This window comes from Nicotiana sylvestris, chromosome 9 (assembly GCF_000393655.2).
Source record: "Nicotiana sylvestris chromosome 9, ASM39365v2, whole genome shotgun sequence".
In the NCBI taxonomy this organism is placed as follows: Eukaryota; Viridiplantae; Streptophyta; class Magnoliopsida; order Solanales; family Solanaceae; genus Nicotiana; species Nicotiana sylvestris.
This window is the reverse complement of record NC_091065.1, coordinates 81,296,771-81,368,859: the sequence shown is the minus strand read 5'-3', so window position 1 is coordinate 81,368,859 and position 72,089 is coordinate 81,296,771. Positions and strand designations below refer to the sequence as shown.

The window sequence follows — 72,089 nt, the reverse complement described above, 5'->3', positions numbered from 1 at the left end:
AGTAGCTACCGAAGGTATATAAAGTTACTGCAGTCCAGTATCGTTAAGAATGTCACGACCCTAAAATCGACCCGGTCATGATGGCCCCTATCGTGAAACTAGGCCAGCCGACACAAATTCCAAACCCAACCAGTTTTCGCGCCCCCTTTTTCCGTCCCCTTTTTGAAGGGGGAAGAGGTCCGGGTTTCGACATTCACGGGGTGTAATGACTCATTTCCTTTTGGAAATTGGGTATTTGAAGAGTCCCCACCTAAGATTATAGTGCGTTAGGGCACCTGGAGTGATTAAGTCATGGGTTGGTTTGCATTAACACAGATTAGGGTAAGGGCTCGAGGTAACCTCGAGGGGAAGGTATTAGGCACCTCTCTTGGACCACAACTGTGGGTCCCAACAGAACTTTATATTCACAAATTAGTCCATATAAAGAGTTAAATCAAATAAGTTGCGAGTAAAGCACGTTAGATAACTCGAGTGACAAGATAAAGGTTTGAACAAGTTGTAAAAACAAAAGTTTAAATAAATAGAGAGGTTTTGGTAAAGAGGGGTCCTAGGTTATTTATCCTATAGGATCACTCCACGCAATGTCCGGTAAATATTCCTTAATGAGGGTCTATACATGACATTAACGCGTAGTCATCATATCTCATGTCTACCCTTCCTGTCCCCTTATTGGTCATGCAAAGCGAGGGCTTGGTCAATGATTCCTATTGTGTGCTGCTACCCATCCCTTCTTAATGATCGCGGAGGGAGTTAGGACCTCTACCTATAGGCAGTTCTAGACGTACCCCTAAGGTTTACAAAGGAGAAAACTCTAAGGCGACAGTCAAAACATTTAGGACTTTCACACGTAATGAGAGCAATTAAGAGGCCCAAAGTTTCCTCCTCAAAAACATACAAAGCAGCACGACTCAAACACAGTTAAGGTCTTATTAATCGATGTCCTAAAGCAGGATATCTAAGTGAAGATGTAGAAATATACAAAACGTTTTATATACAGTAAGTTATACCCTAGTGATTGCCTAGGGACTCTTTTTAAAAGCCTGTTATAATCAAAAACGTTAAGCGACATAGACAGCTTCAGGGAAATGCAGTTTTTTGAAAACGCCCTAAGGCTTGCCTATATGCAGAACACTGGTATCTATGTTAATGAAGAAATAAACAGGTTTTTGAAATAGACCCCTTTAATACCTATAGGCATGATATCTAATGATATTGAGACAATTTTGAAAGAACTTGTTTCAGGAAATATTTAACACTTAATAAGACCAGTTTTTAAAAAAAATGGACTAGGCGTAATAGAGTTGATTCATTAGGCTAAATTAAATTATCAGATAGAATTGCGAGTAGAAATCCCTATAGGCATGATATCTAGGCGTATTACTGATTTTAATCAATTTGCAGCAACATACAGAAAGACTTATTAGATCTGAATCGGAGTTAAGTCCTATAGGCATGACATCTACTGATTTAAGACATGATTGTTTGGCACCTATAAACATGGTTTTTAACATGAAAAAATGCAAAACCTTATGAACATGATTTCTACTTAATGTAAGCAAACTTAGAAGTGAAATTCTATTTAGGCACAGCAATCAGGTTCAAGAGAGCAGACCTATAAGCATATTTTCTATTTATGCAAGCAGTTAGACTTTTAAAAATAATGTCTGAAGAGCAGGATCTCTACCCGTATTACTGCAGAAAGTATTCATCTACCCACCGTTTTACTAAATACCCCAAATATCTGTTTACAAATTATTACAGGCAATGAATGAATTACATAAGTAAAATAGAAAATGAAGAAGCAATTCTATAGGGAGACATCAATTAGGCCCAAGTTTCCCAAAGCCTCCAATGGTCTCATAAGCCTCAATTCCATAGACAAATCAGAGTCTAGGTGCATCAAAGTTCCCTAAGGGTATCAAGGACCCCGGGAAATGCTTACACCTAGACTTATCAACCAAGAATTGAACCAGTTCAATGTGGAAAGGCCAGACTCAGTATTCCAGAGTTTCGAGGGCTCTCAAGAGTATCCCAAGGCAGTACACATGCTAGAGAGGACAGAACTTATTAACTAAAAGTAAAGTGAAGGTGCAAGACACAAGTTGAAAAAGGTTTATTAAGGACTGTATTAGAAATTCTGTTTTGAAAGCATTTAGTAAAGCAACAGAGATTGTTTGAAAAAGAAGTTGGAGTAGTAAACAAAGCTCAAACACCTTAAGATATGATCACTCATAGCTAGTTTACAGAATCCAAATGAATTAAGTAGTCACACAGGGGTCAAAGGGTTTGGGACACATAGACATTTGGCAGCAAACACATAACCCAGCAAGGGTCTTAGGACTGGTTTGGACCTGCTCAGAAATAGTTGACACTGGCATAGTCACAAACCAATCATGAAGAACACAAACACATAGAGGGGTGATAGGGATTTGGGGATTCATAGGATGGTAAGTACACAATGAGTAAAAGACAATTGTCAAGGAATGCTTTGAAACACACATAAGGGAATACACTAATCTAAAGGAAGGGGAAAGACAATAACATGATAATAATGTAACTTAACTACAAGTTTCACAATAGAACTACAAGTAGAAGCAAACTAGAAATAAGAGGGAATTGAAACAATAAGAGAAATATGTTGTTGTTGGAGTTTTAAAATAAAACTAGGGCATACTAGTGAAGAGAAAAGTAAGCAGAATGAGAGAGCAAGAGAGCACAAATGATTAGCCTTGGCTTGCAGCAGGCTAACAGTAGGAAATAGCACAAGGGAGAGAGATAGAGAGCAGAGATTTTAGTAAGAGAGGTAATTTTTGAACCCATGTGTTCGTGTGTGTTAATGAAAGACTTAGGGTATTTATAGTTGAAAATAGGTAGTAAAATATGGTAAGAATCATAGTATCATAAATTGAGGAACTTAGAATCAGTCAATTAGAAAATCAAGGAAGTACTCCCTTAAGTTAAGAGAGTTAATTCAAACGGTAAGAAACAGCAGCATATAAGGCAAGAAAAGAACATCAGTACAGGACTAATTAAGGAAAGAATCAAGATTTAGAAAGTATAGGGTAGTCAATTAGGACTAGGTTCAGAAAAACCCCAATTAAGGAATGATTCAGCAAGAACCAAGTACCACAACAAATAAGGTAATGAAATCAGTTAATTTAAATAGACGAATATAATTTTAGGGTTTTTAAATAAAATCTTTCAATCGAACCATCAAATAAGGGAATCAGAATCAAATCTTTGGGCATGTAATCCACGAGAACTACCTGGATCCACGAGAACACATTTAACTTGAAATTTATTTAAAAGGATAGAAATTACCAATGCATCGTTGTGAGGTTGAGATGAGGCCTCGATGTCTTCCTCGCTGAATGTGAGGCTATCCTCGGGCATATAATCCCGAGTCTGTTTCTCCCTTGTGATGGATACTTTGGTACGCTTGAATATAGGCCCTTGTGGTACGTCAACTCCACTGATGATCATGTGAATGACATGTTGAGGTTCTTCAGGTTCATTATTCCTGCTTGCATCTCTCTCCCTAAAGTGATTCTTAGCCAGATCATTTAGGAATTCTCTAAGGTGGCCCTCATTGAATAACCTAGCCACTTCTCCCCATAACTACATGCAATCTTCAGTCATGTGCCCATGAGTACCATGATATTTGCACTTCAAGTCGGGTTTCCTCTGAGAAGTATCGGTCTGTATAGGCTTGGGCCATATAGTATCTCTAATTTTGCCAATGGCCAAGACGATCCCCAAGGCATCGACGTTGAAGTTGTACTCCGATAATCTGGGTGCCTCTGCCGGTCCCAAGTGCCTATCAAACCCGGTTTTGCTCATGAGTCCTCTGGAACTTTGACCTCGATCTGCTCTTCGATCATTCCGAGGTATGTTATGCTTTGACATATTCCTGCGATCCTCGATGTATGGCTGATATCTTTCCTTATTCGATCTTGGACCCCTGCCTGCATTTTTTGACTCCCTTGCTAGTAACCTGCTAGGATAAACTGAGCCTGAGTGGGCTCCCAGCTGGTCATCATCGACCCTAATCTTTGATTGGTACCTGTTATGCACATCCGCCCAAGTCACAGCGGGATGCTCAACCAAGTTCTGCTTCAGCTACTTCGAAGCTATTGAGCTTCGTTCATTCAGTCTCTGAGTAAAAGCTTGTACGACCCAGTCATCAGAGACTGGCGGTAACTCCATTCGTTCTGATTGGAAATGGGATAAAAACTCCCTCAGCATCTCTTTCTCCCTTTGCTTTATCTTAAATACGTTGGATTTACTTGTTGAAACTTTTATGGAACCAGTATGTGCCTTCACAAATGAGTCTACCAGCATTGCAAATGAATCGATAGAGTTCGAGGGTAGGTTATGGTACCAAATCATGGCACCTTTAGACAGAGTTTCCCAAAAACTTTTTAGCAAAACTTATTCAATCTCATCGTCTTCCAAATCATTCTCTTTTATACCACAAGTGTATGTGGTAATGTGCTCGTTGGGATTAGTGGTTCCATTGTATTTTGGGATATCTGGCATCCGAAACTTCATCGGGATGGGCTTTGGAGTCGCACTCTGGGAGAACAGTTTTTGCACGAACTTCTTCGAGTCCAGTCCTTTTAAAATCGGAGGTGGTCGCTGTATTTGGTCGACCCTTGAGTCGTATGTTTTCACCTTTTTGTCATTTTCTTCAATCTTCTTTTCTCCAGTCTCTATCCTTTTGGCGAGCTCCTCGAGCATTTTCATAATAGTGGAATCATTCCCTGAGCCATTTCATCGGGACTCGTTGATTCTATACGCCGAGTGTTCACTGGTACGGCTGTGTTAGGAGTTCTGTTCTGACTTTAAAGCTGAGCGATGGCTACTTGCTAAGCTTGTAGCTTCTCGAATATCACTTGGAGGTTGACTCATCCTTCTTCCATCCCTCATGTTTCTTGGCCTCCTGCTCGGGCTTCCCTGTGTGTTCCTTGCAGGGTTTGTGCCTGCCTCCTTGTTTAGAGCGTTGTGCAAACTGATATCAACTGGCTCTACATTCGGCACTCCCTCAGGATTTATGAGTGGTACATCGACCCCTATACCGTTGTTTTCTCCTAGACCTTCACTTTCATGAGCAGGTGCGTCTTGTGTGCTAGACATGTTTAAGCCTGAAATCAAAGAATCTTTGATAAGAAAAAGTGTAAAAAATAATGTGTGTTATCAAAAAAGTTCTTTGATAAGAAAAAGTGTAAAAAATAATGTGTGTTATCAAAAAAGTAGCACTAAAATAATCACTATTATCTTTAGCACCACGGTGGGCGCCAAACTGTTTACCTCGAAAAATGGGGGTAACAATTAAATGTAATTTGTGGTTTTAAAGATATGTGATTTATTCTAATACAAGTGAATATACAAGTAATAATAAGTTTAAATAAGAAGAATTGATAAACCAAATCAGCGTTACTATAACAATGAGGACCTCGAGCTTGGCTTTCTTGGGGACCTCGAGGTCAACTAAGAACAATGAAGTATAAATAATAAAGTAAAAGCAATAAAGTTGAAGAACACTTGTTGAGCACATTAAACAAGAAAAACAAAGTAGAATATTCTATTGCAGTGAATAATGCGAGATGATCCTTACAAAATGATTGGGGTCCCCTTTATATAGGAGGAGAAAACCCCAAAATAGTATATTCTTAATTGTAGTAAGAAATTCTATTGGTACAGGTGTACAGTAGCCTAGTACGAACCTGTACCATTTCGTACAAATCTTATCCTTTAATTTATTCCCTGACCCACGTGTCCTTGAGAAATTCCCGCTCTTTTTTAAGTGCCCTCGAGATTGTACTGCCCTCGATATAGGTCGAGCCTGGTCATCGATCTGCTTCCTCGAGGTGTGTGTCCTCCAGCCGGGTCAAACCTCTACCTCGAGTCGCCTGGACTCGGACTCATAGCCCAATTTTAGGCTTCAAAATCGGAATTCTTGATTTTGACCGTATACACTTCCGTAAAGTAGCAAAGCTACTCAACTTCGATCTACTTAAGGGACGATATGTGCTAAGATGTATATTTAAGGGATAAAATTAAATATAAAGACAATTTTGGTTAAAAACTCCTTGAATTAACATTAATGTCCAACCTTTACACATAACAAACATCAAAGTTTTTGGTAAACTGTTAACTTCACCAAGCAGCGATTTTCCAAAAACATATGGTAATTGGAAAAGATGGGCATGAAGCAATAAACAAGAGGCATCCAATGCCACAATAATGATGTTTGTTCCATGAACGCCCACAACAAATTCTAATCCTATTGGATTAAGTAATTCCATGTCCCAACATTTCTTTTCTATGCAAATAAGTAAGTCGATGGAGCCGCATAAACATTTCCGATATAAAGATCTGCACCATAAATGCTCGTTAGCGTCCACTTCAACCTGATAATCAAACAAAGGATACCCATGAATAGGATATGTTGATTAGATTTATTCAAGATCCCAAAACATTTACAAGTTGCGGTAACAATTGTGTTCCTTTGGGTGACGATCTTTTTGCAATAAATAGCTTCCCTCGCCCTCCATGTTTACGGTTGGCTCTCATACCTCTTCCGACTCTAACAAGTTTAAAAATCCAGACCAACAGAGCAAGGTTGGTGGTCCATGAAAAGAAGAAGCCCAATTGACGTCAACTTCTCCATTATGTGTCCTTGTTGAGATTTGAGTTTTGATGATTAACAAGTGTGTGCAATGAATATGTGCTAAAAACCTGGTTCTCACAGTAGCTACTGAAGGTATATAAAGTTACTGCAGTCCAGTATCGTTAAGAATGTCACGACCCTAAAATCGACCCGGTCATGATGGCCCCTATCGTGAAACTAGGCCAGCCGACACAAATTCCAAACCCAACCAGTTTTCGCACCCCCTTTTTCCGTCCCCTTTTTGAAGGGCGAAGAGGTCCGAATTTCGACATTCACGGGGTGTAATGACTCATTTCCTTTTGGGAATTGAGTATTTGAAGAGTCGCTACCTAAGATTATGGTACGTTAGGGCACCTAGAGTGATTAAGTCATGGGTTGGTTTGCATTAAAAGAGATTAGGGTAAGGACTCGAGGTAACCTCGAGGGGAAGGTATTAGGCACTCCTCTTGGACCACAACTGTAGGTCCCGACAAAACTTTATATTCACAAATTAGTCCATATAAAGAGTTAAATCAAATAAGTTGCGAGTAAAGCACGTTAGATAACTCGAGTTACAAGATAAAGGTTTGAACAAGTTATAAAAACAAAAGTTTAAATAAAGAGAGAGGTTTTGGTAAAGAGGGGTCCTAGGTTATTTATCCTATAGGATCACCCCACGCAATGTTTGGTAAATATTCCTTACTGAGAGTCTATACATGACATTAACGCGTAGTCATCATATCTCATGTCTACCCTTCCTGTCCCCTTATTGGTCATGCAAAGCGAGTGTTTGGTCAATGATTCCTATTGCGTGCTGCTACCCGACCCTTCTTAATGATCCTGGAGGGAGTTAGGACCTCTACATATAGGCAGTTCTAGACGTACCCCTAAGGTTTACAAAGGCGAAAACTCTAAGGCGATAGTCAAAACATTTAGGACTTTCACACGTAATGAGAGCAATTAAGAGGCCCAAAGTTTCCTCCTCAAACAACATACAAAGCAGCACGACTCAAACACAGTTAAGGTCTTATTAATCGATGTCCTAAAGCAGGATATCTAAGTGAAGATGTAGAAATATACAAAACCTTTTATACACAGTAAGTTATACCCTAGTGATTGCGTAGGGACTCTTTTTAAAAGCCTGTTATAATCAAAAACGTTAACCGACATAGACAGCTTCAGGGAAAAGCAGTTTTTTGAAAACGCCCTAAGGCTTGCCTATATGCAGAACACTGGTATCTATGTAAATGCAGAAACAAACAGGTTTTTGAAATAGACTCCTTTAATACCTATAGGCATGATATCTAATGAGATTGAGGCAATTTTGAAAGAACTTGTTTCAGGAAATATTTAACACTTAATAAGACCAGTTTTTAAAAAATGGACTAGGCGTAATGGAGTTGATTCATTAGGCTAAATTAAATTATCAGACAGAATTGCGAGTAGAGATCCCTATAGGCATGATATCTAGGCGTATTACTGATTTGAATCAATTTGCAGCAACATACAGAAAGACTTATTAGAACTGAATCGGAGTTAAGTCCTATAGGCATGACATCTACTAATTTAAAACATTATTGTTTGGCACCTATAAACATGGTTTTTAACATGACAAAATGCAAAACCTTATGAACATGATTTGTAGTTAATTTAAGCCAACTTAGAAGTGAAATCCTTTTGGCATGATTTCTATTTAGGCACAACAATCAGGTTCAAGAGAGCAGACCTATGAGCATGTTTTCTATTTATGCAAGCAGTTAGACTTTTAAAAATAATGTCCGAAGAGCAGGATCTCTACCCGTATTACCGCAGAAAGTATTCATTTACCCACCCTTTTACTAAATACCCCAAATATCTGTTTACAAATTATTACAGGCAATGAATGAATTGCATAAGTAAAATAGAAAATCAAGAAGTTATTCTATAGGGAGCCTTCAATTAGGCCCAAGTTTCCCAAAGCCTCCAATGGTCTCATAAGCCTCAATTCCATAGACAAATCAGAGTCTAGGTGCATCAAAGTTCCCTAAGGGTATCAAGGACCCTGGGAAATGCTTACACCTAGACTTATCAACCAAGAATTGAACCAGTTCAGTGTGGAAAGGCCAGACTCAGTATGCCAGAGTTCAGAGGGCTCTCAAGAGGATCCCAAGGCAGTACACATGCTAGAGAGGGCAGAACTTATTAACTAAAAGTAAAGTGAAGGTGCACGACACAAGTTGAAAAAGGTGAACTTATTAAGGACTGTATTAGACAGTCTGTTTTGAAAGCATTTAGTAAAGCAACAGAGATTGTTTGAAAAAGAAGTTGGAGTAGTAAACAAAGCTCAAACACCTTAAGATATGATCACACATAGCTAGTTTACAGAATCCAAATGAATTAAGTAGTCACACAGGGGTCAAAGGGTTTGGGACGCATAGACATTTGGCTGCAAACACATAACCCAGCAAGGGTCTTAAGACTGGTTTGGACATGCTCAGAAATAGTTGAAACTGGCATAGTCACAAACCAATCATGAAGAACACAAACACATAGAGGGGTGATAGGGATTTGGGGATTCATAGGATGGTAAGTACACAATGAGTAAAATACAATTGTCAAGAAACACACATAAGGGAATACACTAATCTAAAGGAAGGGGAAAGACAATAACATGCTAATAATGTAACTTAACTACAAGTTTCACAACAGAACTACGAGTAGAAGCAAACTAGAAATAAGAGGGAATTGAAACAATAAGAGAAGTATGTTGTTGTTGGAGCTTTAAATTAAAACTAGGACATACCAGTGAAGAGCAAAGTAAGCAGAATGAGAGAACAAGAGAGCACAAATGATTAGCCTTGGCTTGCAGCAGGCTAACAGTAGAAAATAGCACAAGGGAGGGAGAGAGAGACAGAGAGCACAGATTTTAGTAAGAGAGGTAGTTTTTGAACTCATGTGTTCGTGTGTGTTAATGAAAGACTTAGGGTATTTATAGTTGAAAATAGGTAGTAAAATAAGGTAAGAATCATAGTATTATAAATTGAGGAACTTAGAATCAGTCAATTAGATAATCAAGGAAGTACTCCCTTAAGTTAATGGAGTTATTTCAAATGGTAAGAAATAGCAGCATATATGGCAAGAAAAGAACATCAGTACAGGACTAATTAAGGAAAGAATCAAGATTTAGTAAGTATAGGGTAGTCAATTAGGACTAGGTTCAGAAAAAACCCAATTAAGGAATGATTCTGCAAGAACCAAGTACCACAGCAAATAAGGTAATGAAATCAGTTAATTTAAATAGACGAATATAATTTTAGGGTTTTTAAATAAAATCTTTCAATCGAACCATCAAATAAGGGAATCAGAATCAAATCAAGAGAGGGTCATGATTCTATATTGCAACATATAAATAGTGAAGAACGAACAGACGTAGCAAACAGTTAAGGTCAGCCATATCGGCATCGAGAAGAAAGAGATGAACAAATTAAGATGAATAACAATCACACAGAGGTGATACAAATAGGCTAAAGACTCAGTAGAAAATCTATTCGAAGCATGGTAACCGATAGATACTTTAACAAGATCAAGTCATGCTAACACACAGAACAAAACAAAGAGGATCTAAGAAATTAGGGCTTTTAAAAGAGTCGAGTTGAAAAAGCATTAAGAACATGAAATCAGTCAAGGTAAGCAAGGAAAGAGGTTTAATCATAAAGAAAAATCGGTTAAAGCAAGTGTAGAAGAAACTCCGAGAAACCCTAATTTTTTAAAGAAAGTAAAATTGTATAAAGTTGAGGATCTTTCAGAAGAAGTTCGAGAATAGTGCAAAACATAGGAAGAAACAGACTTAAAGCGTTAAATATAGCATGAATCTAAGAGATTCAAACGAGAGTTAGGGTTTCAAAGGAAACCCAAATAGAAACGAAAAAACCTGTTGTAAACTTCACAGACGTAACATATATGGTGTGATTTTGCCCAAAATCATACCGGAGAAGCCATGAACAACAGAAGCAAAAACCCTAGATCAAATTTGGCATGGACCAGGACCCTTGAAGGCCTCAGAGATGATAAGCAAGGCGATGGAAAACCCATTGGAGGCTTGGGGTTAAAAGGTGGTCGCCGGAGATGACCGGAGAAGGAGGCTACAGTTGAAGAATGATTAGGGTTAGGTTGAGAGAGAAGAGAGACGAGAGCATCTAAAGGCAACAGGGGTTTGGAAATGAGTAGGGTTAGGGGGTCGTTTAGGAATTAAAAAGGAAAAGTCGTGTGTGGACCGTTGATCTCCTAGATCAACGGTCAGGATTCAACTGGGTAGGTGTTTATGGGGTTTGGATCAGGTTAATTGGGCAGGACATTAGGCTGGGGAGGGGTCCGATTTGAGCTATAATTGAAAGCCAAATCTGGCTATTATTTAAAATAGCCATTTTCCTTATTTTAATTTATAATAAATAATAGGTAATTTATGGAAAATAATTTAATGTGACAAAATGATTTAAAAAATATAATTAATATTTTAAAAATATAGGGACCAATTTTACGCATATAAAAACCTTAAGTGAGCTAACATTGCAATTATATGCAATTTAGCTTAAAAATACTAATATAATTATAAAAATGCATAAAAATTATATTAGCCATATTTTGGCATAAGTATAGAAATTAAATAAATAAATCATCATAACAATAATTTGAGAAATATTTATTGGGGATTTTATGAATAAAAGGGGAGAAAATAAATCATTTTAAATCCTAACAATTATGGGAGAAATTATAAAAACCTTGTGTTTGCTCATATATGCATATATATGCTATTTTGAAGGTAAAACTTATGGGAGAAATTATAAAGACCTTGTGCATGCTCATATATGCATATATATGTTGTTTTAAAGGTATTTATGCATATTTAAAATATATAGGGAAAAATTGGGTATCAATAGCTTCCCCTCTTTACCCAGTAAGGATGAAAGAGTTTTCGGGTAAAGAAATGATGGCCAATTGTGACCGGATGGTATGCTTTGAAAGAGAGGGCGAGCTCCGATTTTCGAGTTGCCTACATATCCCTGGTTTTATAGGAATCAGGCCATGTGTAGTTCTGGATTCAACTACTTTGGACAGATTGGACATATCATGGAAGAGGCTATGATGAGAGGTTAAGGCTACGGTCAGATGGAATTGGAGAGAGATCGCTCCTGCTAGGATAGCGGTTGTTTGCTGATTACTTGTAGATAAAAGATGCTACAAACATATTTGCGAAAATTTAAATATGATGCAGATTCCCTTTGGACCATGAAAGTTGTCTTCGAACGGTTAAAGATGACGTCCTTGGACCATGACGTCCTGGGCCATGAATTGCTCAGTGAGGGATTTGCAGACCATGAGATGATGTTCTCGAGCCATGAAAATGGTGCCTCCGAACCATGATGCCTTTGAATAATGATATGCAAATTTGAGAGATCCTCAGGCCATGGCATGGTGTCTTCCAGCTATGAGGATGATGCCTTTAGGCGATGACGCCTTTGGAAAGATTGTCGATATTTCAGCCCATGATATGTAATAACATGATGTGACAAGACTAGGCTTAGTCTTGCGAGGTAGAGGGCAGGGCTTAGCCCGATTGAAATGTAGGTAGATAGTAGTAGAAAATAAAGCCATATTGGTGCAAAGAGGGGCAATGCTTAGTCCCATGCAAGTGGAGAGGCAGGGATTAGCCTTATGCAAATGAGGAGGCAAGGATTAGCCTCATGCAAATATAGAGTCAGGGATTAGACTCATGCAGGTATGGAGGCAAGGATAAGCCTCATGCAAATATGGAGTCAGGGCTTAGACTCATGCAGAGAGAAGGCGGTGATTAGCCTTATGCAAATATAGATGTAGAGCTTAACCTCATGCCAGATTCGGGATACGGCTTAGTCCCATGCAAACGGAAGACAAAACTTATCCTGATGCAGATATGGAGTTAGGGACTAGACTCATACAATATTGGAGACAGGGATTAGTCTCATGTAGAGATAAGGCAGTGTTTAGCCTTATGCAAATATGGAGTTCGGGATTAGACTCATACAAATGAGGAGAAAGAGATTAGACTCATGTAACTTCGGAGTCAAAGATTAGACTCAGGCAAATGTAGAGTCAGGGCTTAGACTCATGCAAATGTGGAGTCAAGAATTAGAGTCATGCAAATATGGAGTCAAGGATTAGACTCATGAAAATTTAGAGTCAAGTATTAGACTCATACAAATATGGAGTCAGGGCTTAGACTTATGCAAATGTGGAGTCAAGGGTTAGAATCATGCAAATGTGGAGTCAAGGGTTAGACTCATGCAAATATGGAGTCAGGGCTTAGACTCGTGCAAATATGGAGTCAAGGATTAGACTCATGCAAATATGGAGTCAGGGCTTAGACTCATGCAAATGTGGAGTCATGGATTAGACTTATGCAGATAAGGAGTCAATGAGTAGACTCATGCAAATGTGGAGTCAATGATTAGACTCATGCAAATGTGGAGTAAGCGATTAGACTCATGCAAATGTGGAGTCAGAGATTAGACTCATGCAAAGAGAAAATAGCAGATAAGGGTAGAGTATATCTTAGCTAGGATATGTTCAGCATCTAACGGTCGGATGGATGGTGAATTTTCTTTGTGTACGAATTCTATCATCGAATGTGCCTGCGTTCAAAGAAAAATCGTAAGTTTCATGAGGAGAAGTTGGTTCTTACTTCGTCTACCGGCCTTGCTTTGCTCCACTCTGGAAGCCCCCTTCGAGTTCCCCTAGTTAGCACCTAACTGTTATGAAAAATAAAATTTTCAAAAAATATACATTCATTGATAAAATAGGATTGTTTTCGAAGCGTATTGATATATCAAGTAACTTTTGAGAATTTGGAGAATCCTTCTCAAAATTCTGCCCCAGTTCTTAACTGATGACTGACTTCCTGGCATGTGATGGCGCTGGCTGGACTTGTCCCGAAATTTTGAGGACCCTCCTCAAAATTCTGCCCCAGTTTCTGATTTTGGGGAAAAATAAAAAATTTATTATGATATGACCGAACCCACAAGGCTGCCTACGTATCACCTCTTAAACAGGAATCAGGTCAAGTGTAGTTCAATTACATCAGAAAAGAAAATATGAAATAATCTAGGCATAGTATCTCTTGACTACGTATGAATTGATTGGTTTTGGCCAGATCTCTCCATCCATATCTGCAAGTATGACTGCTCCTCCTGTTAGTACCCTGTGAACCATATACGGACCTTGCCAGTTGGGAGAGAATTTCCCCTTTTCTTCATCTTGGTGTGGGAAGATCTTCTTCAATACCAGCTAACCTGGTGCGAACTTTCTTGGTTTGACCCTTTTGTTGAAAGCTCTTGACATTTTGTTCTAATAAAGTTAGTTGTGACATACTGCGTTCATTCTCTTTCCATCGATAAGGGCCAATTGCTCATAGCAGCTCGGATGACAGCCTCGGTACCATAAACCAGCATGTAGGGTGTTACCTCGGTTGACGTGCGAACTACGGTGCGGTACCCTAATAGAGCAAAGGGTAACTTCTCTTGCCACTACTTGTGATTCTCTACCATTTTCCTTAGTATCTTCTTAATGTTCTTGTTGGCGGCTTCTACGGCTCTATTTATCTGAGGTTTATAGGCGGTGGAATGCTTATGCTTGATTTTGAAGGTTTCACATATAGCTTTCATCAAATCACTGTTGAGATTGGCGGCATTATCAGTAATAATGGACTCAGGAACTCCGAATCAGCAGACAATACGATCATTGACAAAATCTGCGACGACTTTCTAGGTTACAACTTTGTAAGATGCAGCTTCTACCCATTTTGTGAAGTAATCAATGGCTACCAGAATAAACTGGTGACCATTTTAAGCCGTAGGCTCAATCGGACCAATAACATCCATTCCCTAGGCGGTGAATGGCCAAGATGAGCTTGTTGCATTGAGCTCGTTTGGCGGAACTTATATCATGTCGGCATGTACTTAACACTGAAAGCATTTGCGGACATACTGAATACAATCTGTCTTAATGGTCATCCAGAAGTAACTTGCCCTGAGTATTTTCTTGGCCAGAACGAAGGCATTTATGTGCGGACTGCAGGTCCCAACATGTACATCCTCAAATTGCTTAAAAGCTTCCTTTGCGTTGACACACCTTAGTAAACCAAAATACGGAGTTCTCCTATACAAGTTCCCTCCGTTGTGGAAGAAGTGATTTGACAATCTTCATAGCATGTGTTTCTAAGTGTGATTTGCATGCTCCGGGTATTCTCCTTTGGATAAGTACTCCTTGATGTCATGGAACCAAGGCTTTTTGTCTGCTTCTTCCTCGACAGGAGTACAATATGCCGGCTGATTATGGATCCTCACTAGAATGGGATCAATATAGCTCTTATCTAGATGTTGTATCATTGATGACAAGGTGGCCAAAGCATCGGGAAACTCATTCTGAATTCTGGGCACATGTCAGAATTCTATCTTCGTGAACCTCCTTTTCAATTCCTGCACATGGTGCAGATATGGCAATATCTTGGAATTCTTGGTATCCCATTCTCCTTGCACCTAGTGCACAAGCAAATTTGAATCACCGATCACCAACAACTACTGAATGTTCATGTCGACTGCCATGTTGAGCCCTAGTATGCAGACCTCATATTCTTCCATGTTGTTTGTGCAGGGAAATCTGAGTTTTGTAGATACCAAATAATGCTGACCCATTTTTGATACCAAAACTGCTCCAATGTCAACTCCTTTGAAATTTGCGGCTCCGTCAAAGAACATCCTCCAACCATCATATGCTTCCGTAATGTCTTTCTCCTACGAATGATACCTCTTCATCGGGGAATACGTTTTCAAGGGTTCGTATTCTCCTCCCACCGGATTTTAAGCGAGGTGATCTGCTAATGCTTGTCCCTTAACTACCTTTTGAGTAACATAGACGATGTAGAACTCACTCAGTAGTATCTGCCATTTAGCCAACTTCCCAGTAGGCATGAGCTTCTGGAATATGTACTTCAGAGGATCCATTCTGGATATGAGGTATGTAGTGTAGGAACAGAAATAATGACTCAACTTCTAGGCTGTCCAGGTCAAAGCATAGCAAGTGCGTTCAAGCAGAGAATATCGTGCTTCATAAGGTGTGAATTTCTTACTCAGGTAATATATGGCTTGTTCCTTTCTTCCTGTCTCATCATGTTGTCCCAAAACACATCTGAAGGCTCCATCTAATATCAATAGATAAAGTAGCAAAAGGTCATCCTGGTTCTGGCGGGACCAGAACTGGCAGTGTGGACATGTATTCCTTGATCTTATCAAAAGCTTTCTGACAATCCTCGGTCCAACTTGTCACGGCATCTTTCCTCAGCATCTTGAAGATGGGTACACATATTACGGTGGACTGTGCTATGAATCGACTGATGTAGTTGAGCCATACCAGGAAGCTCATTACGTCCTTTTTGCTTTTGGTGGTGGTAACTCCTGAATAGATTTGACTTTAGTCGGCTCGATCCCTCGACAACTGTTAATGAATCCCAATAACTTTCTTGCAGGAACCCCGAATGCACATTTTTCAAGGTTCAACTTCAAATTGTACCTCCTGAGCATGTCGAAGAATTTCCTCAAGTCTGCTATGTGATCTGCGGCCCTCTTGGATTTGATAATGACGTCGTTCACATATACCTCTATCTCCATATGTATCATATCATGAAATATAGTTGTCATGGCCCTCATGTAAGTAGCCCCAACATTCTTTAGACCGAACGACATCATCTTGTAACAGTATACACCCCAAAGCGTAATAAAAGCTATCTTTTGGCATCTTCTTCATCCATCCAGATCTGGTGATAACCTGCGAAGCAATCTACAATGGATTGGAGTTCATTCTTGGCGCAGTTATCGATCAGGATATATATATTTGGTAGTGGGAAGTCGTCTTTGGTAGTGGGAAGTCGTCTTTGGGACTGGCTCTCTTTAAATCCCAATAATCAACAACACCCTGACCTTCCTGTTCTTTTCGGAACTGGCACGATCTTAGCTAACCAGGTTGGGTATTCAACCACCCTTAGAACTTTGACTTTAATTTGCTTGTTAACTTCCTCCTTGATCTTCAAACTCATGTCTGGTTTGAATTTTCTGAGTTTCTACTTGACTAGTGGGCACATGGGATTGGTTGGCAAATTGTGAGCTACTATAGATGTGCTCAAACTGGTCATATAGTCATATGACCATGCAAAGATATCCTCATATTCCTTTAGAAAATGGATATACTCTTCCTTTTCTGTTGGTGACAAATGAATGTTGATGCGGGTCTCTTTAACAGTCTCGGCGGTTCCCAAATTTACTACTTCTGTTTCGTCCAAGTTGGATATAGGCTTGTTCACAAAATTCTCAACTTCCCTGACAATTTCCTCGGGTATCTCATCTTCTTCCTCGGAGTCACTATTCTTATGTTACATTGCCTCATTACATGTCATAGTCAGTGGTTCATCGGGAAAAGTAATAATTACATTATAGAAGGGAAAAGTATAAAAATAGCTATGAATAATGATAAAGGACAAATGCATTTGATTAAAACTGGGAAAATTGTTCAAACCAAGCTTGGCTCGGTGGATCGAGCATTTATTTTGAAACAAAGAAATCTTAAAACAAAATTGCTAGAAATTTAAAATGCCTAGAAGGGCTATAAATTCTGCCAAGCTACCCAGGGACTCGGCAGGCTCGGGATGGTATGGCGGTCTAGTTTCTGAGAACAACTCCCTTTGACATAGTCTGAATGGAGAGGCCTTTTTCCTTGTCCTCCTCAATTATGGCACTACAGTCCATATCCTCATCTTCTAAGAACAGGTCCTTTAGCCCAGCTAGTGCTTTTTCTTCAGCAGTTCCCCAGATTATGTCCGCCTGATAGAAAGCTTATTCTAAACGGGGTACCGGTTGCTCAAGATGGTAATACGGTCCACGCCATGGAGGCGACCACAACCTGCACTTTGCCATGTATACTGGTAGGTGGTACCATGGTTTTTCAGCCGTAGTGGCTTGGTGATACCCTAGAAGTTCTTTCCCAACCCTTTGCCGGGTTCATATCCGGACCATGCTAATATGCTTTCGATTTTGTTACCCCACCACTTATCCTTCTCGACGGCATTGACCCATTCAATGTGATGGTATGTTTCCCCTTCTAGCCTCCTTCTATGTCCAATGGCCGGGATGGTTTGACTGGTGTAGATGGGGTTACTCCCATCTCCATGAATTATTACCTCCTGACGGTTCCATTCGAATTTTATGACTGGTGTAGATGGGGTTACTCCCATCTCCATTAATTATTACCTCCTGACGGTTCCATTCGAATTTTATGACTTGATGTAGTGTGGAGGGCACGGCTCCAGTTGCATGGATCTATGGGCAGCCCAATAGAATATTTTATGAGGCTGGTATGTCAAGCACTTGGAATTCAATGTCGAACCAAGTTGGCCCCATCTTCAAGCAAAGGTTGATTTCCCCGATAGTGGCCCTCTAGGACCCATCGAAAGCTTTCACATTCATGCTTCCGGTCCGTATTTCATGGAAAGCTTTATCCAACCTTTTCAGAGTGTCCAACGGACAAATGTTTACACTCGAACCTCCATCAACCAGGACCCTGGCAATGAACTTGTCTTCAAATTTTACCGTAATGTGCAATGCTCGATTGTGATTCAGACCTTCGGGCGGCAACTAATCTTCGTGGAAGATAATCTTATGGCTCTCCAGTACCTGACCGACCATGTTGGCCATTTCTCCACCGATGATATTATTGGGTACATAAGCCTCGCTTAGTACTTTTATCAAGGTGTTCTTGTATGCCTCTGAATTCTGTAATAGTGATAGGATAGATATCTGAGCAGAGACTTTGTTCAGGTGATCAATAACATAATACTCTTTCGCATGTACTTTCCTCCACATGTCATCCTGCCCGGTCTCAATGGCAGGCTGCCAAGCAGTGGCATCCTTACTTGAACCTCCCAGGTGTTCGGGTTTGTAGACTCTTCCAGTTCTAGTCATCCCTTGTGCGGTATCAGATTCCTCTATCTTAGTCTTCCCTTTTCGCCGAGCCTCGGTGACACAATCCTAAGGTATCACTTTTGAGTTGAATGGGGGTGCGGTTGACACCGTCACAGTGAAAGGTGTGACCACTTCTACCTCAAATGGAGCGGAGGTGGCTACGGGCGGAGCTACTTCCACCTCGAATGGAATTGATGCAGTTACCTCAACGTCAATAGGTGCCTGAGTCTAAAGCATGATAGGAGTGAGTGTAACTACAACCTTAAAGTCATCGCCTTCTCGGAAAAGCCTGATTGACCCCTTAGGGCCCCATTCCTCATTTGTTTCTATAATATGTACACTGTCACCTCTATGATCAGGGAGGGGATTGTTGCGGACATTAGGTGCGGCTTCCTTCTCTTGTATGACCTTGTTGTCAATAAGTGTCTGGATCTTATCCTTTAATGTTTGGCACTCAGCAGTAGTGAGCCCTTTCATACCGGAGTGGTATGCACAAGTTTTGTTCGGATTGACCCATTGGGATGGATTTTATAGAGCCACATCGGGAATAAGAGTGATGTAACCTGCGGCCTTTAACCTTTCATACAATTGGTCGATGGGCTCAGCAATGGCGGTGTATTGTCTTGGTGGCTTACGGTCGAAATTGGGTCTTAGTCTTGGATAATTTTTGCTGGTTGGTGGTGATTGGAAGTGGGATGGTTGGGAATTGTAGGTATGATGGACAGTGGTTGGTTGGGAATATATAGGAGATGAAGGTTGATACGTAGGTGGTGATGCTTGGTATGTAGGTGGAGGTGTTTGATAGGTGGGCAGAGGTGTTTTGTATGTGGGTAGGGGTGTTTGGTATGTGAGTGGAGTTTTGGGCCTTGGGCCACCATTACTGCCCCAACATCTCTTTTATTCGATATGCCACCTGATTGGAGTGCCTTATTCATGGCTTGCAGTGCCTCAAAATTTGTTACCATCCCGCTCTTGATTCCTTCCTCGATCCTTTCCCCAAGCTTGATGATATCCGAGAATTTATGACTTTCGATGACCATCAGCCTCTCGTAATATTGTGGATCATGTGCTATGACGAAGAATTTATTTATCTGTTCTTTGTCCAAAGTGGGCCTGACCTTGGCGGCTTCCGACCTCCAATGAGTAGCATATTCGCGGAAAGTCTCAGTAGGTTTCTTATTTAGATTCTTAATGTAGAAGACATCTGGTGCATTTTCTGTGTTGAACCTAAATCGGTCTATGAAATCTGACGCCATGCTCACCCAATTTGACCATTTCTTGGGATTCTAGATGATATACCAAAACAAAGCATCCCCAGTAAGGCTCCTCATGAAGAGCTTCATCCGAATCTTTTCATCTTTTCCAAACCCGACCAGGTTATCACGGTAGGTCCTTAGGTGAACCCTGGGATCACCTATTCTATTGAACATTTCAAACTTGGGAGGTTTGTATCCCTTCAGCAATTCCACATCGGGCTGTATGCACAGATCTTTATAGTTCAAACCTTTTTATTCCTCTATCGCCTTCAACACCTTGAACTTGACTTGTTAACTTCTTGAGTTATTCGGCCATGTTCTTAATGATCAGGTCCTTTTTGGAGGATTTTGGTGCACAAGATATTGGCTGGGTAGAATGTGGTATAGTTTCCACGTATATGGGGTTGCTCTGATGGGTGCCAAAGACTTGGGTATAGTGATGGTCGTTGGTGGAGTTTTGTGGATCGGGAATGAGTGGCGATGTATTTTCAGTAGTGTGGTAAGTGGTGGTTGGTGGGTATGGAATTGGATAATGATGTTGTTGTGGTGGAGTTTGTACCGACGATGGATTGATATTTTGAGATGGAGTTGTGTATTGACTTGGTACGATAGGATTTTGTGGTTTTTGGTTTTGTGTGTTCTGATGAGGCATTGGATTTTTTGTGTTTTGTTGGTGGATATCAGGGACGTTGAGGGTAAGTGACAAGTTTGCCAAATTGCGGACATGCTTAAGTTCTCCTTGGAGTTCTAGTATCTTTTGTTCAAGTCTCAAAACCAGGTCATTCGGGGCTGGAATACTACGGCCATCGGAAGTCTCGTCATTCTCAATGTTTTCCTTTCTAATTCCACTTAAGTCGTCCATCTTTGATTTCCCTGTTCTTTTTGTGTTGCTTGGAGGAGGAAGAGGTAGAGGGCCTCTAGATCTGCTATGATATGCTAATGAGGCCAGTATGGATGAACTAATCTATGGGGATGGGAATAATAATTAAAAAAAAGGTAACAAGTTAGTGGGGATCCTGAAATGTTTGCAGTATGTAAACACACATTGCGAAATATAAACTCGCATCCTAATTTGGAAGCCTCGTTGTGCCTGAGGTAGGCCTTGCGACAAATAAATTTGGAGAGCTTCAAATGCGAATAAATGCTTCATTTCATAATATAAAAGTAGACGAATCCAAAAATGACACTGACACAATAATAAAACAAGTCACTACTGGCACTTGGCCTTATTAAATTTTAAGAAAAATAAGTAAATCTAATCTATCTGTTCCCAGAAGGACCTTCCCCAGATTCGATCTTCTGGACTCCATCAAACAGATCTCCCAGCTTGTGCAGTACCAGCAGCAAGTAGGCTCGGGCCAGATGTCCTCCCTCGGCTACTTCAGCATTCTGATAGTTTTCAATCCTTTTTATGACTTTTCCCTCCAATTCCACTATTCCTCACTCCAGGTATTGCGGTTTGATGTTGGAAGTGGCCGCCATCTCTTTCCATTCCTCAATCAACCTCACGTTACTCTCATGTATCTCCTAATGCTCATTCTTAGAGTCGTGGACTCTCTTGACTGCCTGTTGTATTTGACTTGGGCTTCAACTTCCTTGTCTATGATTCTGTTCCCTCAGCCAGTCCTCGGTGTCACCGTTCCTTTTAGATTGTCCTCCAACTATGTAGGGTAGAGAGGCTCGCACCCTGTGTGATATTTGTCTGGCTCAATTGTGCTTTTCTCCACAATGATTTTGCAGTGCCACATGTGCTGAGCTTGGCACTTGTAAGGTATGTCATCATCTTGGAAATCTGCCCTAAAATGACTCACCTTGACGACCTGTGGTACAACCTGCTTTCTGCATGCTTGCCTCATAACTCGCATAGGGACATATGTATATATCCCTCTTAACCCGATCAACACCAAATGTGGAGCATCCCTGGAACTGATAATGAACTCGTTCGTTGGAAACCATTCAACCATCCTTTGCACCTGTCCCTCGATCAGATTTTCGAAGAACTCTACCCATTCACTAGCACTTTTCGGCTGCGCAAATCTGTCTAGAATATAGGTCATCTGCGTAGGGTGATGGAAAGTAATGTGGTCGTTCCAAGCCCTTCGAGGAAATTCTTGGTGATAGCGACCCTTTTAGAGATGCTCCAACAACCATAATTGTAGCAATAAGTTGCAACCCTCGAAATGCTTGACCCCTCTCTAAAAGCGCTCCATGGCCCTGTAGATGTCAACTATGATCATGGGGACTATGGTATATGTTTGTCCATTAATCCCTTCCATCAGAGTTTTAGCGACCATAGCCAACCTAGTGTGGATTCTTCCCTTTTTCATTGGGAACACTATCAGCCCTAGAAAGCACACAATAAACACGAACACTCTGTAGTGGATGTGACCCAGTGAAGTGAGGTCGATCTCATCATGATAAGTGTGGAAAGACTTTCTATGGCCATACCTCTCATAGAGATATTCGAAAGGTATGTAGGAGTCCTTCAAGCACACTAGGTCGACATTCTTTTTCAGTCCCATCATCTTCAAACATCCCCTGCCCGTACGGTTTTCTGGCACCAAAATCCCAAGACTATCCCAAGTCAACCCTGCAAGTCCTCCTATTTCCTCTAGAAGCGGTGTCATTTCTATGTCACCGAAACAGAACACTCTTTCAGTATCCTAGAATACGATAGCAGCCTCGATCAATTTGTTGTTTGGTTCCATATCTAGCAGGGATGGAAAGTTACCCATGTACTTTTTCTCATACTTCTGGTCACTTGAGGAAGGATCTTCCCACCAATCTAGCAACAATGGAGGGATATTTCTAACCATACCGAATCTGGGGACCTCGTGCCTCATTTTCTGCAAAACAAAAGGGTTAGGCCTTACCCCCACCGGACTCAACTATTTATACATTTATGATCAACATATCGACATTTAGTCCTCCAAATTAATGCACAGAACGTGGTTGCGCCCGTTGGGATTATGGAAAACCCGATGGACTTTGGATAAGGCTTATCATAAAGGATCATTATATGGATAACATAACTGACCCGACTAGGTTTGACCATGATGCATGCATTATTTAAATAGAGTAAGGTTTCTATAGGGTTTTGGACTGGTACCCTCAAGCGGATAACTTGAGGGGGAAGACACGGAACCGTCGACTGCACCGATGATCAACTAGTTTTACCACAAATAAGTCTTTCTGAATTTAAGGTAATAAATAGGAAGAGCTCAACCACTCATTAAAGCATTTCTATGGGATTTAATACGCACGAGTAGAATATGATGTGGAGCATGATTTATGCAGCAATTAATAACATGTAGGCAAGTATTTTCACATAGGAAATAAAATAAATACAACATTTAAATAATTGAAAAGACAGTTACAGAAAAAGGAAAACAAAGAGAAAGTTAGTTTTTAGGGTAATAAAGAAATCAGAAAAGCTTGAAAAAAAATAGACAGTTAAACTCAAATAAGGGAGAAGGGTACAGGATAAGCATGCTTGGACTAATTTGTAAAAGACAAGTTCGTTATGGTAAGAGGCTAAAAATATCCCCAGCAAAGTTGTCATGCTGTCGCGCCCCATTTTTCCATCCCCTTTTTGATGGGGGAAGAGGTCCGTGTTTCAATATTCACAGGGTGTAATGACATATTTCCTTTTGGGAATTGGGCATGAAGAGTCGGCACCTAACGGATTATGGTGCGTTAGGGCACCTAGAGTGATTAACGCTTGGGTTGGTTTGCATTACCAGAGATTAGGGTAAGGGCTCGAGGTAACCTCGAGGAGAAGGTGTTAGGCACCCCTCTTGGTCCACAACTGTGGGTCCCGATCGAACTTATATTCACAAATTAGTCCATATAAATAGTTAAATCAAATAAGTTGCAAGTAAAGCACGTTTGATAACTCGAGTGACAAGATAAAGGTTTGAACAAGTTGTAAAAACAAAGAGTTTAAATAAAAAGAGAGGTTTTGGTAAAGAGGGGTCCTAGGTTGTTTATCCTATAGGATCACCCGACGCAATGTACGGTAAACACTCCTCAATGAGGGGCTACACGTGACATTAACGCGTATTCATCATATCCCATGTCTACCCTTCCCATCCCCTTATTGGGCATGCAAAGCGAGTGTTTGGTCAATGATTCTTATTGTGTGCTACTACCCGTCCTTTCTTAATGATCTCGGAGGGAGTTAGGACCTCTACCTATAGGTAGTTCTAGATGTACCCCTAAGGTTTAGAAAGGCAAAAACTCTAAGACGACAGTTAAAACATTTAGGACTTTCACACATAATGGGAGCAATTAAGAGGCCCAAAGTTTCCTCCTAAAAAAACATATAAAGCAGCACGACTCAAACACAGTTAAGATCTTATTAATCGATGTCCTAAAGCAGGATATCTAAGTGAAGATGTAGAAATATACAAAACCTTTTATACACAGTAAGTTATACCGTAGTGATTGGGGACTCTTTTTAAAAGCCTATTAGAATCAGGAACGTTAAGCGACATAGACAACTTTAGGGAAATGCAGTTTTTTGAAAATGCCCTAGGGCTTGCTTATATGCAGAACACTGGTATCTATGTTAATGCAGAAACAAACAGGTTTTCGAAATCGACTCCTTTAATACCTATAGGCAAGATATCTAATGAGTTTGAGGCAATTTTGAAAGAACTTGTTTCAGGAAATGTTTAACACTTAATAAGACCAGTTTTTAAAAATGAACTAGGCGTAATGGAGTTGATTCATTAGGATAAATTAAATTATCAGATAGAATTGCGAGTAGAGATCCCTATAGGCATGATATCTAGGCGTATTACTGATTTTAATCGATTTGCAGCAACATACAGAAAGACTTATTAGAACTGAATCGGAGTTGAGTCTTATAGGCATGACATCTACTGATTTAAGACATAATTGTTTGGAACCTAAAAACATGGTTTCTAACATGGCAAAATGCAAAACCTTATGAACATGTTTTCTACTTGATGTAAACAACTTAGAAGTGAAATCCTATTGGCATGATTTCTATTTAGGCACATCAATCAGGTTCAAGAGAGTAGATCTATGAGCATGTGTTTCTATTTATGCAAGCATCCAGACTTTTAAAAATAATGTCCTAAGAGAAGGATCTCTACCCTTATTACCCAGAAAGTATTCATCTACCCACTCTTTTACTAAATACCCCAAATATCTGTTTACAAATTATTACAGGCCAATGAATGAATTACATAAGTAAAATAGAAAATCAAGAAGCTATTCTATATGGAGCCTTCAATTAGGCCCAAGTTTCCCAAAGCCTCCAATGGTCTCATAAGCCTCAATTGCATAGACAAATCAGAGTCTAGGTGCATTAAAGTTCCCTAAGGGTCTCAAGGACCCCACCCAATGCTTACACCTAGACTTAGCAACCAAGAATTGAACCTGTGTAGTGTGGAAAGTCCAACCTCATTATGCCAGAGTTCAGAGGGCTCTCAAGAGGATCCCAAGGCAGTACATATAATAGAGAGGGCAGAACTTATTGACTAAGAGTAAAGTGAAAGTGCAAGACACAGGTTGAAAAAGGTTTATTAAGGACTGTATTAGAAAGTCTGTTTTGAAAGTAATTAGTAAAGCAACAGAGATTGTTTGAAAAAGAAGTTGGATCAGTAAACAAAGATCAAACACCTTAAGATATGATCACACACAGCTAGTTTACAGAATCCAAATGAATTCAGTAGTCACACAGAGGTCAAGGGGTTTGGGACACATAGACATTTGGCTGCAAACATATAACCCAGCAAGAGTCTTAGGACTGGTTTGGACATGCTCAGGAACAATTGACACTGGCATAGTCACAAACCAGTCATGAAGAACACAAACACATAAAGGGGTGATAGGGATTTGGGGATTCATAGGATGATAAGTACACAATGAGTAAAAGACAATTAGCAAGGCATGCTTTGAAACACACATAAGGGAATACACTAATCTAAAGGAAGGGGAATGATAATAACATGCTGATAATGTAACTTAACTACAAGTTTCACAACAGAACCACAAGTAGAAACAAACTAGAAATAAGAGAAACTGAAACAATAAGAGAAAAATGTTGTTGTTGGAGCTTTAAATTAAAATTAGGACATACCAGTGAAGAGAAAAGTAAGCAGAATGAGAGAACAAGACAGCACAAATGATTAGCCTTGGCTTGTAGTCGGCTAACAGTACCAAATAGCACAAGAGAGAGAGAGAGAACAGAGATTTTAGTAAGAGAGGTAGTTTTTGAACCCAAGTGTTCGTATGTGCTAATGAAAGACTTAGGGTACTTATAGTTGAAAATAGGTAGTAAAATAAAGTAAGAATCATAGTATCATAAATTGAGGAATTCAGAATCAATCAATTAGAAAATCAAGGAAGTACTCCCTTAAGTTAAGGGAGTTAATTCAAATGGTAAGAAACAACAGCATATAAGGGAAGAAAATAAAATTACTACAGGACTAATTAAGGAAAGAATCAAGATTTAGTAAGCATAGGGTAGTCAATTAAGACTAGGTTCAGAAAAACCCTAATTAAGGAATAATTCAGCAAGAACCAAGTACCATAACAAATAAGGTAATAAAATCAATAAATTTAAACAGACGAGTAGAATTTTAGGGTTTTTAAAGAAAACCTTTCAATTGAACCATCAAATAAGGGAATCAAAATCAAATCAAGAGAGGCTCATGATTCTATATTGCGACATATAAATAGTGAATAATGAACAGATGTAGCAAACAGATAAGGTCAACCATATCGACAAAAAGAAGCAAGAGATGAACAAATCAAGATGAATAACAATCACACAGAGGTGATATAAATAGGCTAAAGACTCAGTAGAAAACCCATTCAAAGCATGGTAACCGACAAAAACTTTAACAAGATCAAGTAATCATGCTAACACATAGAACAAAACAAAGAGGATCTATGAACTGTCATAACATGCTTTATCCCATTCCCAATATATTCGCAAAATAGGCATGCGATCATCCAGTCTGACCACCTTTCTTCCAAGTCAATCTCACCCCATGCATATGCCATCTCCAGTAATGTGGGAAAACATGCACTATCAAAGTAGCACATTCCAATTCATTGTCCAGCGTGCATTGCATTTCCAGCGCGTAATTCCATTTGAAAACAGGCATGTATCCCTGTTGTAATTTAAAATGTCGTTCTAAAAAGACACGCCCCCACATCTTTTGTTTTGAATGCTGCCAGTATCCATGCGTGTATCACGATTCTTTCCAAATTGCATCCTTGTGGTCGCACATGGTGTAATCCAGCTTTTCTAGAATTGTGCAAATCAAGTGCATGCTCAAAGCACTCCGAATAAAACATGTCCCCGTTTTTGTTGTCAAGGCCCCATGCGCATGCCTTCTTGCTGGACGACTTTCCACCCCATGCGTAGGCCATGCATTCGTCTCCAGTTCAGAGAGAAACAATTCCAGCGTGCAATTTCATGTCCAACCAAATTTCGTGCAATTAGTGCAATTTCATGGAAACGCTCTTCCATTTCTCGAATTGAGCTAAAGTATTGCATGCTCAAGTATCAAAAGCATTCATGTCCAGCATGCTTTACCTTACAGCGTGCCTTTCTATGTGAGAGCATGCGTGCCTCCCTTTTTGTATTTTACTCCCAAATCTCGCGTCCCAGCTGCTCTAGTTGTGGCAGTTGTTACCCTCCACGCGTGTGCTTTGTTCTTCCATTCCTGCATTCATTTTTGCTCGATTGCGCTGCCCAGACCAAGAGACAGGCTTCACGCTTTTCACAATAAACCATGTGCTTACATGAAAGGGTTTCTCGTAGCCCTCCATGCCAATTCCCTAGCGTGCTTGTGCAGATTCCAATAAATTTGTTATCTGTTACTGGGCATAATATCACATGCCCATCTTGTTTACTAAAATATTTTTGTTCTTTAACATAACTTAGTTGTACCTGCGTGATAGAAATACCCTTCTCCCTTAGGATTGGAGTATATTGGTCGATTAAGTTGACATGCCTCATGCTCTTCCTTTTCTCTTTGCTTCTTATCTCCTGTCCACCTTCACCCTTAGACTTGGACATTGCATCCTATCTTCATTAACCAAACTCCTTCCCTGTGCATCTAGATGACAGAATTGTTGGCATTCTATTTCTCCATGATCTAAAGCATAATTAGCCAAATGATCAGCCAGCTTGTTGCCCTCCCTATGAATATGAGTAACTGTGTAATTTCCCCCATTCATTAGTTGCATCATTTCCTGTACCTGCTCAGATATGATCCATGGTGGTTTCCAAATCCCATCCATTATCTTTTTTAATAACATTGAGTCAGTTTGAAGCCATACATGAGAGTATTGTTGAAATCTGCAGAACCTTAGTGCTTCTACCATGGCCGTCGCTTCAGCTACTGTGTTTGTTGTCTCTTCAATCTCCCTCCCTACTGACTTGACTATGTTACCATTTTCATTTCTTATACAAAAACCTATTGAGCTTCTGCCTGGATTTCCCCTCGATGCCCCATCCGTATTACCCTTTAGCCATCCTGCACTTGGAAGTTCTCACGTGACTTTGGTAACCTTAAGTTTTGGAGTGAAATTTTCCATCATAGCTAGAAGATCATTCCATTTGTGAGGCACCATGTCCATCCCAGGCTTTCTCACTTTCACCAATGCCTGGAGATTTGATGAAACTTGATAAATCACCCTGCTAGTTGTCACAGCATCACCATACTTCATACTATTTCTTCTTTTCCAGAGTTCCCATACTACACATGAGAGGAGTGCTTGCATTACTGGTTTGAGCCTTAAACACACATTTGCAGTCCAACATTTTGTGATTGATTGGTGCAATGTAAGTCCCTCCACAGCTATACCTGCCCTCGATATAAAATACTTCCAAGTTGTCTTTGCAGTTTCTGATCTAAAAAATAAGTGCTGAAGAGATTCCTCATCAGGCCATACACAACACCAACATTTTGATGGCATGCAGTAGCCTACCTTTTTCAAGAAATCATCTAAAGGTAACTTTGCTTTCCACACTTTCCACATGAAAAATGCTATTTTAAAAGGCAATCCCTTTACCCAAATCATCCTATAAGCTGTTCTTGGTTCGTCTCTTCTTCTCGTATAATCCCATGCTGACTTAACACTGAAATATCCTCTTGTTTCCAACATCTAACAAGGTACATCAAGAACCTGCTTAGGGAAAAGTGGTTTGATTTTCTCCAGAATGTGTACTGCTAAGTCTTCAGGAAGCATTTCAAATAGCCTGTCCACATCCCACTCACCATCTAAGGTAACCTCATGTACATTTTGTACTGTTTCATCAATGCCAAAGTCCTAAGGAACCAAAAAATATAGTGCCCCTAGACCTGTCCAGTTTTCAAACCAAAAAAGTGAGGATCCCCTTTTTGTTTGCCAAAATATTTGATGTTCAATCAGATCTCTGCATTCCAGCATTTTTCTCCAAATGTGAGACCCCCTTTTCCATGGAACAACTACTTAATTCATTTTCTTACAGTATTTCTGACATACGAAAGAGCTCCATAGGCTTGGTTTTGTTCTGAAATTCCACCACAACTTGCTGAATAATGCCTTTGCTACATCATGCAGTGACCTGAAACCTATTCCTCCTTCCTCAACTGGCATGCATAAGGTATTCCATGAAGCCCAATGCCTACTAGTTTCCTCCTACAGAGCTGCTCCAGAAAAACTGAGCAAACAATTTGTGCAACCTATTTATCACATATTTTGGAGGGTTTACAGCTGATAGTAGATGCATAGGCATGCTTTGCAGTACATGGGATATGAGAACTACCCTGCCCCCTACTGATAATAACTTGCCCTGCCATGATTGCATTTTGTCCATTACCTTAGTAATTAGGGGCTGATAGTATTCCAGTTTTCTCCATGCATAAAAAATAGGACAACCTAGGTATATGATAGGAAATTCATTCCTATGAATGCCTGTGATCCTTTCCACCTTGATGACCACTTCCATGTGTGTTAAATGATGCAGGTACATAGCTGATTTGGTCTTGTTAATAAGCTTCCCAGATGCAGCTTCATAAGCATTCAACACTTGCATAATCAGCATCAGAGATGTTTCATCTAAGGATGAGAAAATAATCATGTCATCTGCATACGCCAAATGATTTATCTTTGGACTTCACTTTGGCATCCCAAATCCACAAAAATACAGGTTAGTATGTAGTGCATTGAGGCCCCTAGATAATGCTTCTGCTGCCAAGATAAACAAAGTTGGAGATACAGGATCACCTTATTTTACTCCCCTTGAGGACTTAAAGAAACCATGAGCTTGACCATTGATTAGAATAGAATACCAATTGTTTGAAACTAATCCAAAGGCAATCCCTATCAACCTTTCTGTGAATCCCATCTTTCTCATTACCTTTGTTAGGAATAGCCAAGATAATCTATCATAAGCTTTGGCCATATCTAGCTTCAGCATGACATTAGGTCCAGCCATTGTTCTAAGCCTAATGTCAATGACTATCTCCTGAGTTAGAAGGATTTTTTCTACTATATTCCTGCCCTTAACAAAACCTGGTTGTTCCTCCTATATCAGACTTGGGAGAAATTTCACTAGCCTTTCATGCACGACCCTCGATATAACCTTATTTGAAAAATTACTGAGGCTTATTGGTCTTAGATCAGAAAAAGTGGTAACTTCTTTTTTCTTTGGTAGCAGAACTAGGTTTGTGTGTGTTACACACTTTGGTAGCTCATGACCATTGAAAAAAGCCCTCACCATGTCGTACAGGTCATCCCCTATTATGTCCCAACAAGAATGATATAGCTTGCCTGTCATACCATCTGGCCCTCCAGCACGATCACCATTAAGTCCAAATACTACCACTTTAACCTCCTCTTTTGTTGGCTGCTTAATCAATTCTACATTCTGTTCATTGTTAATCAGATTAGGAACATGCTCTACGATATCAAATAAAGAAGGAGTAGCTGCTTCTGTGAACTGTTCCTCGTAAAATTTGATAGCCTCTTCTGCAATTTCTTTTTCTTCTTCAATCCATGTTCCTCCACTATTTTGAATTCTGTTATGCTGAAGTCTCTGCCTCCTACCTCTCACTTGTGCATGGAAGAACTAAGTGTTCCTATTCCCTTTCTTGAACCAAGTCATGCCCGCCTTTTATTGCCAATATTTCTCCTCTAGTGCAAGACATTTGATCAAGTCTGCCTGAACCTTTTTTAGTATTTCCCTATTCATCCCTGTAGGATTTGCTTCAAATTCTGCTTCATGAACCATCACTATCTCCTCCATGCTTGCTATCTTTTGGAAAATATTTCCAAATGTAGCCTTACTCCACAATGAAAGGGTCTTCTTTAATTTTTTTAACTTGTGATTAAAAATAATAAAAGGATTTGCACTGAAATCGGCTGTCCAGTTATCTCTCACCACATCTTTAAAAGTTGCATGTTCCACCCAAAAATTCAAGAACTTAAAAGGCTTTTTTATTGGTGGAGTCTCAATATCACACTTCAGATACATTGGACTATGATCGGAACCAGTCTTTGACAAATGTTGCACCTCTATTCCCGAAAATGTTTGTTGGAATTGAATATTGGCCAAGCATCTGTCTAGCCTTTTGAATATACAGTCTTCCTCTGCTCTCCCATTCCACCATGTGAATATGCTACCTTTAAATCCAAGGTCGAAGAGATTGCAAGTGTTGACGCATTGTAGAAAATCATCAATTTCATTCAATGACACAGGTAACCCATCAAACTTCTCTTCTTCGTCCCATATTACATTGAAATCTCCCCCTACTAGCCATGGTGAATCCATATCCCTTGCCATTGCATATAATGAATCCCATAATTCTATCCTCTCAATTGCATCACATTTAGCATATATCAATGTTAAAACTAACTCCACATGCGATTCAGTATGAAACAATCGTAGTGTTAATTGTTGCACCATATTGTACATGACAGTTACCTCAAATACCTCATCTATGAACGCCCAGATCTTGTTGGAAACATTTGAAATTGCTTGTACAAGTCCTATCTAGTTTCTGTACCTTTCCAGTTTTTTTGCTTGTTGCTTTGGCTCCATTAATCCTACAAATTCATAGTGATTTTTCCTATGCATTTTTGTCAACCTTTCAAAGGACTGCAGTGTGTTGACTAACCTTATATTCCAAATGAGAGCATTTATCACTAATTGTTTGATTTAGCCAGCGTTCTCCTTGTGTGCACCCCAGGTTTTGGGGCTGCAAAATTATCTTTTTGTTGCGTCTTCTTACCTTTTGCTGCTGATTTTGCCTTTTCCACTTGCGTAGGTGATAAGTCACCTTGCCTTGCAGCATTCATAAGGTGTTGAGTAGTTGATTCGTGACCCATGACGTATCCTGATCTGCCAGGTTCTTCTTCTTCTTTATTGTCTTCCTTCCCTGATATAGCTCCACCTGCATTCTTTTAAGGACCAATGCCTTCTCTTCTACTCGTTTTAAAAGCTGCAACTGCTTTTTCTCCAATGTACCAGTAACATGTGCTATTTCTGTTTTTTGGTTTGGCTGTTTCTCCTTATCTGTTGTGTTGTGTTCTTTCTGAAGTTTATCGTCTTCTATTCGTCCCGGATCATTTACCTCTGGGCCTCTTCCTTCATAATTTCTAATTTCTGTGACTTCTGTTATCTGGTAATTATTGTTGTGATCACCAATTTCTGAATCTCCCATTATTAAAAGATTACCAGACGTATTGTTGTCATTTGCATGGAGTTCTCCATTTACACTTTTCTCATTTAAACTTTGCTCATCTTCTTCTTTGTCCTTCTCATTTGGTTCCTCATCAGCTTGTGCTCCTAGTGGTACTTCGTTTTCCTCTGAATCGTATTCCCTTTGTGCATCCCATAGCCTGCCTCCACAGCCTTGCACTCTTTCTTTAAATGTAGACGATTTTAATCCTTCTGCTTTAGTATTTGGAGTTTTATTAAGTTCCTTGTTCACAACTGTATCTTGTGATGGTATTTCCTTGCATGATGTATTGATCTTCACTATTCCATCTCCTATTTTATCCTTGAAACTTCTTTCTACCCATTGTGCAGTATAGTTTTTTGCTTTTAATGCTTCCTTTCCATTGACTAGACCATTAGTCGAACAAATACTCGATGAGTTAAGATGAAAGGATTGTGCTGTTGGATCTAGCTTTCCCTCATTATTGACCATATGTTTTGGTTTTTGCTTTGTAGATGCTTGGTTATGAACTGCTGGACTGTTAGTTGTTGCATTAGCTGCCACCATTGCCAATTGATTAACATGTTCTTCCTCTTCCTCCATCCCTTGTAATATTGCAAACTTGTTAGCTACTTGAACATGATCATTATCTTCATTGTCTACTGCCACCAATTCCTTACCACTGTTGCTTTGTGCTTCTGCTTGTCTATCTACATTGCTTGTACCCTCCTTGTTCTTGTTGTTTTTAAGCTGCTTATTTGGTGCTATCTCCATTCCATTATTATTGAGGCTAGTATTTTGATTTACTACACTTCTAACTCTGTTGTCCTTCACTTCCTTCCATTGCTCTTTTGTTGTAACATTCACATTACCCACGACCTTTCCACTAGATAAAAACATTATAGGGTGTGAGTTCCCTCTTTCCTACTTCTTAGCTATATCTGCTTGGTTAGCATTCTCCTTCTCCACATATAGTTCAGGGTGTATCCTCCAACATTCAAATTGGTCATGCCCTTGAAGTTTACAATGTCTGCAATATTTAGGCATCATGTCATATTGAATTCTCACCCATTCAGTTTTTGTTGTTCCATTAGCGTCATTGAATATGTCCATCCTCACCTTTTTAGGCAAATCTGCAAGTAGATCAACTAGTACCTTTACCCTAGCACAACTTGGTCTAGTTTTATTAATAGTTGCCATGTCCAGATGCATAGGTTTACCTACTGCTGTAGCTATAGAAAATAGACATTCCTTCATAAAAAAGGTAGGCAATAGACCTGGGAATGAGATCCAAGCCATTGCCTTGGGTGTTTCTTCATCTGCTCTAAACTTTGAGTCATAAATCAATGGCCTAAGCTGATATTGATAGCCATCCCTGTCCTTTATGTAATGAGTTTTTGATGAGAAATGAAGATAGTCCTGCCTTAACGTCATTCTAATCAAAATGTGTCTATCCCTTGGAAATCCAATGTTACACTCACCTTTAATTCCGCATTGAATAGGTATTAACTTGCGCAGTTGTTGAATTTCTGGGCTGCCATAAGAACATTTACCAACTATTGCATATTGTAATCCTTCGATGATATCCATCCTTTCTACTTCTGCTTCTGTGAACGGAATAACATTCTCTCCATTTAATATTGTAGGTGGACGAATTGGAATTGGCTCAACTTCTTGTTGCTCATGCATTGCAGCATTTAACGTGCAAGGTTTCAGAATTTTGGAGTAATCCATCAGTTGTTTGTTGATATTTGTGTTCCCTGATGTTTGTGCAATGTTTGGATGAGGTTGGGTAGGCAGCGCAGCCACAAAAAGTGGCTGGCCACCTGCCTGTGTGTTCATTACAGTTGTAATTCTTTAGCACTTTAATTACATGAGAAAGGTGCAGCAGCTTTGCTCGAAAACAATGATACTGTAATTCGAAATAGCTTCACGTTACTTACTGCTTATGGCTGTGAATCCAATTTCACAGTCCAAACTGTAAAAAGTTTGAATTAAAAAAAAGCTAATTCAAACCAATCTTAGAAGAGAAGAGAACACTTTCACGTTATCAAAACAAGTTGTTGTGTTGAAAAGTAGCACTTGACTTAGCTGAATCGCTGTATTTGAATGAAGAATTCTGTCTGCTACAGTAACTCGTGAAAATGAAATTAAGATCTACAAAAATTGACTATAGATCTGAGGTTGAAACTAAGTGGGTATTATTCGTAAGGAAATTATGTATTTTTTGACACCAAGTTTGGTTATTTCCACCGCCGGATACCGGAGTTATGACCAGAAGATGATCTTTCGAGAAGCAAGTTATGTTTTCGACAAAAGCTGTAATTAAATAATAGGATGCCAGCTCGGTTTCGACAAGCAGAAGAGGATGCACAAACAACAAACATGGGCAATTTTACACTAAGAACTTGATTCTCAGTGGGATGGACATTTTATTTGGCATCAGACTTTGAAGGGTAAAGCTCAAGGTGCAAACACTGGGACCAATATCTGGTGGATCAGGAGGGATTGCACAAGGACACATCATCACGTAAGTTTGGCAGAATCAAGAATTCATGGGAACATCTACTATCACAAGAATAATTCAAAGCATGCCTATACAAGCAAAATCTGGGCAGTGGCTACATGGTTAAGAGCCTATATGTGCAATATGCAAAATTTGAATTTGGACACTCGTACTAATAAGCTGCAGGGGCAAGATTTTTCGTCAATAACCATATCAGTTCATATATGATACCAATGTAGAGCTCCGTTCTCAATATTGGTAATAGGTATTATGTAATAGTCATAGTTATTTTTTCCGTTACGCAAGACAACCTGACATTATGTACGCTTTTTTTTTATTTATATATATAATAAAACTAGCCCTAGGCGCTTGCCTAGCGGATTGCCAAAAAAAAACAAAGAGGATCTAAGAAATTAGGGCTTTTAAAAGAGTCGAGTTGAAAAAGCATTAAGAACATGAAATCAGTCAAGGTAAGCAAGGAAAGAGGTTTAATCATAAAGAAAAATTGGTTAAAACAAGTGTAGAATAAACTCCGAGAAACCCTAATTTTTTAAAGAAAGTAAACGGCTTAAATTTGAGGATCTTTCAGAAGAAGTTTGAGAATAGTGCAAAACATAGTAAGAAACAGACATAAAGCGTTAAAAATAGCACGGATCTAAGAGATTCAAACGAGAGTTAGGGTTTTAAAGGAAACCCAAATAGAAACGAAAGAACCTGCTGTAAACTTCACAAATTGTAACATATATGGTGTGATTTTGCCCAAAATCACACCGGAGAAGCCATGAACAACAAAAATAGAAACCCTAGATCAAAATCGGCATGGCCCAGGACTCTTGAAGGCCTCAGAGATGATGAGCAAGGCAATGGAAGACCCATTAGAGGCTTGGGGTTGAAAGGTGATCGCCGGAGATGACCGGAGAAGGAGGCGGCAGTTGAAGAATGATTAGGGTTAGGTTGAGAGAGAAGAGAGCATCTGATGGCGGCTGGGGTTTGGAAATGAGTAGGGGTTAAGGGGTTGTTTAGGAATTAAAAAGGAAAGGTCGTGTGTGGACCGTTGATCTGGAAGATCAACGGTCAGGATTCAACCGGTAGGTGGGTTTCGGGTTTGGGTAGGTGTTTATGGGGTTTGGATCGGGTTAATTGGGTAGGAGATTGGGTGGGAGAGGGATCCAATTTGGGCTATAATTGAAAGCCAAATATGGCTATTATTTAAATAGCCACTTTCCCTATTTTAATTTATAATAAATAATAGATAATTTCTGAAAACTAATTTAATGTTCCAAAATAATTTAAAATACATAATTAACATTTTAAAAATATAGGGACCAATTTTACGTATATAAAATATAATTATACCTTAAGTGGGCTAACATTGCAATTATGTCCATTTTAGCTTTAAAATACTAAATGTAATTATAAAAATGCATAAAATTTATATTAGCCATATTTTTGCATAAGTATAGAAGTTAAATGAATAAATCATCATAACAATAATTTGGAAAATATTTATTGGGGATTTTATGAATAAAAGGAGAGAAAATAAATCAATTTAAATCCTAAAAATTATGGGAGAAATTATAAAAACCTTGTGCATGTTCATGTATGCATATATATGCTTTTTTGAAGGTATTTATGCATATTTAAAATATATAAGAAAAAATTGGGTATCAACACCAATATTTCATAAAAGACATTTTTAAGCTATTAATTAACAATATCTCATAACATGAGTTTAATAACAAGTGCGAAAGAATAACACAAGCCCGATATCGGGGTGTCACGAGCAACTACAAGGTTTGTCTAAGTACAATAATGTCTATCAAAGTTTGGGAACAATACTAATATAATCTAGGGAAGATAAGAGGGAGAAGAGCAGCGCAGCGAACGCCATGCAGCTACCTTGTCGACTCCCAAGACCTGCTGAATGAATGATCAACGCTCGCTATCAATACCCGCAACGTCTGGATCTGCACACAAGGTGCAGAGAGTAATGTGAGTACGCCAACTCAGTCAGTAATAAAAGTAAATGAAAGCTCAGCAATAAGAAATTAGACAATTCCACGTCATAACACTACAACAAATACAGTATGGTTCCAAAACAATGTAGAAATCAATTATCTTATAAAAACTCAGTTTCAGTAAAAAATACTTTGAAAAATATCTTTCTATAGTTTCAACAGAGACTTAAAGAAGTTGAGAGTAAAAATAATAAAAAAATCATAATCAGCCCCCCGGGCAAGACATGTATCTTAAACCGCCCCTCGGGCATAATATCAACAGAACCAGCCCCTCAGGATACCTCACAATCACTCGTAATCAGCCCCTCGGGCATAATATGTATCATAATCAACCCCTCGAGCAACAACATATCACTCACTCTGGGTACCCACGCTCACTGGGGGTGTTCAAACTACGGAGGGGCTCTTACAGCCCAAGCGCTACCACAAGCCAACTCGTGGCATAATAAATCAGGCCCCCAGCCTCTCATATATGACAAAACGGTACATCATGCTGCGGCGCGCAGCCCGATCCCCTGATATCCTCACAACATATGCCCTCGACCTTTGTCAAGACCCTAAACCTGGACCCGGTCGTGATGGCGCCTCTCATGAAGACAAGGCCATCCAACTATTCCCAATTCGATTTTAAATAGTCAAACAACAGGAAAACAGTCTAAAACATGACTTAATAATACTAAGTAGCAGATAATATCATAAATATGCGGAAGGACAACCCAACACAGCCCGATACCGAGGTGTCACTAGTCATGAGCATCTATATATCCTACTACAAATCCGATAAGTCTATAATGTCTGATAAGTAATAGAAATGATAAAGAGGGAGAAACATGGGTCTACGGACGTCAAGCAGATACCTCATGAACTTTGAATGTCCGCCGGGAGCTCTCAACTCGTACTGCAGGATCAACAACGCCTGAATCTGCACAAAAGGATGCAAGAAGTAAAGTGAGTACTCCAATCAAGCCCCTCGTGGAATACATATCTCAGGCCCTCGGCCTCATAATCAATATCAAATGTTTCCTCACAACATAGGCCCTCGGCCTTACTCAGTCAAAATCCTCACAAGTCACTCGGGCAGTAGTAAAACATGTTTCTTTGCCCAAAATATCATTTAAAAGATCATTTAAGTGTTAAAATAGAGTAAACATGGCTGAGTACGAAAATAGTGAAATATAACATGACTGAGTTCAAGTATAAAGTAAAACAGTGAGAAAATACCAGTAAAAATCCCCGAAGGGTTCAAAAAGTTGGCACAATGCCCAAATATTGCATTCAACCCAAATGATGATGTTAGCAAATAGGTTTCAGTCAAATACGCGGTAAAATAGTCATCCGGGATGGACCAAGTCACAATCCCCAACAGTGCATGACCCCACGCTTGTCATTAAACATGTGCCTCACCTCAATATAGCACTACGATGTGCAATCCGAGGTCTCAAACCCTCATAACATCACTTACAATCATTACTCACCTCGAACCGGTTAAATCTCTAGCTTGTGAAGTCTTTGCGCCTTGAATCAGCCTCCACTCGCATCGAATCTATCTAAAATCAGAGCGAGGACATAAAAATATGCTAAGGGAACGAAGCCCAAGCGAAAATAATCAAAATACGACACAAGTCCCAAAATTACCAAAACCCGATCCCCAGGATTGCGTCTCGGAATTTAATAATTTTTACATCAGAAGATTCCTTATCTCCCCACGAGTTCATACATATCAAAAGTTCTGAAATCCGACCTCAAATGGTCCACCAAATCCTCAATCAAAGGACTAAGTTCCCAAGCCCTAGTTTCCCCAATTTTCACCCTTAATTTCCATAATTTCTAGCTCTAACCCGTGAAATAATAGCATAGGAACGAGTTTTTAGGTCCAAATTCCTTACCTCAATGAATTTCCCTTGAAATCCCTCTTTCAAATCGTCCAAAACCTCCAAAGCCGAAGTCAAAAATGGTGAAATAGCTCAAATTTCGTAAAGGCCACAATTTATACCTTCTGCCTAGTCATTTTCGCATCTGTATCCCTTTAACCGCTTCTGCGGTACCACATATGTGGTTATTCTTCTGCTTCTGCGGAGATCACTTAATGGACCAAAACAGCTTCTGCGATCAATTTTCCGCATCTGCGCCTTCATAGGTGCGGTCCATCAACCGCAACTACGGTCACTACCTTTCCAGGCATTTCCGTTCCTGCGATCCATTATCCGCTTATGCGGCATCGCACCTGTGGTCCCCAAATCCGCAGGTCCGGAAATACCAGCAACAACAACTTCAGCAGCTGCAACGAAGTCCAAACTTCTTTGTTAACCATCCGAAATCACTCTGAGGCTCCCGGGACCTCAACCAAAAGCACAAACATATCCTAATACCTTATTTAAACTTGTACCAATCTTCAAAACACCTCAAACAACATCAAATCAACCAAAACACATCGGATTCAAGCCAAGTTTTCTAAAATCTTTCGAATTCCGCTTTTGATCAAAAACCCAACCAAACCACGTCTGAATGACCTAAAATTTTGCACACATATCCCAAATGACACAACGGAACTATTGCAACTCTCGGAATTCCATTCCGACCCATATATCAAAATCTCGTCTACTAACCGGAAATTGCCAAAATATCAACTTCGCCAATTCAAGCCTAAATCTACTACAAACCTCCAAAATTCATTCAGATCACGCTCCTAAGTCACAAATCACCTCCCAAAGCTAACTGAACTATCGGAACTCACATCCGAGCCCCCTAACACATAAGTCAACATCCAATTGACTTTTCCAACTTAAACTCACTCTAAAGAGACTAAGTGTCTCAAACCTTACCAAATCCTTTCCGAACTCGATCGACCAACCTGATACCACATAACACGAATAACCAAAGCATAAAGAAGCAGAAATAGGGAAACGCAATGGTAATTCATGAGACGATTGGCTGGGTCGTCACATCCTTACTCAATTAGAAACCTCTCAAGCCGCTCGGGCTAACAGTAAAACAGGGTGCTCAACCCCAAAATATCATTTATGCATCAAATCAGAGCAAATAAGACTTGAGTTATGAAATTAGTAAAACATTGCATGACTGAGTACAATTATTAAATCAAAACAGTGAGAAATATTAGTAAAGAAAGCCTTTAAGGGTTCAAACAGTTGGCACAAGTCCAAAATATGGTATCCAGCCCTAAACATAGTAATACTTTCCAAAAACAAAATAGTATCAAATAGTTTTCAATCAAATATGTGACTTAATAGTCATACATGACGGACCAAGTCATAATCCCCAATGGTGAACGCCCCTACGATCGTCATCTAGCAGGTGCATCACATCAAAGTAGTGAGACGATGTGAAATTTGGGGTTTCATACACTCAAGATAAGATTTACAATCATACTTACCTCGATCCGGACCAAACTCTAGCCTGTGATGCCCTTGCCTCTCTACACAGCCCCCAAATGTTTTGAATCTAACGAAAATCAGTATCACGTCATTAATACACACAAATGGAACAAAGCCCAAGCAAAAATAATCAAATTAACTCAAAAATATCGAAATTGGCCAAACGCGCCCCCCAGGACCATGTCTCGGAATCCGTTAAAAACCACAACACTAGAATCCTTATTCTCATACGAGTCTATACATACCAAAACCATCAAAATTGGACCTCAAATGGCCCTTCAAATCCTCAATTTAAACTCTCCAAAACTCAAGCCCTAACCTTCAATTTCACCCCCCAAATTCCCTACTAGTTTCTTGATTAAGCTGTGGATAATTCATCACAAACACCAAATCCAAAGTCCATGCAACTTACCTCACTGAAACCCATCAATTCCCCCTTGAATTCCCGGCTTCAATCTCCAAAATCACACAAAAATGGTGAAAGAATGGCTGAAAAACGCGAAGGGGCCTTTTTATACATTTTGTCCAGCACTTTCGCACCTGCGGGCCGCTTCTGCGGTCAAAATAACTGCATCTGTGATTTTCACTTAAGTCGCCAGCTTCCACATCTGCGGTCTCTTCCCGCTTTTGCGATCATTGCACCTGCGGTCCCCTCTCCGCAGATGTGAAAACAACAGAAGCAGCAAAATATCTGCAACACCAACTCAACCCCAAACCTTCCGTCGCCCACCCAAATCCATCCCGAGGCTCTCGGGACCTCAACCAAACCTGCCAAGAAGTCACATACCACTATTCAAACTTATTCCAACTTTCGGAACAATCAAAACAATATTGAAACACCAAATCATCCTCGGATTCAAGCCTAAGGATTTCAAAACTTCCGAATTCTGTAAACGATGTAAAAACCTATCAAACCTCATCCGAATGACCTAAAATTTTGCACACACGTCACAAATGACACAACGGACCTACTCCAATTCCCGAAATTCCAATCTGGCCCCAATATCTATATTTTCACTGCCAACCGAAAAACGTCAAGTTTCCAATTTCTCCAATTCAAGCCTAAATCTACCACATACCTTAAAAATACATTCCGAGCACGCTAGTCCCAAATCACCTAACGAAGCTATCCGATCCATAAAAACCCAATTTCGAGATCATTTACCCACTAGTCAACTTCTTGTTGACTTTACCAACTAAATAACCAACTTAAGAGACTAAGTGTCTCATTCCACCCTAAGATCACTCCGAACACAACACCACCAATACGATGTGATGAAATACAGTTGAACAACTCACAAGGAAGCAGAAACGGGGAAAACTCAGCGGTAACTCATGAAACGACCGGCCAAGTCCTCCCCTTCTTAAACAAACGTTCGTCCTCGAACGAGTCAAGAAACATACCTGAAACCTCAAATAAGTGAGGATATATGCTTCTCATCTCCCGCTCGGTCTCCTAGATGGCCTCCTCCACAGGCCGACCTCTTCACTGCACTTTCCCTGAAGTTATATCCTTTGATCTCAACATTCCAACCTGCTGGTCCAAAATAGTCACTTGCTCCACATCATAAGTCAAATCACCATCTAACTGAATTTTGTTGAAATCTAAAACATGAGACGGATCGCCAATATACTTTCGTAGCATAGAAACATGAAATACCGGATGTACACTCGACAAGCTAGGTGGCAAAGCCAGCTCATAAGCCACCTCCCCAATCCTCCAAAGCACCTCAAAAGGCCCAATGAACCGAGGACTCAATTTACCCTTCTTCCCAAATCTCATAACACCCTTCATGGGTGAAACCTTCAGTAGAACCTTCTCCCCAACCATGTAATACACATCACGAACCTCCTTGTCAGCATAACTCTTTTGTCTCGACTAAGCTGTACGAAGCTGTTCCTGAATCACTTTCACTTTGTCCAAAGCATCCTGCACCAAGTCTGTGCCCAAGAGTCTAGCCTCACTCGGCTCAAACCAACCTACTGAATATCTATACCGCCACCCATATAAAGCCTCAATGGAACCATCTGAATACTCAACTGATAATTGTTGTTATATGTAAACTCCGCGAGCACTAGAAACTGATCCCATGAACCCCCAAAATCAATGACACAAGCGCGCAACATGTCCTTCAATATCTGAATAGTGCACTTAGATTGCACGACTCTCCAAAACTATGATGTAAACTGAGTATCTCTATCTAAAATGATGGAAACTGGAACCCCATGTAGGCGAACAATCTATCGGATATAAATCTCAGCTAACCACTTTGAAGAATAGGTAATACACACAGGAATAAAGTGCTCGGACTTGGTCAGCTGATCCACAATCACCCAAATAGCATCGAACTTACTCAAAGTCCGTGGGAGTCCCACTACAAAATCCATGGTGATTCGCTCCCACTTCCACTCTAGAATATCCATGTGCTGAAGTAAGCCACCTGATCTCTGATGCTCGTACTTCACCTGTTGACAATTGAGGTACCAAGCTACAAATCTCACTATATCTTTCTTTATTATCCTCCACCAGTAGTGTTGTCTCAAATCCTAATACATCTTCGTGGCACTCGGATGGATGGAATACCGCGAGCTATGAGCCTCCTCCAGAATCAACTCTCGAAGCCCATCTATATTGGGCACACATATCCGTCCTTGCATTCTCAATACCCCATCATCACCAATAGTCATATCTCTAGCATTGTCGTGCTAAACTCTGTACTTGAGGACAAGCAAACGAGGATCATCATACTGGTGCTCTCTGATGCGATCAAATAAGGAAGATCGAGAAACCACACAAGTTAAGATTCGGTTGCGCTTCGAAATACCCAACCTCACAAACCGATTGGCCAAGGCCTGAACATCAACTGCAAGAGGTCTCTCCCCAACAGGAATATACGCCAAATTGCCCATACTCACCGCCTTCCTACTCAAGGCATCGACCACTACATTGGCCTTCTCTGGATGGTATAAGATAGTGATATCATAATCCTTTAGCAGCTCCAACCATCTCCGCTGCCTCAAATTGAGATCCTTCTGCTTGAACAAGTGCTGGAGGCTACAATGATTAGTAAACACCTCACAAGACACACCATATAGATAATGTCTCGAAATCTTTAATGCATGAACAATAGCAGCCAACTCCAAATCATGAACATGGTAGTTCTTCTCATGGGTATTCAACTGACGGGAAGCATAAGAAATCACCCTACCATCTTGCATCAACACACACCCAATACCAACTCTGGAAGCATCACAATATACTACATACGAACCTAAAGCTAATGGCAAAACTAACATTGGAGCTGTGGTCAAGGCAGTCTTGAGCTTCAGAAAGCTCACCTCACACTCATCCGACCACCTGAATGGAGTACCCTTTTGAGTCAATTTGGTCAAGGGTGATGCAATAGATAAAAATCCCTGAATGAACTGATGGTAATAACCCACCAAACCAAGAAAGTTGTAGATCTCTATGGCTGAGGATGGCCTGGGCCAACTCTGAACCGCCTCTATCTTCATCAGATCAACCTGAATACCCTCACTAGACACCACGTGCCCCAAGAAAGCCACTGAACTGAGCTAAAACTCACACTTAGAGAACTTTGCATAAAGCTTCTTCTCCCTCAACTAATGCAATACAACTCTCAAATGCTCCGCATGCTCCTCCTAACTACGCAAGTACACCAGAATATCATCAATGAATACAATAATGAATGAATTGAGATAGGACCGAAATACGCTGTTCATCAAATGCATGAATGTTGCTGGAGCTTTGGTCAACCCAAAAGACATCACAAGTAACTCGTAATGACCATATCGGTCCTTAAAGTTGTCTTAAGAATATCCGAGTCCCTGATCATTAACTAGTGATACCCCGACGTGAGATCAATCTTGGAGAACACCCTCGCTCCATGAAGCCAGTCAAATAAATCATCAATACGAGGCAAAGGATACTTGTTCTTGATTGTGACCTTGTTCAACTGCCTATAATTAATGAACATCCTCATAGTGACATCCTTCTTCTTCACAAAGAGAACTGTCGCACCCCAAGGTGACACATTAGGTTGAATAAACACCTTATCAATGAGTATCTGAAGCTACTCCATCAAATCCGCCAATGCCATACGATACGGTTGAATAGAAATAGACTGAGTGTCCGGCACCAAATCAATACCAAAGTCGATATCCCTGTCGGGTAGCATGCCCGACAGGTCTGCAAGAAACACATCTGGAAAATCCCTCACTATCGAGACTGCATCAATATTATGAGTCTTTGCATTGACATCTCTCACGAGAGCTAAGTATGAAAGACAACCTTTCCCAACTATCCGTTGAGCCTTCAAAAATGAAATCACCCTACTGGAGAAAAAATCAGTCGAACCTCGCCACTCAATCCGTGGCACACCTGGCATAGCCAATGTCACTGTCGTAGCATGACAGTCCAAAATAGCATGACACGGAGATAACCAATATATGCCTAATATCACATCAAAGTCTACCATACTAAGAAATAAAATGTCCACTAGGATCTCCAAACCCCCAATAGTCACCTCACATGATCGATATATGCAGTCTACAACAACAGTATCGCCCACCAGAGTAGATACATGAACAGATAAAATAAGAGAGTCATGGAGCATATCCAAATAACGAGCAAAATGTGATGACACATATGAAAAAGTGGAACCAGGATCAAATAACACAGAGCCATCTTTGTGAAAACCTGAGACAATATTTGTAATCACCACATCATCGGGTCTGGATGGGAGTGCATAGAAACGGTCCTGACCACCACCTAATCAACCTCTCCCTCTGGGGCGACCTCTAGCTGACTATCTTCCACCCCTAACTGGTTGGGTGGGTGGTGAAGTAACTGGTGCCGAAGTCGATGGCTGACTCCTCTACTGAGACGGACCCCCAAGATGAAGAGGACAATATCTCCACATATTCTTAAACTCTCCACACTCATAACAACCCCCTGGTGCTGTAGACGGGGACTGAAGGGAACCCTTAGCATCGGGATGACTAGCAGAAGAACCTGGCATGGAAGAGCCCTAAACTGATGGAGCACGAGATGAAATCTAGGCTGGAATGGTGCCAAGTGATGAATGGCCCTGATGAGGACCATAAGAACTATGGCCCGATGATGCCCCACGATAAATTGGGCGAGCAGACTGAGCATGTCTGAATGGACGGCCTCTACCATGCTGAAACTAACCACCATGAGGAGTACCACTAAATCCATCCTGACCACGAGGCCTCTTAGCCTCCCTTTCAACCCTCTCGTGACCACGAACCATCTTAATCTATCGATCTATGTCAACAACCTCATCAAAAGTGGTACCAGATATGCTCTCTCTGGTCATAAGCAACCGAAGCTGAAAATCGACGCCATCTATAAACCTCTTGATCCTCTCTCGATCTGTGGGAACCAACCAGACTGCATGACAAGCCAACTCGGAGAACAGCATCTCATATTGTGCAATAGACCTATCACCCTGACGAAACTACTCGAACTACTTACACAACTCCTCTCGGTGAGACTCAGATACAAACTTCTCTTGAAAGAGAACGGAGAACTGCTGCCAAGAAAGCAACACTAAACCAACCGGCCTACGCCTCTTGTAAGCCTCCCACCAACTAAGTGCAGCCTCGGAGAACTGGAAAGTAGTGAATGAGACCCCACTGGTCTCTAGAATACCTGCGGTCTGAAGTATCCTTTGACACTTATCCAAGAAACCCTGTGCATCCTCACTCTCAGCCCCACTAAATGAAGGAGGCTAAAGTCTACCAAACATCTCCAATTTGCATTGCTCATCCTCTGGCATAACATGAGCTACATAGTCCTGAGAAGCTGTAACCGGCTGGGCTGGAGGTACCCCCAATGTCTAAAGTCCCTGCACGACCTGCTCAAGTGTGCGAGCAGTGAGAGTCTGAGTGCCTCCCCCGATTTGAGAAGTAGTTGCGACTGTAGTAACTGAGACCACCGGAGCCAGGCCGGTGCACATTGATAGGATCTGGGCCAGGGCCTCCTGAAGGCCTGGGATAACAATAGGCACAGTCAATGCCTGAGCTGGTACTGCTGGAGTGTCCGCAACTGGGACCTGATCATGAACTGGGGCGGCTAGTGGATCAACAAGTGCTACCCTAACTGTTGTGCGGGCTACACCCTTGCCCCTACCATGGCCTCGACCGCGTCCTCAGCCTCTAGTGGCCCCAACTGGTGGTACTTGTAGTCGTCCATCCTGACCGGTAGCACGTGTCATCACCATCTGTGAGAGAATAAAATAACAGAAGTTTAGTTACCAGAATCAACAAATTCGCACGACAGGAATTCAAGAATGTGAAGTTTTTCCTAAAGGTTAGGCAACCTCTCAAAGATAAGTACATATGTCTCCGTACTGATCTGCAAAACTCTACTAAACCCGCTCATGACTCGTGAGACCTATGTAACCTAGGCTTTGATACCAACTTGTCACGGCCCTAAAACCGACCTGGTCATGATGGTGCCTATCGTGAAACTAGGCCAGCCGATACAAAACCCAAATCCAACTAGTATTTCATAAAAGACATTTTAAGCTATTAATTAACAACATCTCATAACATGAGTTTAAATAACAAGTGCGGAAGAATAACACAAGCCCGACATCGGGGTGTCATAAGCCACGAGCAACTACAAGGTCTGTCTAAGTACAATAAAGTATATCAATGTCTGGGAACAATATTAATATATTCTAGGGAAGATAAGAGGGAGAAGAGCAGGGCTGCGAATGCCATGCAGCTACCTTGTCGACTCCCAAGACCTGGTGAATGAACAATCAATGCTTGCTATCAAGACCCGCAACTCCTGGATCTGCACATAAGGTGTAGGGAGTAATATGAGTATGCCAACTCAGTAAGTAATAAAAGAAAATGAAATCTGAGCAGTAAGAAATCAGATAATTCCACGTCATATCACTATAGCAAATCTGATATGGTTCCAAAACAGTATAGAAATCAATTATCTTATAAAAAATCAGTTTCACTAAAAATACTTTGAAAAATGTCTTTCTACAGTTTCAACAAAGACGTAAAGTAGTTTAGAGTAAAAATGATGAAAAAAATCATAATCAGCCCCTCAGGCAAGACATGTATCATAAACCACCACTCGTGCATAATATCAACAGAACCAGCCCCTCGGGTTACCTCATAATCACACGTAATCAGCCCCTCGGGCATAACAAGTATCAGAATTAGCCCCCCAGGAAACAACATATCACTCACTCTGGGTATCCACGCTCCTGAGGGTGTTCAGACTCCGGTGGGGCTCCCACAGCCCAAACTCTATTACAAACCATCTCGTGGCATAATAAATCAGGCCTCAGCCTCTCACTTATTACAAAATAGTACATCATGCTGCAGGGCACAACCCGATCCCCTGATTTCCTCACAACACAAGCCCTCAGCCTTACTCAGTCAGAAACCTCTCAAGCCACTCGGGCTAACAGTAAAATAGGATGCTCATCCCGAATATATCATTTATGCATCAAATCAGAGTAAATAAGACTGAGTTATGAAATCAGTAAAACATAGCATGACCAAGTACAGTTATTAAATCAAAACAGTGAGGAATATTAGTGAAGAAAGTCCCCAAGGTTCCAAAAGGCTGGCACGATGCCCAAATATGGCATCCAGCCCAAAACATAGTAATACTTTTCAAAAACACAGTAGTATCAAATAGTTTTCAATCAAATACGCGACTTAATAGTTGTACGGGACGGACCAAGTCACAATCCCCAATGGTGCAATCCTCCCACGCTTGTCATCTAGCGGGTGCGTCACCCCAAAGTAGTGAGATGCTGTGAAATATGAAGTTTTATACCCTCAGGACAACATTTACAATCCTTACTTACCTCGAACTAGACAAAACTCTAGCCCGCGGTGCCCTTACCTCTCGACTCAGCCTCCAAATTCTCTGAATCTAACCAAAATCAGTATCACATCATTAATACACGCTAACGAAACAAAGACCAAGCGAAAATAATAAAATCAACTCATAAATCCCGAAATTGGCCAAACCCGACCGCCAGGCCCACGTCTCGAAATCAGATAAAAATCACAACACTAGAATCATTATCCTCCCACGAGTCTATACATACCAAAACCATCAAAATCGGACCTCAAATGGCCCCTCAAATCCTCAATTTAAATTCTCCAAAACTCAATCCCCTAACCTTCAATTTCACCCCAAAATTCCTTACTAGTTTCATGATTAAGTATTGGATAATCCATCACAAACACCAAATACAAAGTCCAAGCAACTTACCTCACTGAAACTCCTCAATTCCCCTTTGAATTCCCGGCTTAGAGCTCCAAAATCGCACAAATATCGTGAAAGAATGGCTGAAAATTGCGAAAGGGGCCTTTTTATACATTTTGCCCAGCACTTTCGTACATGCGGCCCATTTCACGCACCTGCAGGCCGCCTCTGCGGTACCGCATTTCCAATTTTCACTTAAGTTACCAGCTTCCGCACCTACGCCCCAGACGTCACACCTACAGGCTTGTAGGTGCGGTCGATACCTCTGATCCTGTGACAAATGCCGAATATTTAGTCTCTTCCCACTTCTGCTATCATCGCACCTGCGGTCCTCACTTCCGCAGGTGCGGAAACAACAGCAGCAGCAAAGAAATCTGCAACACCAACTCAACCCCAAACCTTCCATCAACCACCCAAATCAATCTCGAGGCCCTCGGGACCTCAACCAAACCTGCCAACAAGTCACATAGCACCATTTAAACTTATTCCAACCTTCAGAACACTCAAAAGAATACCGAAACGCCAAATCACCCTTGGATTCAAGCCTAAGGATTCCAAAACTCCTGAATTCGGCAAATGATGTAAAAACCTATCAAACCTCATTCGAATGACCTGAAATTTTGCATAAATGTCAAAAATGACACAACAGACCTACTCTAATTCTCGAAATTCCAATCCAGCCCCGATATCAAGATTTCCACTGCCAACCGAAAAATGCCAAATTTCCAGTTTCGCCAATTCAAGCCTAAATCTACTATGGACCTCCAAAATACATTCTGAACATGCTCCCAAGTCCTATATAACCTAACGAAGCTTTCTGAACCATAAAAACTTAATTCTGAGATCAATTACCCACAAGTCAACTTCTGATTGATTTTACCAACTAAATAACCAACTTAAGAGACTATGTGTCTCATTCCACCCTAAGAACACTCCGAACACAACACCACCAATACGATATGATGAAATACAGCTGAACAATTAACAAGGAAGCATAAATGGAGGAAACAGAGCGGTAAATCATGAAACGACCGGCCGGATCATTACATGAAAGGACTCTTGATGCGATAAGGATTGTTGCCTAGGGATATCTGGAAAGATATCTGACAGATACGAGTTACAAGGTTTGTAGAGTCCTTATGATTTTAGGACTGGCAAGAAAATAAGAGTTTGACTACGCGTAGGACTCCAAAATATATTGGATCACTGGAAATTTAAATACCTTGCCTATGGATTGTTGAAGACTATCCTTTCATACCTTGACTGAAGAAAAGAGCAATATCAATTTCAGTTCAAAATGCACGTCAAGTCTTTTGTCAAGTTATTCTGAAAGTTATTTTTTCTATTTGAGTCAATTTAGTTCTTGTTTATTAGGAGATTGACTTGTAATCATGATGTCATTCAAACAATGTTAGTTGAAGTACTGTCTGACTTTGCAAGTTAGAGTAACTTGTAATCTTCACACAATAATTGTCTGAATTTGCAAGTTAGAGTAACTTGTATTCTTCATACAATAAGTAGAAATAGGAGAAGTGTGGAGGCGTATTAGGTTACAAGTGTTGTAATCAGTATATTTGGCTCAGCTGTTCTAGTGAAGTTGATGTTAACATCCTATGTGGTAGGTCGTGGTTTTTGCACCTTTGAGCCAAGTGATTTTTCATGTAAAAATTGTTGTTTTTTACTTTACTATTTAGTTTATTTACATGTAAAGAGTAAGGTAAAGAACCAAGGTCTTTAGTAATTTAGGAAGACACCCAAATTAACAATTGGTATCAAAGCAAGTTCTCTAAAACGTGGTTAACACCTAGAGAGATCTTGGAAAAATATGAGTACTCTACTTGGAATCAATAAAGGACAGTCAACTACTTATAGACCACCTCAGTTTAATGAACAATACTACAGTTGGTAAAGGCAAGAATGGAAAATTTCCTAACAGCTGAGGACTATGAACTATGGACTATAGTAAATCGGGGACCATTGACTCCTACCAAGCAAAATGGGCAAAATGAAACTGTTCCTAAGGACCCCTATGAATTTGTTGCAGCTGACTTCAGGATGATGGGAAAGAATGCCAAACCCAGGAAGATTCTCATTTGTGAACTTGGTCCCGATGAGTATAACAGGACATTGGCCTGCTCCAACCCGAAGAAAATCTGGGACACACTTCAAACTGCTCATGAAGGAACAAATCAGGTGAAAAGCTCAAGAATTGAGTAACTCATGAGAAACTATGAGCTTTTCTCTATGAAGGAGTCTGAGCCTATTCAGGAGATGATAACTAGGTTCACTCTCATAACAAATGAACTAAAGTCGTTGGGAAATGTTTTTACCTCTGAATAACTACTTAGAAAGGTTCTAAGGTTTCACCCTGCCTCATGGGAATCAAAAGTCACAGCCATTCAGGAAGCAAAAAAGTTGGACAAAATATCACTGGATGAGTTGATTGGAAACTTAAAAACTCATGAGATTAGAAAGCTGAAACTATGAAAGGAAGAACCAAGGGGAGATAAGGCGTTGGTTCTTAAAGATACTGAAGAAGATGAGTCTAACAATTATGATTTGTACATGGCAATATTTTCTATGTTCAAAAAGTTCATGAAGAAATCCAAAAATACACTAAAGATAGAAAGAAATAGCAAACCTAAGCAGATTGACAAGTCTTCATATGATAGATGCTACAAGTGTAAAAGCTGGACCACATGGTCAAAGACTATCCAATATGGAAAATTGATTGGAAGAAAGAAAGAGCTGAGAAAAAAAAAGGGATAAGTTGAACGAGCGAGGCATAAACAAAAGCAAAATTCTAGGCAAGGGATTCACTAAGGCCATGAAACAAGCTTTCCTAGCAGCACATAAAGATAGTGGAAGTGACAAAGAGGAGGAGAAAGAAGATGAGGCTATCTATCTTTATACGGTAATTGACTCATGCGAGTTCATTAAGGTTGAACCTCCCGTACAACTAGGGATGCATATTGGAAGACCCTCTCCTTTTGATGGACACCACTATGACGAATGAAAGATGCGTATGGAAGTGTTCCTTCAGGCAACTGCTTTTGACCTATGAATAATTGTCAATCACGGGCCAATCATACCTATAATGGTGGACAGCAATGGAAACAAGAGCATCAAAATAGAGGAAGAATATAATACTGATGATCTCCAGATAATCCAGAAAAATGCTAAAGCAAAGGACCTCCTTTATAGGAGTCTACCAAGAAATGTTCTCTACAAAGTGTTCTCCTACATCTCTGCCCATGACATAAGGAGGACTCTAGAAGCAGATTATAGAAATAAAAATATTGAGTTAGCACTGATGGCAATTGAAAAAAGCAAGACAGAAGAATAAGTTATAGGGATGATGGCCATGAGTGATTCAGAGGCTGAAGATGAACCAAATCAAGTAAGTATCTCCAATATGAAAGAAAACATTCATGTTGTGTGTAAAAACAACTGATGGCCATAATAGTAATCATGATGAGTGAAATGGATAAGTTAGTTTAAGTGCTAGAAATGATCAGTTGGTAAGAAATTCTTCATGTGTCAAACTTTATTTCAAAAATCTTGAATCAAACAAAACTGATCTTGAAAGACGGATTAAGGAGCTTAAGAACCAAGTACTTGAACTCACTGCACTTAATGAGCAACAAGTTTCTGTCAATGGAAAGGGAATAATAAGTGATTTGCTAAACAATCTTGAAAGAGAACTGAAAGAGCATAAGGATAGTCTGTACGATGCTGACGGTAGGAATAAATTACTACAAGAGAACCTTGAAAAGGCAAAGTATGAACTGTCTAGATTAAGCAAGTGGAATAGATCCTCTGATGCCTTGAACTAGCTGAATGAGAATTGCAGTACAAATAAATCAGGAATTGGCAATAGGAAACCTGTACCTAGATTTGGTCCTAAGTATGTAGGAATTTCTTATAATAAGATGTGCACTCACTATGGAAATGTGGGACATTTTAGAGAAGTTTTTTATACTTTAATTCATGCTCAGTTCAAAAATACCTTTGGCCTACCTAAGCATGTAGGAATAGAAGAAAAAACCAAAGTCATTTCCCCCGTTAAAGTCAATAAGAAAAGGACATTCAATGTCTTGCCTTTCTGGGCAAAAAGAGACTTCATTCATCTTTTTTCCAATAAAAAGGGATCCAAGCTTGTCTAGGTTCCCAAAGCTAACATGTGATTTTTGTTACAGGCTAAAGTGAGATGAATCAATCAAGATTGATGTATGGATAGTGGTTGATCAAGACATATGACCGGTAAAAAGAAGAGTTTCCTCTCACTAACAGCCTTCCAAGCAGGGAGTGTGTCTTTTGGAAATGGGAAAAAGGGACAAATAACTGGTATTGGTAAAGTTGGTAAATCACTCTCTCATGCAATAGAAGATGTATACTATGTGGTTGGACTCAATAATAATTTCTTTAGTATCTCTCAAATGTGTGATAAAGGTAATGAGGTAAAGTTCAATTCAACAATATGCTCAAAAAACTGGATACAAATGAAATTGTTCTGAAAGGAAAGAGACATAACAATGTCTACAAGATATATATTGTTTCTTCCTTAGAGTGAGCATACATGCTTAAATATAGTATAAGATGATCCACCACTATGTCATAAAAGACTGGATCATGCCAGTTTGTCTCAACTCAATAAGTTGACAGCAAAGGACTTGGTCCTTGGGTTACCAAAAATTGAGTTTGCATTTGGTAAGGTTTGTTATGTATGTGTCAGAGGTAAGCATGTAATGTCATCTTTTAAATCTAAGAAAGTTGTCAGTACATCCAGACCCCTTGAACTTCTTCACACGGACCTATGTGGACCAATGAGGATAAAGAGCAAGGGAGGAAAGAAGTACGCGTTTGTGATTATTGATGACTTCTCTATGTACACATGCACCTTATTTCTGGCATCTAAGGATGAAACCTTTGATGTATTTTGTGTGTTTATCCAAATGATTCAACAGAAACTAGGAAGTTTTGTGTCTAGTATAACTGCAAATCATGGAACTGAGTTTGAAAATTCAAAATTCCTTGAATTCTGTAGCACTCATAGCATTGAACATAACTTCTCTACACGTAGAACTTCACAATAAAATGGGGTTGTCGAAAAAAAAGAATAGATCTCTAGAAGATATGGGTAGGACTATGTTGATTGCTAGTGGATTGCCTAAAAGCTTTTGGGCTGAGGCAATCAATACTGAATGTTACTTGTTAAATAGATGCATGGTCAGACCCATTCTTGAGAAAACACTTTTATAAGTTATGTAAGGCCCCGTAAAAATGTTTACTCAAAAACCCGAGATCTCGTAGTGCCAAGTTAGGAATATATGTTATAAATTCGTAAAATTCTTCGCGGCGAGCTCGGACCCTTTGGATTGATCTGTGGATTAAAAAGTTAAGGAATAATATTTTTCAGAAGAGCATGTTTCTGCGGTCCATTATGCGGTCGCATAATAGTTATACGGACCGCATAGTCACCGCATAGTGATGCAGTTTGATAGTTAATTTTAAGGTCAACTATGCGGCCAATTATGCGATCGCATAATCAATATGTGGGCCTCATAGTCATTGCATAATCTCCTTGGAATTTTGCGAGGGGTAGCTCTGCGGTGCATTAAGCGACTGCAGAACGGACCGCATTCTTGTCGCATACTCGGGCAGTTTGTTCATGTTTTGGGGGCCATTTTGCGGTCCCTTTTGCGGGTCGCATGTCAATTATGCAATTGTAGATTGTGTCGGGGCTCATATTTTCTAACTTTTAAAACCCAACCCCATCCCATTAAAAACACCTCATTAGACCCATTTTATGCTATTTTACTACAAATAGAGTGAGAGAGGGAGTTCTAGAGGGAGAAACAAACTCTCACCAATTCACTACAATCCTTGCCCAAATCTTTGGAAGATTATCAAGTAAAATTACTAGGCCTTCATCCTAAGAGGTAAGAACTTGTGCCCTAATCTATGATTTCGAAATTTCTATTAAAATAAGTGATTAACAAGTGGGTTCATGGGTATAAGGATTGATTATCTTGCATGCATGAGTGATAATAGGGTATGGGGATATTGTGAGTTAAACAGATAGCAATTGGAGTGTAAGATGATAAAAGTCTCTCACAAAAGGGTGCTAAAATCACAATGCATACTTAGTGCTCGATAATATACTCAAATAAGCTAGAATATTAATCATGTCTCTAATTTTTGGTTCAACTTGTAATTCTCATAAAATAGATTGAAGTTGCTAAGAGTTCTGGAATTTCGTAAGAATGTAAGGAAAGCTCTATTGAGGTATGTATGGCTAAAACCCCCACTTTTTAGAAATTGAGCTTCGTTGGTGTATATGCAAATGTTGTAAGACTGAAATTGGATTAATGTATTGATTGTTATTTCACATGAATTGGTTTTGGAATTATATATACGTGAAAGGTGTGCCTCAATGTGTTCAATATACTATTCTTGATAATTTAAAGATGTGCGAAGAATATGAACCATGTGTTGAAATGTCTAGGCTTCAAGTCAAGATTAAAACTGAGATTGGCATGCCAAGTATGTGAAATCTTATATATGCTTACAACTTGAATTGCTCTTGTATATGCCTATTATCCTAAAATGCAAGGTTAGCATTGAAAGTGAAAATGATGTGAAACGTGGCCTAGTGCCAGGTATGATGTGATAATTATGGCCCCATGTGCCCACGAATTAATATATGTGTAATAAAGATTGAGATGAGATGATTAATGAAAAAGGAACAACGTCTTGGGAAGACGGCCTAGCCGATCGGGCCGTGATCGGACGCCATGCCGCACACATTGTGGTATTGTGCTGATATTGAATCCGGAAAATAAGAATGAGATGGTGATTGAGATACATGTCTCAAATGAGGCAACCTAGCCGATCGAATCGTGATCGGACTCCGCACAAGAAAGCGGTCCCAACCTAAAACTATGGAAATTCTTTTATTTGATGATGTAGTGATCGTTTAAAGCTTTTGATTGATACTTGTGGATTCCTTGTTCTTGTATGATAGTTCTTTCTAATGAGATGGTGTTTAGTTATACATACTAGTACTATTACATCGTGCTAACGTCCCTTTTGTTGGGGGCGCTACATCTTTCAATGGACGTCGGTGGCTCCATAGCAGACAGTGTCGATTGTAGATATCGGAGCATCCTACGCTCAGCAACCTTGGTGAGCCCCTTTTTCTTCCAGGGGTAATGCAGTATGTATTTTGTTATAGATTACTACTTTCGAGGTATAGCCGAGGCCTTTTTGCTGGCATCATCATAACTGTCTTTTATATCTTTAGAGGCTCCGTAGACATTTCTATGGGCTATGTATAGGTGTTGGATGGGTCAATGAACTGTGTTGTAATTCTAAACCCTAGTCCTTCTAAGCTGTAACTGTATGAAATCTTGGAAGCTTAGCTATGGCCTAAGGTTTGTGATATAAAATGAACTAACAATGTTGAATGTACGATCTTTCCTATTGTCTAAATAAAAAAAAGCATGGTTTTCTTAATCATATTGAGTTGGGTGGAAAGTGTTTAAAAAAGGCTTGCTCAGTTGGATTCACTCGATTGAGCGTCGGTCGCACCTCCCGAGGTTGGGGCGTGATAAGTTACTTCGAGGAAGAAATCTCAACATCACCCACCTGAGAGGAAGGTTATAAATGTTTTGTGCACAACAATGGCAAAAAATCTCTAGGTAAATATTATGATATAAGTGATAAGGGGGTATTCTTGGGATATTTACTACCTAGTAAAGCATATAAAGTGCTTAATAAAAGAACTATGTGTGTGGAAGAAAATGTTCAGGTAATCTTTAATGAATCTAATAACATGGCTGAGAAAGGTTTGTAGGATGAAGACTTTGATATAGGCTAACAAAGGAAAAAACTTTTAGAGAATCTTAGCAATAGCCTGAAGGAGCATCAGGCAATCACGAAGGTGATGAAAGTGATCGGGAAGAACATGAGGAAGTGTCATGACCTGGAATCCTACCCTCGGGACCGTGATGGCGCCTAACATTTCACTTGCTATGAAAGTCAACGTTAGCTAGATTATTTGACCAATTTTACCAATTCAAAATAAAACATTAATAAAGATAAATAGAAATAGTCTAAAGTGGAATATATAAACATATGAAGATATTCAAACATCTCCCAGAATCCAGATTCACGAAGACATGAGCAACTAGAGTATGATATATATGGTCTGAAACAAAGTACAACTATCTGAGACTAGGCAAATAGTAAAATGGAGAAAAAAAGGGACTTCAGGGCTGCAGACGTCGTGCAACTATACCTCAAGTCTCCAAATATGGCTGAATTCGAGCAGAACACCACTAAACGCCGTTGGGACTAATACCAGTATCTGCACAAGAAGTGTAGAAGTGTAGCATGAATATCACCAACCCAATGTACTCTGTAAGTGTCGAGCCTAACCTCGACAAGGGAGTGACGAGGCTATGACAAGACACCTACATAAAATCATGTATGTATATATATATATATATATATATATATATATATATATATATATATATATATATATAATAAAATAAAATAAATAATAAAATATTAACTGGGAGGGGACATGCAAAATGGAAAATATCATAAGAACGGCAAGTACGACATCACCAAATAACATCTTCCGAAATAAGCAACAATGCAACCAAGCAAATCACCAATCAGGAAATCAATTAAGGCAATGAAATAAACATAGCACGGCATCACCCTTCGTGCTTTTACTCTCTGGAACAGCATCAACCCTTCGTGCTTTTATCCTCACAGCCTCTCAATATATGATAATGAATGCAAATAAAGCACGACCTTACTTCGTTCTTTTCACTCTTCGTCACCAAGAAACAATACAATTCTGAATAACAAATGTAAGGCGGGAAGAAATTTCACTTCAATTATAGTGCCAAGATAACAATTCAACTTTCAAAATTCCCAACATATTCAAAATAAATAATAAATACGAGGCGATAATTAAAAGGTAATAATCTAAACTAAGCATGGAGAACATTGTCAATGAAACAATAAAATACAAAGGAACAATTTCCACCCGCATGCTTTAACCCAATAACAACACATATATACTCGTTAGCTCATATATATGTCATCCCCACACATAATACACGTAGCAAATACACTCATAAGTCCTAATCCCTCAAGTCAAGGTTAAACACGACACTTACCTCGTTCTGCAACCAAATCAAGGCACAATTGCGGTTTTTCCAATAGAATTAGCCTCCAACCCAATTAAATCTAGCCAAATATAGTTTAAATAATTCAACATGGGCTTTAGAAACTACCCATGAGTGAAAAAGATGCAATCTTTAACGATTTTGGAAAAAGTCAACTAAAGACAACCCCGGGCTCGCTTGGTCAAAACCCAAGATTCGGACCAAAAATCAATTACCCATTCACCCCAAGCCCGGTTAAGTAATTAATTTTGAAATTTGACCTCAATTTGAGGTCTAGATCTCATTTTCTCAATATCCTCAATTTCTACCTAAATCCCTAATTTCTACCATGAAAAATCATAGATTAAAGGTTAAATCAATGGGTGTTTATGAAAATGTAATGCAACAAGTTATAATCTACTAACCAATAAAGTGGGGATGAAAATCCTCTTCAAAATCGCCTCTAGGCCGAGCTCAAACTTGAAAACGGTGAAAAATGACTCAAATTCCTACTTTTTGAATGTTTCATATCTAGGCGTCATGTGTTCTTTGTGTTCGTGAAGGAGACTAGCCAAATAGCCTATGAATTCATGGTGAACCATTCGCGTTTGTGAAGGCATAACCCCTTGGCCTTTGCGTTTGTGAGCCAAGGCTCGCGTTCGCGTAGAGCAACTAGCCGACTCCCCCCCCCCAGAATCTCATAACTCTTCGCGTATGCAAAATGACGGTCATATTCGCCAAGGGTAAGCCCTCCACTACTTCACGTTCATAACCATGTCCCCGTGTTCACAAAGAAGAAATCCACCCCAGCCCCAAGTTTCCCTTTTCGATCGTGAAGTACATCACACCAGACACTAGAAAATAGCTGAAACCATCAACTTTCTAAGTCCAAAATGGTTTGTAGCCTATCCAAAAATCACCCGAGCCCCTCGGATTCCAAACCAAATATGCACACAATTTTAATAATATCATACGAACTCGCTCGCACAATCAAATCACCAAAATAACATCTAGAACTAAGAATCGGTTCTCAAAATGCATGAAATTTCAAAGAAAGCTCAAAAACTTCTAAAATCACATCCGAGTGTCTGAATCCTATCAAACCAACTCTGATTTGCACCAAATTTTGGAGACAAGTTTCAAATAGCAAAATGGACCTATACCAAGCCTCGAAACCAAAATCCGAATCAGATAACCACAAATCCAACCTATAGTCAAACCTAGGATTTTTCCGAACCTTCAAATTACTAGCTTTCCGCAAAACAAGTCAAATCAAAGGACTTCCGAATTTGATTTCGGGCATACTCCTAATTAAAAAATCACGATGCGAACCCACCGGGATCGTCAATATACCGATCTGGGGTCGTTTACACAAAATGTCAGTCGTGGTCAGCTCATGTTTTTTAAAGCCAAAAATCATATTTTCATCAAATTTTCACATAAACTCTTTTCGAAAAAAAGGCATGGAATACGCATGCAAATCGAAAAACATTAAATAGAGCTAATAGAGGTCTTAAAATACAGAAATAAGGTCTAATATTCTAAATGACCTATCAGGTCATCACATTCTCTACCTCTAAAGGAAACGTTTGTCCTCGAACAGACATAGAAAAGTACTTGGACTGGTGAAAAGGTGTGGGTATCTACTCCGTAGATCGGAATCAAACTCCCACGTGGATGCCTCAATCGGGCAACCTCTCCACTGCACTCTCACAAAAGGATAACTCTTAGGCCTAAACTTCCGGACCTGCCGGCCTAGAATAGCCACCGGCTCCTCCTCAAAAGTCAAATCCTTATCTAGTAGGAATGAGCTAAAATCTAATACATGGGACAAATCACTATGATACTTTCAGGGCATGAAAACATGCAACACCGGGTGGATTGCCAATAAGTTGGGTGATAATGCAAGCCTGTAGGATAACTCACCAACTCTCTCAAGGATCTCAAAGGGACCGATGTACCTAGGGCTCAACTTGCCCTTTTTCCTGAACCTCATCACACCCTACATGGGTGAAACCCGCAGCAAAATCACTCTCCCAACATGAATGCTACATCATGAGCCCTCTGATCAGCGTAACTCTTCTGCCTAGACTAGGTTGTACGAAGCCGATCTTGAATCAACTTGACTTTCTCCAAGGCATCCCGAACCAAATCAGTGCCCAACAACCTAGCTTCTCCTTTCTCAAACCAACCAACTAGAGAACGAAACTCCCTCTCATATAAGGCCTCATAAGGAACCATCTAAATACTCGATTGGTAGATGTTGTTGTAGGAAAACTCTGCAAGTAGTAAGAACTGATCCCAAGAACCTCCGAAGTCCATAACACTAGCACGTAGCATGTCCTCCAAGATATGAAAGGTACGCTTGGACTACCCATCCGTCTGGCGGTGAAATGTTGTACTCAACTCAACCAGTGCACCTATCTCCCACTGTACAGCTCTCTAGAAATGCGATGTGAACTGTGTGCCTCAATTGGAGATAATAGACATCGGCACGCCATAGAGACAAACAACCTCCAGAATATAGATCTGAGCCAGCTGCTTTGAAGAATAGGTAGTCACCACCGAAATAAAATGCGCCGACTTGGTCAACCTATCCATAATAACCCATACTGCGCCATATTTCTTCAAATTCCATGGAAACCGAACAATGAAATCCATGGTAATACGCTCCCGCTTTCACTCGGGAATCTCAAGTCTCTGAAGCAAACTATCAGGCCTCTGATGCTCGTACTTCACCTGCTAGTAGTTCAAACACCGAGCCACGTACTCTACTATATCTTTCTTCACTCTTCTCCAGCAATAATATTGCCTTAAATCCTGATACAACTTGGTGGCACCGAATTAATGGAATACTGCGAACTATGGGCCACCTCAAGAATCGACTCGCGCAACCCATCCATATTGGGCACACAAATCCGACCCTGCATCTACAACACCCTATCATCCCCAATAGAAACCTCCTTGGCTCGTTGTGCTGCACTTTGTCCTAAAGAACAAGCAAATAGGGGTCGTCATACTGACGCTCTTTAATGTGCTCAAACAAAGAAGACCAAGAAACCACGCAAGTAAGAACCTGGCTAGGCTTCGAAATACCTAATATTACAAGCTGATTAGACAAAGCCTAAACGTCTAATGCTAGCGGTCTCTTACCAACTAGAATATATGCAAGGCTACCCATACTCTCAGCCTTTATGCTCAAGACATCGGCCACCACGTTGGCCTTCTTATGATGGTACAAAATGGTAACATCATAGTCTTTTAACAACTCTAACCACCACCGCTACCTCAAATTTAGATCCTTTTACTCAAACAAGTGATGTAGACTCCGATGATCTGTGAATACCTCACACTACACATCATAGAGGTAATTCCTCCAAATCTTTAATGCATGAACAATAGCAGCCAAATAAGTCATGAACAGGGTAGTTCTCCTCATGAACCTTGAGTTGCCGAGACGCATAGGCAATCACCCTACCGTCTTGCATCAACACCACGCCAAGACTAATACGTGATGAATCATAATACACAGTGTAAGACCCCAAAACCGTAGGCCACACCAACACTGGAGCTATAATCAAAGCAATCTTGAGTCAAACCACCTTAATGGAGCACCCTTCTGGGTCAATCTAGTCAATGGGGCTGCGATGGATGAAAACCTCTCCACGAACTAGCGATAATAACCCGCAAAACCCAAGAAGCTTTGAATATCTATAGCTGAAGTAGGTCTAGCCCAGTTCTAAATTACCTCAATCTTCTTAGGATCCACCTTAATGCCCTCAGAAGATACAACATGGCCCAAAAAGGCAATTGAATCCAACCAAAACTCACACTTTAAAAACTTGCCATGACTATCCCTCAAGGTCTAACGTAAAATCCACAGATGCTACTCATGCTCCTCTCGACTAAGGGAGTAAACCAAAATATCATCAATAAAGACGATCACAAAAGAATCCAAATAGGGTTTGAATACCCGATTCATCAAATCCATAAATGTTGTTGGGGAATTTATCAAGCCAAATGACATCACTAGGAACTCATAATGCATATACCTAGTCCAAAAAGCTATCTTGTGGACATCTGGTGCCCTATCTTCAACTGATGGTAGCCAGATCTCAAATCAATCTTCAAAAAGACTTAGGTACCCTGAATCTGATCAAATAAGTCATCAATCCTCAGCAAAGGATACTTGTTCTTGATAGTGACTTTGTTTAGCTACCGATAATCTATACACATCATCATCGAACCATCCTTCTTCTTCAAAAACAACACTAGTGCACCCCAGGGCGAGACACTAGTCTAATGAATCCCTTGTCAAGCAAATCTTGCAGTTGTTCATTCAGTTCCTTCAACTCAGCTGGGGCCATATGGTGTGGTGAAATAGAAATGGGCTAAGTGCCCGGAGCCAACTTAATACATAAGTTCATATCTCTGTTGGGTTGCATCCCCATCAGATCCACAGGAAACAACTCTAGAAATTGGCGTACAACTGGTACTAAATCCAAGGAAGGAACCTCCATAATAGGATAACAGATATAGGCCAAATATACTAGACATCCCTTCTCAACCATATGTCGAGCCTTAACATAAGAAATAACTTTGCTAGTAGAATGGACAAGATCCCTCTCCACTCTAATCGAGGCAACCCCGACATGGCTAAAATAGTATCAAAATAGTGTGATAAGGTGACAGCCAATTCATGACCAAAATAACATCAAAGTCCACCATATTAAGAAGTAGAAGATCTACACTAGTCTCAAGGATCCCGATAGAAACCACACATAAGCGATAGACATGATCTACTACAGTTGAATCTCCCACAGGCGTAGATACATAGACAGGAGCACTCAAAGAATCACTAGGAAAAACCAGATATGAAGCAAAATAGGATGACACAAATGAATAATTAGAGCTCGGACTAATAGAACTGAGGCAACTCTATGGCAAACAGGAACAATACCTGTGATGACGGCGTCAGATGACTCTGCCTCAGGTCTAGTTGGAAATGCATAAAAATGTGATTGGACCCCCCCCACTCTAACCTTCGCCCCTCAGATGGCCTCTAGTTGGCTGGCCTCCACCTCCAATGGATTAACCCCCCCCCCTCTAGCTGGCTGAGCAGGCCATAGAGCAACCGGTGCTGGAACCATGGCATAAGAACTTAGTTGTGGTATGTCGCCCTGCGACCTAATGCAAAATCTCGTGATGTACCTTGGATCTCCACAAGTATAACAAGCCCTCGGCTGCTGTGACTGTTGACTTTGGAACTGTCCCTATCGACCTGGATAACAACCCTGATAACTCTAGATCAAAGATGCACTAATAAGAGCTGGAGGTGCGTTGTAGGCCAGCTGCTCAGGATGAGACCCATAAGAACCACGACCTTTATCGCTAATGGCCTGACCTCCACCTCTATCAGCCTGACCCCTGCCTTTAGCTGGCTGAGTGGGTGGTGCAGCAACCGGTACCAGAACTATAGAACGAGAACTCTATTGTGGCATGCTACCATGTGACCTAATGCAAAATCTTGTGACGTACCTCGGATCTCCACAAGTATAACAAGTCCTCAACTGATGTGGATGCTGACTCTGTAACTGGCCCTATCGACCTGGATAACCACCCCGATAACTCTGGATCGGAGGTGCACTAATAGGATCTGAAGTTGCGTTGTAGGCCAGCTACTCATGATGGGACCTATAAGAACCAAGACTACCCAAAGCACTGCGGGATGCTTGAAGTGTTAACTGAATTGGCCTGAAAGGATAGCCTCTACCAAACAAAGCCCTGCCTCCAGATGAGGCACCACTGAGACCACCGAAATAACGAGTCTATTCTTAGATACCACCTCCTTATCCTGATCACAAACCATTTCGATATGTCTAGTAATCTCTATTGCCCTCTAGAAAGAAATATCATCTCTAGTCTCCTTGGTCATTTGTAGCCTGATACTGAAAGTAATTCCATCAATGAATCTCCTCACCCTCTCCATCTTAGTAGGGAGTAAGATAACTTCATGTCAAGCTAGGTCCACAAATCGGGTCTCATATTGGATAACGGTCATGCTACCCTACTAAAGGCGCTCGAACTGCCTGCGGTACTCCTCTCTTAAAGTGACAGGAATAAACTTCTCCAGAAAAAGCTGCTACAGTTGATCCCAAGCAAGGGGTGGGGAGCCTGCAGGTCTACCCCTCTCATAATCCTGCCACCACCTCTTGGTAGAACCGATCATTTGAAACATTGCAAAGTATACTCCATTGGACTCAACATTACCCATGCTGCGTAACACCTTGTAGCAACGGTCCAAATAATCTTGTGGGTCCTCAAAAGTGCACCACTGAAGTGAATAGGGAAGAGCTTTGTGAACTTATCCAACCTCATCAATCCCTTAGAAGACATAGCGGGCCTATGCCCCGTCTGTGTGGCAACAGTAGGTTAAAGTACCCAAATTGGCAAAACTACTGGAGTCTTATATATGGGATTTATTTGCTCCAGAGTTTGAGTAGTGGGAGTCTGTGCTCCTCCCCCAGACTAAGAGACAGTTGATGCCACCGGAAATACACCGGTCTGGGCTATACTCTACATGAGGCCCACCAAGCGAACTAGAGCATCCTAAAGTACGGAAGTAGTTATAAATCCGTCCGGGACCTGAGCGGGTCCAACTGGTATGGTCTTAGTTGGGATCTCCTCCTCATGATCAATTTGAGGCTCCATAGTGGGTGATGCTGCACGTGCTCTAGGCTGGGCTCTACCTCGGCCCTAGCCCCTGTCCCTGGTAGTGGCTCCAATAGGGGGCTCCGGCTCCTTCCCGACTGTAGATTGTGCATGTTCTCACCATCTGCGAGATAACAAAAAAGGAATGATTCAAATATCAATGATAGAACAAAATCGCACAACAGGAAAAGAAAGAAGTGAAATTTTCCTAAAGCTTCATGGCCTCTAGAAGATAAGCACAGACATCTTCGTACCGATCCTCCAGACTCTACTAAGCTTGCTCATGACTCGGGAACCTAAGCAACGTAGTTCTCTTATACGAACTTGTCATGACCCAGAATCCTACATTCGGGACCGTGATGGCGCCTGACATTTTACTTGCTAGACAAGCCAACGTTAGCTAGATTATTTAACCAATTTTACCAATCCAAAATAAAATATTAATAAAGAAAAATCGAAATAATCTGAAGTGGAATAAATAAATATATATGATGATATATAAATATCTCCCAAAATCCGGAGTCACGAAGACATGAGCAACTAGAGTACTACATATATGGTCTGGAAAAAAAGGACAATTGTCTGAGACTAGGTAAATAGTAAAATGGATAAAGAAGGGGACTTTAGGGTTGCGGACGTTGTGCAGCTATACCTCAAGTCTCCAAATGTGGCTGAATCCGAGCAGAACACTACTAGACGCCAATGGGACCAACACTAGTATCTGCACAAAAAGTGCAGAAGTGTAGCATGAGTACAATCGACCCAATGTATTCCATAAGTGTCGAGCCTAACCTCAACGAGGTAGCGACGAGGGCATGACAAGACACCTACGTAAAATCCTGTACAGCTATATATAAAGCAATAAAATAACAAGTAAAAATATAAAATATTAACTGGAAAGGGACGCGAAAGGGGAAATATTATAAGAATGGCAAGTAAGACATCACCAAATAAACATCTTCCGAAATAAGCAACAATATAATTAAGTAAATCACCAATCTGAGAATCAATTAAGGAAATGAAATAAAGATGGCACAGCATCACCCTTCGTGCATTTACTCACATCCTCACCATGTAATATCATAAATAAAATAGCATGTCATTGCCCTTCGTGCTTTTACTCTCCGGAACGGCATCACAATTCGTGCTTTAATCCTCACAACCTCTCAATATATGATAATGAATGCAAATAAGGCACGACAAAACCCTTCGTGCTTTTCACTCTTCTTCACTAAGCAACAATACAAATCCAAATAACAAATGCAAGGCAGGAAGCAATTTCACTTCAACTATATGCCAAGAAAAAACTCAACTTTCAAAATTCCCAATATATTCAAAATAAACAATAAATATGAGGCGAATAATTAAAATGTAATAATCTAATCTAAGCATAGAGAACATAGTCAATGAAATAATATAATACAAAGGAACAATTTCCATCCGCATGCTTCAATCCAATGGTAACACATATATACTCGTCACCTCACACATACTCCGTCCCCACACATGATACACGTAGCAAATAGACCAACAAGTCCTAATCCCTCAAGTCAAGGTTAAGAAAGGCATTTACATTGCTCTACAATCAAATCAAGGCACAACCGCGGATTTTCCTTTAGAATTAGCCTCTAAACCAATCAAATCTAGCCAAATATATTTCAAATAATTCAAAATGGGCTTTAAAAACTACAAGTGAGTGAAAAAGATGCAATCTTCAGTGAATTTGGAAAAATTCAACAAAAGCCAACCCCGGGTCTGCTTGGTCAAAACCCGAGATTCGGACCAAAACTAAATTATCCATTCACCCCCGAGCCCTGTTATGTAGTTAGTTTCGAAATACGAGGTCTAAATGCATTTTCTCAAAATTCCCAATTTCTACCATAAAAAATCGTATATTAAAGGTTAAAATCAATGGGTGTTTATGAAAATGTAATGAAACAAGTTAAAATCTACTAACCAATAAAGTAGGGATGAAAAACCTCTTCAAAAGCACCTCTAGGCCTAGCTCAAACTTGAAAGTGGTGAAAAATGACTCAAATCCCAACTTTTGGAATGTTTAATACCTGCGCATCAAGTGCTCTTCGCGTTCGCGAAGCACCTGACGCGTTTGTGAAGGAGACTGGCCAAATGGCCTACGCATTCGTGGTGAACCCTTCACGTTTGAGAAGGCTTAACTCCCATGGCCTTCACGTTTGTGAGCCAAGACTCGCATTCGCGTAGAGTAACTAGCTGCCTTCCTCACCCCCAGAATCCCATAACTCTTTGCGTTCGCGAGAAGACAGTCATGTTCGCGAAGGGTAAGCCCTCCAATGCTTTGTGTTCCCGATCATGTCCCCGCATTCGAGAAGAAGAAATCCACCCAACTCCAATTTTCCCTTCACGATTACGAAGCACATTACACCAGACACCAGAAAACAGCTGAAACTAGCAACTTTCTAAGTCCAAAATGGTTTGTAGCCTATCCGAAACTCACCCGAGCCCCTCGGGCCCTAAACCCAACATGCACAGAAGTGTAATAACATCATACGAACTTGCTCGCTCAATCAAAATACCAAAATAATACCTATAACTACGAATCAAACCTCAAAATGCATGAAATGTCAAAAAAACCTCAAGAACTTCTAAAATCTTAATCGACAGTTCGAATCCTATCAATCCAACTCTGATTTGCACCAAATTTTGCAGATAAGTTTCAAATAGAAAAATGGACTTATACCAAATCCCGAAATAAAAATCTAAACCCGATTGTTGATACCCAATTTTTCCCCAAAATATTTTAAAATTGCATATATACCTTCAAAATCATGCATTAATAGCAATTGGTATTTTTCCATAATTTTTCTATACTTTTGTTAATTTACCCAGCATTTTATTTCTAATAAATAATTACAAAATGGCATTACAAATTATTTCAAAAGCATCAATTGATTTAATTTATTCTTTATGGTCCTATTTAAACCAAATTATTTTATAATTAGCCAAATTTGCATCGTTTGGCTACAATTACAATTATTTTGCAATTATAGCCCAATCATATGATTTTATACTATTTTTGACCGGAAATTAATCATTTGTATTTTTAAATACTAAGTAATCATTTTTAACTATTTTCTATGCATGAAAATCATTTTGTACAATTATCAGCTATTTTTTAAATTGTTTTATTTAATTTAATTGGGTATTTAACAAATAGCCAAGTTCATTTCAATTCTAGCCTAATTGAATCAGGCCCCAACTCAATTAAACAGCCCAAACCCCAGGCCTGATCCATCAAAATTACCCGACCCAATCCCTGGTCCAATCTGGACCATTGATCAATTCTAATCAACGGTCCAGATCCCCCATTTCCATAATTAACCTAATAGTCTACCCCCCCCCAAACCCTCATTCTCTCATTTTTTTCTCTCCACTGTCACACCCTCTCATTCTTTCTCAAGCTCTCTCTGCTAAACCATGGCTCCTACTTGCCAGTCGTTGGCTCGCCGATGTTAATGGTGGTTCCACCACCACCCCTAGCCTCCATGGATCCCTCCCACGCCGGATTCTTGCTAGCCTAAGGTCCTCAAGAGACCAGCAGTTGTTCAACTCATACCTATGGTCTGTTCTTTCCATTCTCAGGCCACCTTGGCCCGTCTGAGTAAGACCTTTCTATTTCTCTAGCTAGATCCATAGCTTCTAAGCCGGAACCTCTCCATCTCTAGGTTATCTCTCTCTAAAACCCTAATTTATCTTTTGACTTCTTAGATCTATAACAGATCTATGAGTATTTTGAGTTGTTTTGCTGTTTTCCATGATAATATCTCCAATTTTTCAAAAACGCTTCTTCATCTTCAAAACTAGGGTTTCTTAACCCCTTTTCAAAATGACTTTCCCTCTGATTTTTTTGTATTATTCTATATTTCTTACTATGTTTAAACGGTTATTTAAGTTTTTCCCTCTTATCTGATTTATCATGCTAAGAACCCTAATTTTTTGTTTTAATCCTGGGTTCTGAGACTGTCTTTGCTTATTTGCTCGTCTGATTTGTGCGTATGCCTATTTCTCATGCATATGTTCTGAGCTTCTATGATTTTCTATCCTCTTTATGCTCATTAGGGTTTCTGATTTTGCTTCTCCCGCCTATATTATGCTTACTTTGTTTATTGAAAGAAATTTGTGGTAATTTCCTCTAATCAGTACTATTTCTAGTTGAATCCCTAATTTTCTGTGAGTGATACCCTTTACTGATTTCCTATGGTAATATTCTTTACTGATTTCCGACCTTAGTTTACTTCTTGCCTTATTACATGGTTGACTATATTGTTAATTGATTCTTATATTATTTCCTTAATTAGAACCATATAAACCTAGCCCTAATTGTTTATTCTGTGCCTACTATGTTTGAATTATTTCCTTATATGTTATGCTCCAGTTACACCATTGATTTATTTTCTTATTTGCTACATGTTCTTACCGTTTGAATTGATTCCCTTAATAATGGGGGTACTTGTACTAATTTTTGCTCTAATTAGTTCTGAGTTCCATAATTACTATACAATTGTGACTCTTACCTTATTTTACCTAGTTTCAAACTACTATATATATATATATATGCTCTCTCATTAACAAATAGACAAACACATTAGTTCAAACTCTCTCACATTCAAAACTTTTCTGCTCTCTCTCTCTCTCTCTTTGGTTACTTGCTACTATTCTGAGTTAGCCGACTGCAAGCCAAGGCTAATTATTGTGCTCTTTTATTCTTCACTTTGTGTTTGCTATCTCTTTACTGGTATGTTCTGATTTCAATTCAAGTCCCAAAACCAATATATTTCTTTTACTACTTCAGTTTATCATGTTTCTAATTTGTTTCTATCTATGGTTCTATTGTGCAACATATAATTGACATGTTTACATTACTACTTCATCTAGCATGCTAGTCTAACCCTTTTAAGGTATTTCAGAACATGTTCTACTCCCCTATTAGTCTTCTCAATGTGACTCTACACTGTTTTGAATGCTTGTCTACTTGTTATCCAGTTTTGATATGCATTTACTTTGCAAACTGATCTGTCACTTTAAATGTTTGATTCTATGATTGGTTCTAAAATTCATACTGTATTCGTACCAATAGCTATCCCCTAATCCCATAAACCCCCACAAGAACTGCTATGTTCCTGTATACTATGTGCTCTATGTGTCCCCAATTCCTATCCCCCTGTGTGAAGGACTATTATTTGAGTGTTGCTGAACTTGTTTGACTGACCTGTTGTTTGTTTAATTACACAATTATTTTCAAAAGTTGTTTTACTAAACAACTCTCTTGTTTACAAAACTATTTCAACTAAGTCTCTTTTCACACTGCTTTCCTGCTAAAACTTTTTCAAAACTATGCCAAGCACTCTCACTCTTCTCTTAGGTCCTTAAGTTCTGCCCCTCCAATGTGTGACTGCTTAGGGATCCCTATGAGATCCCTCTGAACTCTGATGCATTGTAGCTGGCTCTTCCACACTGCACCTACTCAGTTATGGTTGTGAAATCTGGGTGTGAGAACTGCCCGGGATCCTTGAGGTTTTTAGGGAACTCTGACACACCCAGATATGAGAAAGGCTATGAAACATATGGGCATATGAGGTTCTGGAAATCTGGGCCTGTTTTCAGGCTCTCTATAGTATAACTTATTGTTTTGTTTTCTACTTATGTAATTTATTTCAATACTGGTTTGTAATAATTATTGTAAATGAATATTGGGGTGTCTAGTGAAAAGGGGAGGGTAGTCGTATATGTTATCAATATCAATGGGTAGAAATCATGCTTTAGGTTTACATTTTCCATATGTGCAGTAGAATCCATCTTTAGGACCAATACAAGCATGTCATGCATTAGATATCATGTTCTTAGGTTTACGATTTCATCATCTCATTTGACATTAATTTTATCACTTAGAAATCCTGCTTAGTCTAAATAATAGCATTAACATAAAACTGTTGCTCCTACACATCTTGAAATCATGCTGTAACTTTCTAGGCATTTAGAAATCATGCTTTAGGAATTCTGCATATCCTGAAATCATTCTACATTTTATATGTGCATGTTAGATACCCTGTTTTAGGATCTCGTTCATACCCGCTCAGGCACACCTAATTTAAACTACTGGTTATGAAAGATATAAAAGCAATGTCATATTTTTCCTGTTTAAGTAAGACTGGTCATAATCCCTGTATCTTTGCAACACTTAGAATAGCATGCTTTGGGTAAAATAACTTCTAAACTGTTTTAATAATTCTGATAACTGGTGTGTGTCATCCTACGCCTAGGCAAGCCTGAGTTAATCAACCTCTATAAAACTGGAAACTATTCTTTGTGTTTACTGCTTAATGGTTAACATGCTTAAAATCAGTAGGCAAACTGATTAGGGCCCTTGTTTCTGAGTTATAAACCAATCTACATGTCTCTTGTGTTCTGATTCTCACCTAGACATCATGTCTTAGGATCCTGTTTAATAATACTACCCTTGTTTGTGTTTGAGTCGTGTTGTTTACATGCATTAGCTGCGGAGGTGAACCTGAGCCTCTTATCTACTATTTCATACTTTTATTTGTTGAAGTCCTATGTGTTCTTGCTTGTCCCCTTTGTATTTTATCCTTTTAAACCTTAAGGGTCTGTCTAGAACTGCCCGTGGGTAGAGGTCCTAACCTCATCCAGGACCATTAAGAAGGGATGGGTAATAGCACGCAATAGAGATCGCTAACCAACACTCGCTTTAATAACCGCTAAGGGGTGGGAAGGGTAGATATGGGATATGATGGCTACGCGTTAATTTCACGTGTAGCCCCTTATTTAGGAGTGTTTACCGGATATTGCATGGGGTGATCCTGTAGGCTAACCAACATAGGACCCTTTTTTTCCCAAATCCCTTTTGATTAAAGCTTTATATGTACATAACTTGTTCAAATCCTCTGTATTATTATCTGAGTCATACAATGTCCAACTTGCTTTATTTTCAAGCATTTGTTTCAATTACTTATTTGTTAAATGACTAATTCATAAGTATAAGTTCGACCGGGACCCACCGTTGTGGACCGAGAGGGGTACCTAACACCTTCCCCTCAAGGTTATTTCGAGCCCTTACCCTAAATCTCTGGTAATGCAAACCAATCCAAGAGTTAACCGCTCTGGGTTCCCTAACACAACATAATCCGTTAGGTGTCGACTCTTCAAATACCTAATTCCCAAAAGGAAACGAGTTATTACCCCCATGAACGTCAGAACCCGGATGTATCTCCGCAGAGATAAAAAATGGGGTGCGACAGCATGGCGACTCTGCTGGGGATATTTTTAGGCTCTTACCATAACGAACTTATCTTTTGCGAATT

At 39.9% G+C, this 72,089-nt stretch overlaps 3 protein-coding genes across 3 annotated transcripts; all 3 read right to left on the bottom strand.

Annotated features, from left to right (window-relative positions):
- Positions 1-28,469: 28,469 nt before the first annotated feature.
- Positions 28,470-29,084, bottom strand: LOC138877835 (uncharacterized). The gene has a single exon (XM_070157478.1). The coding sequence runs from the start codon at positions 29,082-29,084 to the stop codon at positions 28,470-28,472; it is 615 nt and encodes a 204-aa protein (XP_070013579.1).
- LOC138877834 (uncharacterized) lies at positions 29,085-31,869 on the bottom strand. The gene is made up of 5 exons (XM_070157477.1): positions 31,085-31,869; positions 30,643-31,006; positions 30,222-30,489; positions 29,782-30,020; positions 29,085-29,249 (listed from the first exon to the last, which is right to left on the bottom strand). The coding sequence occupies exons 1-5, from the start codon at positions 31,867-31,869 to the stop codon at positions 29,085-29,087; spliced, it is 1,821 nt and encodes a 606-aa protein (XP_070013578.1).
- A 388-nt stretch (positions 31,870-32,257) lies between these two features.
- On the bottom strand, positions 32,258-33,523 carry LOC104223610 (uncharacterized). The gene has a single exon (XM_009775066.1). The coding sequence runs from the start codon at positions 33,521-33,523 to the stop codon at positions 32,258-32,260; it is 1,266 nt and encodes a 421-aa protein (XP_009773368.1).
- Positions 33,524-72,089: the final 38,566 nt, after the last annotated feature.

Coding starts and splice junctions, on each gene's coding strand:
- LOC138877835 (XM_070157478.1), bottom strand. CDS start 29,084: ATGTTGGAAACAAGAGGATATTTCAGTGTTAAGTCAGCATGGGATTAT.
- LOC138877834 (XM_070157477.1), bottom strand. CDS start 31,869: ATGGTGCAACAATTAACACTACGATTGTTTCATACTGAATCGCATGTG. Junction 31,007..31,084: donor GCACTAGAGGAGAAATATTG/GCAATAAAAGGC, acceptor AGTGAGAGGTAG/GAGGCAGAGACTTCAGCATA. Junction 29,250..29,781: donor ATCAGCCCCTAATTACTAAG/GTAATGGACAAA, acceptor TTGGTTCCTTAG/GACTTTGGCATTGATGAAAC.
- LOC104223610 (XM_009775066.1), bottom strand. CDS start 33,523: ATGTTTTTATCTAGTGGAAAGGTCGTGGGTAATGTGAATGTTACAACA.